This window comes from Panthera tigris, chromosome D1, assembly GCF_018350195.1.
Source record: "Panthera tigris isolate Pti1 chromosome D1, P.tigris_Pti1_mat1.1, whole genome shotgun sequence".
NCBI lineage: Eukaryota > Metazoa > Chordata > Mammalia > Carnivora > Felidae > Panthera > Panthera tigris.
Window position 1 is genome coordinate 83,916,388 of NC_056669.1, and position 68,074 is coordinate 83,984,461.

Sequence of the window (68,074 nt, forward strand, 5' to 3'; positions counted from 1 at the left end):
CGGAGATGTGTTAAGAAGTTGCTGTGGCCAAGATCAAAGAGGTTTTCGCCTGCTTTCTCCTCGAGGATTTTGATGGCTTCCTGTCTTACATTTAGGTCTTTGATCCATTTTGAATTTATTTTTGTGTATGGTGTAAGAAAGTGGTCCAGGTGCATTCTTCTGCATGTTGCTGTCCAGTTTTCCCAGCACCACCTTTTCCCAGCACCTACTGAAGAGACTGTCTTTATTCCGTTGGATATTCTTTCCTGCTTTGTCAAAGATTAGTTGGCCATATGTTTGTGGGTCCATTCCTGGGTTCTCTATTCTGTTCCATTGATCTGAGTGTCTGTTCTTGTGCCAATACTATACTGTATTGATAATTACAGCTTTGTAATACATCTTGAAGTCCAGAAATCTGATGCCTCCTGCTTTGGTTTTCTTTTTCAAGATTGCTTTGGCTATTCGGGGTCTTTTCTGGTTCCATACAAATTTTAGGATTATTTGTTCTAGCTCTGTGAAGAATGCTGGTGTTATTTTGATAGGGATTGTGTTGAATATGTAGATTTCTTTGGGTAGTATCAACATTTTAACAATATTTGTTCTTCCTATCCAAGAGCAAGGAATCTTTTTCCATTTTTTTGTGTCTTCTTCAATTTATTTCATAAGCTTTCTATAGTTTTCAGTGTATAGATTTTTCACCTCCTTGGTTAGATTTATTCCTAGGTATTGTATGGTTTTTGGTGCAATGAGCATCTTTTTAGTTGTCTGTTGGCCATCTGTATGTCTTCTTTGGAAAAGTGTCTATTCATGTCTTCTACCCATTTCTTCACTGGATTATTTGTTTTTTTAGGTGTTCAGTTTGGTAAGTTCTTTATAGATTCTGGATACTAACCCTTTATCCAGTATGAAATTTGCAAATATCTTTGAGGACTTTGAAATTAAGAAACAAACTTCTCAAATGCAATGAAATGTTTGTGAATAGCTAACTCAATAATGGAGTCAACATTTAATTATTTATTAATTTGGATTTTCTTTCTTTTTTAATTTTGGATTTTTTATTAATTTGAATTTATAAATTTAGATTTTTCAGTTTTATTTTCCCATTTTTGAATTTGGTAGACACAAGAATAGTATTCACCAATATCTGGCTCTCCTCTCTTCTGGATAAATAGAAAGCTATATTTCTTCCCTACAGTTGAGCAAAACCACGTAATTAGTCCTGCCCAATGGAAGGTGAGTGACGAGGCAGAGAAAAGCCTGTGCTGAGCTCTTCAGGCGCTCTCTTATTCTACCTTGATAATCATGAAGGCTGTGTTTTCTACATAATGCAATTTAAGAGATGGTGGAAGTTCTATCAGCCTTAGTTCTTCAGGGACTTTGGGAAGCCCAGAATGCCCTTTTTCTCTCTCTCTTGTTTTTAATGTTTATTTATTTGAGACAGAGCGAAAGACCTCGAGCAGGGGAGGGGCAGAGAGAAAGGGAGAGAAAGAAAGAATCCCAAAGGCTCTGCACTGCCAGCACCGAGCCTAATACAGGGCTCAAACTCACAAATCTATGAGATCATGACCTGAGCTGAAATCAAGAATCAGATGCTTACCTGACTGAGTCACCCAGGTGCCCCCAAAATGCCCTTTCTCTTGTCATTAACATGTAACTAACATGTAACATAAACTAGAAATAAGGTCCTCTGCATTAATACACTAAGACCTGGGAAATAATTGTTAACGCAGTGCAATCTAACCAATGCTGACTAGTACAAAGCCCCATTTTGTTTTTTGCAGGTCTTTTACATTTTCAGAGGCCCAGCTTTCAGGCTCTAGACATTATGCCATCACCACCTAGTAAAGGAAACAATCCTAAGTCTAGTAAAGGAAATAGATCAAATGAGAAGTTAAAACTGAATAAATGCAATTCATTCAACAAAGAGTTATTGAGCTCATACTATATGGAAAGAAGATCAGGTCAACCTCCCCTAAATTTCCTAGGTAGCATGAGAGTATAGTGAATACTGGGGCCGATTCATAGTCTACAATTCAGACTTGGAGAAAGAAGAATGGATGCTCTATAGACAAACAGTGTCTGCTACAGGTCCAAAGCTATAATGGCTTCTTTTACCAATGGCCCCAAATAAAAAAAGGATAAGACATTTCTGATTCTAAGGAAATGATTATTTCTCTAGGAAGATGAACTAAGACACTGCACTATGTTGTTTTAGTCTGCAGGCTATTAACAGAGGCTAAAGAGGATGGTCTCCTATAAGGAAAATGGCCATTCCATTAAAGAGATGAAAGCACGTTCTCTTCAAGTGGGGTTTGAGAGAGAAAGAACCTGGCTACCTAAGAGATGACACTAACCAGGAAAAAGAAAAAGAAAGAAAGAAAGAAAGAAAGAAAGAAAGAAAGAAAGAAAGAAAGAAAGAAAGAAAGAAAAAGAAAGAAAGAAAAAAGAAAGAAAGAAAGAAAACAAGAGAAAAGTTCTTAAGGCTTCTGGCCTAGGAAGTACTCCAATCTCTTTTTTGGCTTGCTAGTGATTCTACAGTTAAAACATCACCTTGCATAATGCTCCCTAGGAAGCCAAAGCCATGCAAAGAAAGCTAGCCTACAAAACTGGGAGACAAAAAGCAGAATTTGTGAGGCAGAGAACTAGAGAGAAGAGAATAGAACTAAACAGAGAAAAAAATGCCAGAAATCTGCATTAGGATCTCAAGTCTTGACTGATTCTAAGATGCCATACAGCTGGTCAAAGAGCAACTACAATGAAAAGAGGAAGTATCAGGTTGCTATAAACTGACTTGTCTACTGGTAACACCGAGTTATGACCAAACACAGTAGAAACTTCATGAACACCTGAGACATTCGATAGAGACACCAGAAAGGCCACACCTTAGTCTATTTTTCTTAGGTTCCCTAAAGAGCCTTCCAACTTTATTATAGCAGGACATGTCTTACTTTTTCCTCCCAGAGAAATAGGCAACTTTCTTCAGCATCAAAATTGTTTCATCTACCCTTAGATAACATGAATAAATTATCTGAATGGCAACAAATTCCAAAACCAACAGAGAAAGGAAAAGAAATCTTAAATAGACTGATATCAATTAACAAAATTTCAATTGTAATTAGAAGCCTTCCTAGACAGAAAATGGAAGTCCATTTCTGCTTCACTCAGATGGAGAATTCCATTAAACATTTAAAAAAGATGCAACACCAATCTTACAAACTCTCCTAGAAAATAGGAAAAGACAGAACACTTCCCAAGTCATCTCATGAGACCAATACAACCTAAAACCAAAACCTGCCAAAGACATTACAAGAGAAGAAAAGTACAGGATAATAACCCTCAAAAATATAGATGCAAAAGTCGTTAACAAAATATTAACAAATTGAATACCTCAACATAGGAAAAGTTAAGTTACCGATAAAGTTTACCCCAGGAATGGAAAGTTGGTTTAACATTTTTAAATCAATCAATATAATTCACCATATTAACATAATTAGAATATTCATATGATCATCTCAATAAATGCATATAATAATTAAATGAACTCAATAATTAGATGAACTGAATAAAAATTAATATCCATTCATAATAAAAACTCCCAGAAGACTAGAAATAGAAAGAAACCCATCCTGATAAAGCATATTTACTCCCCCGCCAAAAAAAAGCCCTACTGCTACATAATTCTTAATAGAGAATAAATAAACATGATGCCACTAAAATCAGGAAAAAATGAGGTCAACATTGTAACAACAAATATTCTAGCCAGGACAATTAATCAAGAAAACAATTGCAATGAAAGAAATACATAGTTTTTAGTCACAGATGACAATATTATGTAAAGAGAAAATTGCACACTTTTACTTCTTCATTCCCCTAGTGGTGACCACTTCGGTTGCCTCTGAATGACAACAGTGATAAATTTCCTTACATGCACATGTAGAAAAATTTCCGTGTGATATAGGGGCGCCTAGGTGGCTCAGTTGGCTAAGGCTCCAACTCTTGGTTTCAGCTCAAGTCATGATCTCCCAGTTTGTGAGATTGTGCCTCCTGTTGCTTTCTGTGCTGACAGCGTGGATCCTGCTTGGTATTCTCCCTCTCCCTCACTCTCTCTCTGCCCCTCCCCCCTCCCTCTCTCACAATAAATAAACATTAAAAAAAAGAAAAAAGAAAAAGAAAAACTTCTGTGTGACACATACCCAGAAATGGGATTGCTGATTCTTCTTAGGGTACAACCACACTATTAATTTAATTTCCAGAAATACTAAACCAGTGCCCATTCCAACCAGCAGTGAATCATGTATTTTGAACTTAAACTTATTTAAAATGTATTCTGCCATTTAAAGTGGCAGAATAATCTATTGAAATAATTTTGTTTTGTTGCTGGCTACTCTACAGCTACACTCATTAGGAAGAAAGGAAGGATGTCATCTCCACATCCAGTCAGGGGGTCAGGCCTTGATTTCTCAGGACTGGGCCAGATCTAAAGAAGAATAAACAATCACATTGTGTGTCAGAGCTCTAACGAGGAGTTACCATACAGGAATCCACTACCAAGAAGATAGCCCCTAAAAAGGGCTTTATGCTACAAAGGTCTGGGTCCATTCAGAGAATGAAAGAAGCTTTGGAAAGTAGAACAGAATAGAGGTTTTATGGAGTGTTATCTGGCAGGCTGATAGTTGTTGATTCTCTAGGATTGCAAATTTGCCATGGATGGGCATTAGGACTTATCTGCCTAAAATGCCTGTACAGTAAAAGAACAATAGAAGGCTCTGATTAGGTAAGAATTGTTACACTCCTGGGAGTCTAAGTGAGAGTCTCTCTGGTTAAACTTGGTGCCGTGGAAAAGAAGCACCCACTGGAGCATTAACCTTCAGTAGAATGTTATGCTGGCCTTTAAGGACCTTGTGAGTCCCCAGAGTTCTTGCAAAAGTCAAGCAAGGGAAAGAAATCTGTGAAATAAAATGCCTGATAATGAGCTTTCAAGCAATCTTCACAGATGGAACCAGAGTTAGCCTCATTTTGAACCCCATCTCCCAAAAAAGTAAGTCCACCAAGGCATAGTCTAAGAATCATTTTTCTTATCCCTGTACCTCCTTTCCCTTATTTATCTCTTAGATTTCTCCCATCCAAGTACTAACCAGGCCCGACCCTGCTTAGCTTCCGAGATCAGACGAGATCGGGCACGTTCAGGGTGGTATGGCCATAGACTTATCTCTTAGATTTCTACAACTTTAAATGCCATCTATATGCTGATGACTTCTATTTCTATATCCAATTAGGAAATGCACACACTTACACTGAACATATTCCCTATAACCATATCCCCTACTTTTTCTTCTTTGAACTTCCCATTGTTTGTTTGTTCTAACATGTTTGCTCTCTATCTTCTCAACTAGGTTGTATGCTAAGCAAGGCAGGAACCACATATTTTTTATTTACCAAATACATACCATTTTGTCTCTAGTCCCTCATACAGAGTACATGATTAATAAACACAATAAATGGATGTGTTGTTTCCCTAGAGTTATACAGCAATCCATCTTTGTTACATTTAAAAAAAAGAACACTCCTTAAAATCTTCTCCCATTTGTCATACCACATGTACTTTCTTTAATAATTCTGGAGCATAGGGGCCTCTGTGAACTTTACCCCATCACTTTCCACTCTCATCCCTCATGCACAGAGGAGGACTCCCTCCCATAAAAATGAACATTAATGCTCTATGACTAACTTATTATTCAAAAAAAATTTTTGTTTGCTTTATAGGTGGTCCATTTAAGGAAATAAAAGTTCACCACTGATATTCAAATATGGAGTCTGAAATAGGTTTCCTGGGGAAGCAAAATACACCAGAGCCCAGCAGATAATAAAGGAGAAGGGAGAGAACAGACATAATAAAAGGACAGAGGTCAAGACACTGAAAAAGAAGATATTTCTTCGTGCTTATCTGACGATTATTCTGTTTAGACTGAAAGGTAACCCAATGGCAACAGGAAAGAAATGTTTTACATCATTCTCTGAACTATGAATATGTTTGCAATAACCATTTGTAAGATTAGATTCCTTTTTGTAATATCTAGACTCATCCATTTCCAATACAGAGTTACAGTCTAAAAGAAGCCCTCTGGTTCTCAATGAATTAGAATCATTCCTCAACTATCACATTGCTAATATCTGAGTTAGGAACCATAGACCATAAATTAATTTCCCATCATTCTATTTCAGAGTAGAATAAAACATCACAAAGAATAGGATTAATAAGAGTACTGTAGAAGGAGGCTAGGGAATAAGACAAGTGATGAGTAGTTTGGAATCTGCACTTCAGCAAGGATCTGGGGAGAAGAGTTTTCAGGTTCTGTTTTTCAGGGTCATGGAACTTTTCTCCAAGCCAGCAAGTAAAACAAAAGTTAATCCCCAGCATCCTCTACTTGGCTCTCCATGGTACTCCCAGTTTAAAATAGCTACAATAGATAATAAATGCCATGGCATTGCTAATTTATTTAGATAAAAAGAGTCCTCATCCGTGACTTTCCCATCTATGTCCAGCCAACTAAACTTTGCCTGAAGCAGAGAACATGCTGGTGGTTACTAAACTATTACTAATCTTTGTAGGTTTAGCTCATTAAAAATGATTTTGGAGCCTCTCAGTACAATAAGTATGACCTGTTGTCACTAATTCTATTTTTATTTCTTTGGGATATCACCTAGAAAGGCTGAATTAAATAATAGCAAGTGACTGTAGCAAAGTGTGAGGAAATGTGAAGAACAGAGTCTTCCTAGGTTTTTGCTACATTCTCAAGAATAGGTGGGAAATGACACTGGGGACTTTAAAGTCAGACCTGGATTTGCCAAGGGGAAGTTATTTAACCATTCTAAGCCCTGGTTCTCATATCAGTAAAGGTATAACAATAATATATATGTTGCAGAATTGTTGTTAATAATTAGAAGAAACAGGGGCGCCTGGGTGGCTCAGTTGGTTAAGCATCTGAATTAAGCTCAGGTCATGATCTCACCATTCATGATTTCAAGCCCCACATCAGACCCTATGCTGTCAGCACAGAGCCCATTTCTGACCCTGTCTGCCTCTCTTTCTGCCCCTCCCCTCTCGCACACTCTATCTCTCAAAACTAAATAAACATTAAAAAAATAAGTAGAAGAAACATGTATCTAACACACAAGGCATTTGATAGGGGGTTGATAAATGGCACTTGTTATAGCTCTCAGAAGCTTGCCAAAAAAACTAAATCCTCATTAAATCATATGAGTTTTTCCAATACATCCCCAAATTTTCATTAGCAGCTTACAGATACAAGCACAGTAGCAGTCATTTTGATACCATAGAAAGAGACATAACTATATGGAAAAATTGTAATAATAAAGTAACTCTCCTGTCAATATCAGTAAAGCTTATACCAGAATCAGTCATGACTGCAAGCAAAGTGAGAGGGATTCTATTTCCAGCTATAGTAGCGCAGCTTGTAGCAAAGCAATGTATTCCCACATCAAGAAAAACTAAGAAAAAATAAATCTCTGTTTGAAAGCACTGAGGACTGCTGAGGCAACCAGGAGTTAAAAGGCCAAGATCCTAAAGGAAGGTGAAGCAGAGAGAGATTAATGGGTAAGTTTCTCTTGGGGAATTTCCTAATTCTTAGTGCTGGATGCAAGGCTAAGAATATGGTCAGGGAGCGGTTGCTAAGAGGCAGAGTAGCTGAAGAAATTTTTGGTAGTGTCACAGGACAGAAAAGACAAAAAAATAGGGCCAGAGTCACCGACATAGCAAAAATAGGGGGAAGCACACAGCAAGCATGACCCACAGTCAATTTTTTAAAGATAAACACAGCAAAAGGTCTAGAACCTAAGTAGAATGCCACTTAAAGTATGGTATTTTCAATAGTCTGACAGTGCCATGGAGACAAAAGACCACATGACTCAGCAAAAAGAAGGAGTCCTATTGAACACCCCAACCTCTCAGTTAAAATCCTTCGAGGGCTATATCCCCAAGAGGGGTAACAAGCCAAGTGTATATTAGTCTTAATAAAAATTGCAATATAGACGATTTATAGCAACTCAGTTGTTGATCAAATTAAGATGACCTGACCCCCACCCTAGCTTCCTAACAGACAAGAGAGTGAAACCTTTCTAAGAGAAGATAAAAGCATCCGGAACCTCTGCAATTTTTCATATACAATGGAAACCATTTAATGGAAGATGATAAGACATACCAAGAAATAAACAGAAAACCCAGATGATATAAACAGACCTTTGGATCATCTAGATCAGTGCTATCCAACACAGCTTTCTGCAATGATGGACACATTAACTACTGGGTGCCTTACCTGAAGAACTGAAATTTTAAAATTTTATTTTCCCTATTTATATTCATATTCATTCTTTTTTTTTAAAGAGAGAGAGTGTGAGCAGGGGGGAGAGGGGCAGAGGGAGTGAAAGAGAGAATCACAAGCAGGCTCCATGCTCAGCATGGAGCCAAATATGGGGCTTGATCCCATGACCCTGGGATCACGTCCTGAGCTGAAAACAAGAGTCAGATGCTCAACCAACTGAGCCACCCAGGCTCCCCTACATTCCCATTCAAATTTAAACAGATATATGTATCTAATGATTACTCTATTGGACAGCACAACTTTAACCACTAATATAATCAATAATTCTAATGTTGATAAAGAGAAAGGATAATAAAAATATTTGATTAATCCAACAAAGGAGGAAAAAAATCAACATAGAACAAATGAGACAGAGAGTATAGCAGTCAGCATATACTCAAATATATCAATAACTATTACAAAAAGTATCTGCACATTAATAGAAAAATAAAGACTGTCACACAGAAAAAAAGATTACTATATGCTTTTACAACCATCACATTCAATTACGGGAAGTTCTTTAAATGCCACCTCTCTCCACTCCTTCTTTTCCTCTAGAACTCTCATTTTGTTAAACATATGCTCACCCCATCAGTTTATCCTCTATGTCTTAATCCTCTATCCTCTGTGTCTTTTCCCTAGTTTTCATTTTATTTATCTTTGCTGCATTTTGGTTTTCTCAACTCTTTCTTCCAGGTCAGTAATTCTCATTTTTACTATGACCTATCGTTTAACCCTTCCATAAAATTCTTAATTTAAATGATTTCATGTCTAAGAGTTCTTTTCAATTATTTTTCAGATTCACACATTCTCATATTACAATATCCTATTCTTTCCTTTTTATTTTTACTCCTCTTTTTGTCAACTTAATAGTGTTAAGCATAGTTACTGTACAGGATCTTTCAGATTTTTGTATTTTTTCTCAAGTTCTTAAAGATCTAATCTTCTTCACCATGTCTAAGTATTCCCACATGTGAATTATTTTCTTCTATGATTTATAAGTTTTAGTCACTAACTCTTCTTGAGAGTCTCTTATTGCCCTGGACTGTTGGAAGTATTGCTACAGAGAGCTTTACTGCTGCTGGACATCCTAGGGTTTAGTGGTGTGAAAGATGAGTGTTCACATTAAAATCCTAGGAAGAATGTCAAATGAGACTTCACATCTGTATATGGAAAAATCTTGGAGCTTTGATTTATCAGGGGAACTTTTGTTAGTTTTTAGTTTTAGTGTTTAGTTGTTCTAATTCCCTTTTCACTGAGAAAGAGTGGTCTAAGGTCCTTTCATGAAGGGACCTCAGTTCTAACTTTCTGCCTCAGATAAGCCAAAGCTTTGTTTTCTGTCCCCAGGAAATCTTTGATACTATAGCCTTTAGCTCCTGGGTGTTATATTCAGTCAACAGCCTCCCTCCCCTAAGACACCATAGCATCATTTGGTTAGTTTATTGCTCTAGCTTAAAGCTTTCCTTTTCTTGAACCCAGTGACATCAGATTACAAAAAGTTTGGTTTTGGGGGGTTTTTTTAATCCACAATTTCTTCTTGGTTAATGGAAATAAGTAACTCTGCTTTGACTCAGCCCAGAACTACCTGCATGATTTCTACACTATGCTTTCTCCTCTCTCTGCTTCTACTCCTAAATTTGTTCAGGTTAGCTTGTTCCTGTGTCCCCTCAGATCTAGAAGCTTCATTAGCTTACACAAAATTTCTATTCATACCAATCATATCTACATTTTTATAAATTGCCTAAGGAAGAAAGAGAACCTCATTATAGTATGCACTCCTATCTAGTTTTTTGTTTTTGGTTTTGTTTGTTTTGGTTCCCAGTAATTCTTTCCTAGTGTATAGAAATGTATAGAAATTAATTTTCTATATTGACCCTTTGAGCCTTTTTTGTTCAACTTACTAATTCTTGTAGTGATTTTACAGTATCTATAGGATTTTCTACATAGACAAACATGTGGCCTGAAAATAAAGTTTAACTTCTTCCTTTCCAATCTGTATGTCTTTTTATTTTTTTCCATTATTGCAGTGGTTACAACCTCCACTACAGTGATGAATAGAAAAGGTAAGTATTCTGCCACCAAAGTAGCTTATCAGCTTGACTCATGCCTTCTTATGCCTTCTAGATTTTCAAAGAAGTCAAGCATTAGTTCACTATTTACTCTGTTAAGCTCTCTAAATAATCTTTTGAGAGCACACTCACCCACATAGGTTTCCAGTGCAGAGCAAAGAATCACCTACCTCTCCACCTTGTACATATAAGGGAGCAGAGAAGCAGCTTTCTCCAAAAAAATTCCTTCACTAATTCTCACAAGTTTATTTTGATCCTCTTATATCTGTAAGTGAGGGTTTCTTCTTTTCTTATTAATAGCCATGAAACTAATTTTTGGTTTTTCTTTTGAGAATCTGAATATGGTTATCAGATAGCTATATCTGATAGCTATATCTAATAGCTATATCTTTACACTTTAATCCAAACTTGTGAAGTAATATCCTTTAAAGTGTTGTTACATCAGCATTCTTCATTCTTTTGTACAACTGTCCCTGAACTGCAATTGACCCAGTAAAATTTAAACTGGATCAATGTGATGGTCTGTCTTCATTCCTTAGTCAACTAGAAAGTTGAACACTGAGAAGAATACCTCAACACCATACTAATTGTTACCCTGATCAAATGTGATCTCTCACCTTGGCTGAACTCTCATTTAGAGTTTCAGTCCTTTACTCATTCTCAGTCACTCCACAATCCCATATCCAATAATGACTACTCTACACTTTCTTCTAAAGTTCCTACTCAAAGCTTCCTGTTAAATCAAGAGAATCAAGCTCATCAAGCATGATGTCTCTCAATATTCTGCTTCCATACACACATTCACATACATCTCTTACTTTCTTTTAAGCTCAGAATTTCAGTGTCCCAACTCCTGAAGGTGAACTCCTCAATCTGTAAGCTTCATCTTATTCCCTCCCTCCTTTGTGAGTTCTTTTCTCTAATATCCTCTCCTGGATACCTTCAATCTTTCCACTGTCTTCTTTCCCATAGCTGGTAAACATATTCAATTATCTTTCTCTTCCTAAAAATAAAAAAAATCTCTTTTCTGCCAGAATCTTCATCTAACTAATGTTGGACCTCTTTCTTCTCCTCACTGAAAACATCTGAAGGTATCATTTATTCTTCTTGGTTGTACTTTCCAATTCAATTGTACTTTCATTTTTCAACCACCTGCAGTCTGGCTTCTACCCAACCATTTTACTAATACTTTTTTCATTTAGATTAAAAAAAAAAACAGACAGTTTTCAGGATATATTTTAAGGAATTCTCTGCTGCAAATCACATTGTAGATCATTCCTTCCTTACTATTTCCTTCTTCTTAAATACCCTATTTCCTTTTTCTCCCATGGCACTGTACTCTCTACTTCTCCTATGTAATATTTCCCAAGGTGCTGGCACCCAGCCAGTACTCATCTCAAACAGCACACTTTCCTTATTAGACCTCAGTTACTACCTTTATTTAATTGAAACTTAATGACCCATGAATCCAATTATTCAACAATAGTTTTAAAACTCATATTAAGTTGCAGCCAGACATTGTCCTGTGGTCATCCCACAGGCCTCATTCTCTATATATCCCAAATCAAATTCATCATCTCCACTGGAAGAAGTACCCTGCTCTGTATTCTCTGCTTCAGTTGGAGGCACCATCATTCACCTATGATAGAAAGCTGGGAATCATTCTTGACTCCCCCCTCTCCTCCACCCTGCACATCCATGTACAGTATAACTTGGTGATTTAGAAACTAGCACCAAACAGGTCTCTGCACATAATGCCTTACCTATATTGCAAGTTTTTAGATGGCAATGTTATATGGTTCAATCTAGTCCTCAGTTTCTTTAAGCTTTTTTTCCCTCCATCTGTAAAATGGGGGAAGTATCATACATATTACACAGAATTGTTGTGAAGATTAAAGAAGGTAATGCATGCAAAACATTCATTCTGCTTAATATTTAAGTGCTCAATATATATAGTTTTATCAAACTCATCAAGCCCTATTTCCAAAATATATCATGAATTTATTCCCTCTATCTCATCACTATTTATTTACTCACTCATTTATTGATATAGCAAATTTTTATTGTATAACCATGTGTTCCAGGTACGAAGGCATGGGAATTACCTCATTTAACTACCTTGGAAATTCACGATGAACAAAGTAGACATGCCCCTGCTCTAGTGGCACTTTCAGAATGAAGGGAAAGATAGGCTGTTAGAAAGTAATCAAATGAAGTCATAAAAAGTCAAGACCCTAGGATTTGTTTTGGTTAGGGACAGAACACATTTTCCATATCCCATTCCCTTACCCCAGGGTCCTAAGTGATGGAACAACATATTAAAAACCCAGAGATGCAAGAAATGTTGAAGAAACTCCTGCCAGAGTAAGCCATCTAAACCACAAATCTATGTCAGTGTGCAAACTATTCTATGGCTCTTCATTGCCTTCAGAGTAAAGTTAAACTCCATAGAATGATAAATTTCTCACCTCATTTGTTAGCACTCTTTCTCTCTCTTATTTTATGTTTTAACAAAATTAAACTATTTCTATTTCTCCTACAGGCCATGCTTTTTAATGTTTCTAAGTCTTTGCTCCTGTAGTCCCCAAAATGCCCTTCACCCTCTCTCTCTGCCTCAGTAACTCTTTATACCAGCTGGGATTCTTGTGGCTGCAAAGGAAAGAAAGCCTACTCATACCAGTTTGAGAAAAAAAGAGACTTATAAGGATACTGGGCTGTCTCATGAAACCAAAGAACAGGGAAGTGGCTGCACATATATTATGGGCGACAAAAGAACCAGAGGCTTGAATGCTGGGAGGATGCATTCTCTACAGTTTGTGCTTCAATTTGTGTGTGTCAATGTAACTCAGGTTATTATTGCTGTTTTCTTCTGACAAAAGGCAGAAAACGAAGCAGTTAACAGTTCTCCAGTTTCACTGGGTCCCATACTGAAAAATCCTAGGAAGGAACACTGATTAACCCAGCATGTTTCTTTTTTCATATTATTTAAAAATGTTTATTTATTTGGGGGGGGTAGGGGTAGAGAGAGAGGGAGACAGAATCCCAAGAAGGCTCCATGCTGTCAACACACAGCCCCATGCTGGGCTTGAACTCACGAGCCGTGAGATCATGACCTGAGCCAAAACCAAGAGTCAGACACTTAACCAACTGAGCCACACCGGTGCCCTACCCAGCATATTTCAGATGTCCACTTGTGGATCAAAAATTTATAGCTTAGGAATGCAGTATAATAGTGTACTGAATGGCCACTCTCAACATAACCATGTGAATAGGGGAGGGAAGATTAAAGAATACATTGAATAGAATACATTCCTACTCCTTTATGACTTAGTTCTGATGGCCCTCCTCCAGAAATCACTCCAGATCCCCTTATTGGGTTGAATGCTTGTGTTCCATGCACTCTTACTGCCCCAACCCATATGCCTAATTTTCTAATACTGCCATTAGATTTTTCAGTGATCTGTTTCTGTGTCAATCTCTCATGAACTCTTTGAGGATAAGTGTGTATCACATTATACCCCAAACTCTGAAGATACAAAAACAAAGCAATAATGAATGTGTAAATACCAAAGATTTCTGGAAAAATGAGATGATTACTTCAACTGATATGTGGATTTTATTTCTAAAACTCTTTGTATCAAAAGTCATCATTTTAAACTTTCTCTGGATTCAGTATATATTCATCCTCTTATGTAGCAAAATCAAGTGACTAATGAGATAATTCCAAATCTTACTACATTGTTAGTTTCTCTTTGAAGTAGTTATTAAAAGATAATATATATATTTGATTACATATATTTAAAATCACTTAAGTTGCCCAATATTATGGGGAAAAGCATGTGAAAGCCACACAAATTCCTAATATGCTTAAAGACTTTCCAAACCCAGTTCATTTGACAGTCTATTGACCAATAAGTTAAGTAGAATTCCAATTCATTGGTAGAAGCATTCTCTATCCTGCCCCAAAAAAGCAGGAAAAGGTAATATTTTTCTCACCACTGTCAAGGAATAGATCAAATATGTGTAAAAAAAATTAATAAGAGGTAAAACAGTAAGGAGAAACTTGGTGAAAATTGGCAAAACAATGTTCTGCTCTCCCTCTGCTGGCTCCTAGGCAGTATTGCTGTACAAAGATCCACCCGAAGGCCTAAGGAGGGTTCTCTCATGCAGTCCCTGAAAATATTTAGAACTGTTCATATTGTTCACCTAAATAAGCCCTATGGCACACCAAAACATCCTCCATCAAAACCAACAGTACCTACTCCCGTCACTAATAATGATTAATATAGAAAAGCCAAAACATGTAGACTCTAATAACTTGGCTCCTAATTTTCCGAGAGAGTAATTCAAAGGAGAGTTATATGTAATATTATATTTTCTGGTTTTCTAAGAATATGATCCTTACTCATAGATTGTGTTGTAGGCCGGTAAAGTACGAAAAACAGTGAATTTTGAGTTAGATGATATGGGTATGAGTCTTTTTTCCCCCTATTACTTACTGGTTGTGTAACCTTTACTAATTGTCACTTATATATTGGTTGTATAATATTACTATTTCTGGAGCTGAGTTTTATCAATCTCTAAATGAAGAAGCTGTGCAACAGAATTGTTGGATCCTTTTCCAGTTGTAATATTTTATGATTCTAAGTGCTGTTGAATTACAAAATTTTAATGATTTATTTCTGCTTTTTCTTTATACCAGTTGGGTCATTTTCAGACATAAGCAAAATGGTCTAAACCAATTCTGTGATCATCAGCTTCCCTCCTTGATGTAGTGCCAAATACTGTGGACATGCAAACGAATCTTAATTGATACAATAATGATTATGATGGCAATGAAGAGCCCAGGGATTTTAATTTGAGCCAAATTCTCTACTGGTTATATGGCTAGTATTCTGAGTAGCAGCTGTGAACAGATCTGCATTTCCTTCCCCACGCCACCCCCACAACAGTCTGAAATCTTTGCTTCAAATGAGAAAAATCAGAAGACGCTAAAAATGCAACTTCAATCTGTCCTACTGGACAGTAATTAAATTCCCTATATCACATTTCTTTACATCAATCAGCTCTTAAATATTGTTGTAAGGAAGGAGGGTACAAATTGGTGAGAGGGAAGTCAAGAGATACAGGTTCAAATACTTCTCAGGTTAATATCCATCTTTTAAGATTAGAACATAGCATGCCATGAATGACAGAACATATGTGAGCTGATCATTCCAGTGTTTCCAGATACATTTGGAGGTTCATAAATAGTAACAAGAATAATTATAGCTACCAGTTATTGAGAACTTACTGTGTGCTAGGCACTTTCTATATATATATGAATGAGATATTACATATGTATGTGAAGGGTATTGTGATATTGTAATCCATAACAAGAAATTTATATTTGGTCTTGGTCTCCTTTCCTGGCAGGAATTTAAAACTCTTGTAATTTCCTAAGTGGTAAGTGTGATTAAAGTGTCTTTTGTGATTCATAACAAGCCCCTTATAAAACCACCATAGTTTATGTTTACAAAGGGACTACTGAAAAGCCACAAAGGTTGGGAAGGGGGGGGGTGGTTACTCTCCCTACCTCTGGGAGGGAAATGGAACTGGAGATTAAGTTTAATCATCACTGGCCAATGATTTAATCAATCATGCCTACTTAATGATGCCTCCATAAAAACCCGAAAGCATGAGGTTCAGAAAATCTCCCGGGCTGGTAAACACTTGTAAGGTTCCAGGAAAGTGGTGTGCCCCAGAGAGGGCATGGAAGTTCTCTGTGTCTCTTCCCACCTTTGTCCTATGCATCTCTTAGACTAGTGGTTCCTGTTACACCATTTTCTTTAAAAAAAAATTTTTTTTAATACTTATTTTTGAGAGAGAGAGAGAGAGAGACTGAGCATGAGCAGAGGAAGGGCAGAGGGACAGGGAGACACAGAATCTGAAGGAGGCTCCAGGCTCTAAACTGTCAGCACAGAGCCCAACACAGGGCTCAAACTCATGAACCGCTAGATCATGACCTTAGCCAAAGTTGGACACCTAACCAACTGAGCCCCCCAGGCACCCCTACACCATTTTCTAATAAGCTGATAAACTGATAATCTATTAAGTAAAATGTTTTCCTGAGTTGTGAGCTATTCTAGCAAACTAATTGACCTAAGAAGAGAATGATGGGAACCTCTGATTTATAGCCAGTGGGTTAGAAGCACAGCTAACAAGCTGGATTTATAATTAGCATCTGAAGTAGGCAAGGGGCAGTCTTTTAGGACTGAACCCTTAACCTGTGGGACCCCACACAATCTCCCAGCTGGTGTCACAGAATTTGTGTATCTGTTAGTACTGCTGCAGCATTAATTGTGTCTCCATTACCTAAAACTTAGTCACCAAAGAAATCACAGATTTTTTGTATCATATTAAAGTTGTTACAGATATCTCAAAATATCATTTATATTCATCACTACTTTGAAATTATGGTAGTTATTAGATTTGGTCCTAGACTATGCCATCTTTTGCATTTTTTTAAACATATCTGCAAATTTTTTTTATATTCCTCCCATCAAGAGGTGTAAGCCATGCTCCCACCTCTTGAATCTGGACCAAGTTCAATGACTTGCACATAACCAACAGAATGAGGTAGAAGTGACAATATGTGACCCCAGGGGATAAGTCATAAAAGGCAAAGCAATTTTCACCTTGCTTGCTGGAACACAAGCACCAGGAGCTCTGAACCACCGTGTAATAAATCCAGCCACCCTATGGCTACTATGCTGTGAAGAAAACCAAACCAGCCTAAGCAGAGACCACATGGAGAGACCTGAAAGAGAAAGTGAGCAAGCTGGCCAGGCTCCACCTGGTCTTATTTCAATTGGTAGAAACAACTGGTATTACAATTGGTGTTACAAGGTTTCTCTACTATGGTTGATGGAACACAAACTATTCCCAGCCCCGTGTAAACATCAGAAATTGTTGGGCCTGTGGCTTTTGGTGGTCCTTTCCCAAGTCTCATGAAGTTTCAGTCTTCCATTGTGCAGATCAATACTCAGCCAAAGAACAAGGGGAAATCACACCTGACCAGACAGACCTCCGAGACTCTCTCTCTGTGTCTCTTACTCTTCTATCTTCCCATTGGCTTCCTTCAATTTCCATCTCTGTCTCTTTCACTCATGAAACCACTGGTTTCTGTTTAGGTTCCTCCCTGCTCTATGTCCTGAACACTGCCTCCAGGCAGCAAGCTGGAGTCATTGTAGGACTTCCCTTATTTCTCTTCTCTCAGGGATCACAATTCTGTATTGCCTGTTGTCCAATGTCTGACAACAGTGACTTCTTCATATATTATGCCCGATTTTCTAATTGTTTTGCAGGGAGGACAATTCTGCAAATGCAGAAATTCAAATATAACTGTTAAAATTTACATAAAAAGCTGAATTATGCTGTCTGATCTTAAATTCATACTCAAAAGTACAAAGCCCCTCATACTATATTATTAATTGCAAAAATTTTTGAAAATGTTCTCAGTGGTAGCTGTTATCTCTAACTTTCCACTGTTTATCTAGGCATATTTTGGCTTCTTCACTGAAAGAGCTCTCATCACATGATCTATGACCATCCTTGTTACTATAGCTAAAGCTTATACTTTAGTTCTTTTCTTACTTGACCTTCTACAGCTGTGAGATACAATATGGTAGCCACTAGCTACATGTAGCTCCTGAGTACTGGAATTGTGGCTAGTTCAAATTAAAGGTGCTGGAGGTATAAAATGAATACCAGATTTCTAGGACTTTGCATGAAAAAAAAAGGATGCAACATGGCTCATTAATTTTATATTAATTACATGTTAAAATGTTTTAGATATAATGGATTAAGCAAAATATACTTCTAAAATTAATTTCACCTATTTCTTTTTACCTGTTCACTACTGCAACAAAAAAATTTATTATCTACATGACTTGCATTATACTTCTAATGGCCAGTACTGCTTTATAGCAACCTCTTGTACTAATAACACCCCTGCTTGCAATTCTCTCCTTCCATGGTTTTTGGGACTCTGCTCTTCCCTACTTTTCCTGAGACCAAAAACTATCATTCTCAAATTCTGGCATGCTGCAAGATCACCTAATTGCTTGCCAGAAATGCAGATTCTTAGAGTTTACCTGCAGACTCTAATTTAATCTGGTACAAACATTTCTTACTAAGATAAGAAAATTCTGGGGCACCCAGATGGCTCAGTTGGTTAAGTGTCTGACTTTGGCTCAGGTCATGATCTCATGAGTTTGAGCCCTGTATCAGGCTCCCTGCTGTCAGCACAGTACCCACTTCAGATCCTCTGTTCCCCTCGCTCTCTGCACCTCCCCACTCATTCATTTTCTCTCTCTCTCTCTCTCCCTCTCTCTCTGTCAAAAATAAACATTTAAAAAATTAGGAAATTCTTATCTACCAGCTCAAATTCTTCTCATCTCCTCTCCTTTTTCCACCTGCTTACTGTACATTTTGGGGATGTCTCAAACTTAACATATCCAATGTTTAATTCTTTATCTCCATTTTCCCTAACCTATTTTTCCCTTTGTCCTCCTCAGTTTGTCCTCCTTTGTCCTCCTCAGTAACCCAAGCTCAGTTACTCCTAGTTACCAAGTTACTCATTCTCTTTCTTCCTCACATCTATATATAATCAGTTATAAAATCCAACTAAATTGAATTGCTTAACCTCTATCCTCTCTATGCTTCCTTAAATCCCTTACTTGAGGGGGATCCCTTACTTCTCAGTCTTGGGACTACTGATATTTTAAGCCAGAGAGTTCTCTGTTGTGAACGACGCTTGGCTTGGGGCACCCAAGCGACAGTGGCCTTCATCTGAAGTTGAAGAGCTGCATCCAAAGTACTGAAGTATGAATCGATGTGACTGACGGAGACGGTGTCTGAGATTTGCTGCTAAGTGGAAAGAGTGCGGTGCGCCTGAGGACATTTTCCAAAGGCAGCCGCAGCCCCTGCTCTGCCTCCCGTTCTCGTGTGACCTTGATGCCCCTCCCACCTGGGCGGGGCCTGTAGCCTCTCCTTAAATCTCTGCCAGCTTGACATTTTCTTGTAACCAATAGAAGGTGTAGAAAAGTGGTTTGTGAGGCTGGGCCGGGAAAGGCGATGCCGTCCTGCCTTGCTCTCGGAACGCAGACCGTCTTCTGTATTGTAGGATGCACAGATTGTCTTGTGCATTGTAGGATGTTTAGAAGTTTCCCTGTCCTGGGGCACCCGGGTGTCTCAGTTGGTTAGGCTTCCAACTTCAGCTCAGGTCATGATCTCCTGGTGCATGAGTTTGAGCCCCGCATTGGGCTCTGTGCTGACAGCTCAAAGACTGGATCCTGCTTCGGATTCTGTGTCTCCCTCTCTCTGCCCCTCCCCTGCTTGTGCTCTCGCTTGCTCTAAGAATAAATATTTTTTAAAATTAAAAAAAAAAAAAAAAGAAGTTTCCCTGTCCTCACCCCAGTATTTATCAGTAGAAACCCCTAGTTTGAACAATGAAAAATGTGTCCAAATATTACCAAATGTATTTGGGGGCAGGGGGATCACCTCTAACTCCATAGAACCACTGCCTTGGTTGATTGAGGCCCTCATTATTGATCAGCTGCATTAGGGCAAGAGATTCCACCTGGCCCTCCTGCCCAGGCCTGTACCTCTTCCCTATTTTCCACTCTCCTTATAGTTTTACACTTTTCTTCAGTATAAAATGTAGTATCTTTAATATGTCATAAAAAGGGCACTATCTGTCCTCTACTTACCTCTCCAGCTTCTCACTCCAACTATACTGAATTCCTTGCAGTTTCCTTAAGGATGGAAGAAAGTCATAAGAAGTGTTAGTCACAAGAAGTGCTAAGTACACTAGTAGCTTATGAGACAAATGCAAACCTCCTAGGATGTTTTATATATAGAATATGAGTAACTATGTACTTTCTGAAACACAGGCAGAATTGTGTTAAATATACATAGTAAGTTAGTAAACTATAAGGCATGCCAAAGCTAAATAAAAAATATGATGGAAGAGGGTCATTTATAGTCAAACAGGGATGGAAAAACTAAGGTATGAATAACTCTGCCATCTCTGGGACGAAAGCTTCGTCAGCCCTAAATTAGCTACCCACAAGTGACACCTAGTATAGTCTCATATGTGCTCTATCCAAGAAACGCAAATAAAATCAGCGCCTGTTCATCAAGCTAATTAGTAGGCTCCGGCTGTGGCCAGGCCTGTTTCCTTATATCGATCCAACAGAGTAGATGTGTGTCATTGGCCCAAAGCACTTTCTGCCTGTAGGCCTTCTTGCTATAACCCCATCTCTAGTCCTCATAAGCATATCATCAGTGGAAAAGGCGGATGTGGCAGATAGAACATACGAACATCGCATAACTCATGATTCAGGTGATGTCGTCCTTCTACATGTTTACACCCCATCCTAAGTGTGTCAACTCCAACTCTTTCCCCTGCCTGGGTATTTAAGTTGATTTAATAAACCATGTTTTTCAAGTATCTTAATGTGGTCTGTGAGCCTTCTGTTTCATTACCATTAGGATGGCTTAATTAGTAGTGTACTTGGATGTCACGAGTGCATCAAGTTAGTTTTCTACACAACAGCTCAATTCAAGCATTAATCTCCCTACTGAATGCCCCTGCTTTCATGTATCTCATTATATCCTGTTCATATCCTTGTGTTTCTATCATGGTATTTATCACACCACACTGTGATTAACTGTTTACTCCTCTGTCACTAGGCTGTGAGTTCTTTCAAAGTAGAGATAAATTTTATTCTTTTTGTCTCATTATTCCTTAGCAAAGCACCAAACACAAAGTAACAAAAGAACTATCCAATGCGACCTCTTGCAGACACAGCTGAGGGGATTATCTCTTGCTTTTTGCCTTTCTCCCATTCCCTAGTTCTAAGATTGACCCAGCCTGGTTGCAGAGCAGGGAAAAAAAAAAAAAAAAAGTGGTAGGAAGGGCCATAGGCTCACTGCAGAAAACAATTTACAGTAGGTGTGTTTTGTATCACAAACAAGCTGGGGCCTTGGTGGACCTTATCTTTTTTCCCCGGTCTCACATTTTTCACTTGGGTGGTCAAAAAAACAATAGTTTGGGTGCTTTCCTCCCTCCTATCCCCACCTGAAAAAGGTTGAAGGCTGAGTCTTCAGTCTAAGGGATCACAATCTCTCAAAGATTCTAGATGAATAATACCCACTCCAAAAACTGAGCGCCTAAACTGTGGCAGACAATAGGGATACAAGAAATAAACTGTTTTCTTCCCTCAGAAAATTTACAAGCATCTTCCTGGAGCCTACATTTTACTCCAAGTAATAAACATAGCTATTTCTATTGTTTGTAATTTAAAAAGATGCATTTTGCAATATATTTCGTTTTAACAAAAATCACACAAAACGTGAGACTATAAATAAAGGGTCTGTTCGTGACGTTCTTGTAACTCATTCACTTCTCCAGGGATTAGGAGGAATGGGGTGCAAAAATTTGGCCTCACGCACAGGCATAGGAATTTGCGAATACAATCCAAGTCAGTCCAAGTCAGCCGAACCTGTATCTCCCAAGAAATAGCCCCCAGGGAGCTCCCAATTCCCTAACCTCACAAAACAAACGCAAAACCGAGAGGACTTCTGAAGCAACCATTGCCTCACCTTGCATATTCCGCCAATTAACACCGCCCAGCCCATTCCGCGCAGGAGGCGGGCCAGGCTCGGATCCGCTCTAGGCTTCTATCGGGCGTCGCTTTATGGTAGCGCTGAGCCTCTCTAGCCCTTGCCAGCCGTCCTCTCAGTGGTAGGACGGGGAAGAGAGGAAGAGCTGGCCGCCAAGTCGGCTCTACGTGAAAGCGGGTGCAGCCCAACCTCGGCCGGGGAGAGCTCGAGCTAAGGTGGAAGGGGCCCGGGGGAGGCTCTGGGAAGGGCGGGAGTGAGGAGACGGGTCCTTGGGTGGGAGGGGGGCCCGGGCCGGTTCACGGAAGTCCCTAAGGAGAGGTGGGAGAGGAGGCCCCGACACATGAAAGGGATTTCAGCTTCCGGCTTGGGCCTCCTGCAGCCGGCTATGCTGCTGTGGCTCCGACTCCCCCAGTTCTTCTGCGGCCCCTTGTGTCAGGGCCCAGCATAGTTTCCGGCGCTTCTGTCTCCTCCGCGGGTTGTCGCCCCTTTTCGGGAGACCTGGAGCCCTCAAAGCTATGATTTAGGCTTATACTATGTACATGAGGGATATTATGGCCCTGAGTCTCGTCCACATCCTGTATCGCTGCCTGTTCGTTTTCATTTTTTAATGAGCATCCTCCCAGCCCTAGCTGATTGAGGCTGGAGGCCGATCAGTATTCATTTTTCCATCCCAGTAGCATGAACATAGGAAGTGTTCATTGGATGTATTTGGTAGCTTGACACATGATATGGCTGTCACCTAGGGGCGTTATGCATGTGACCATCATGCTGTTGGAGTGGGAATAATTGCAGCATCCTGGGGACCTAGTCACCCTGATTTGGAGAGATCCATCCTTCTTGATGTGACATGTGACAGTTTCTGAACATGGAACATGTATTCAAAAGACGTTAAGTGATTACTTAGTGCCAGTATTATGCTAAAGAAGCTACAACTGTAAACAGGAACTGGTTCATTCCTTGTCCTCACAGAGCTTAATATATTATTGAAAAACTAACAACATAAAAAAAAAAAAAAAAAAAAAAAAAAAAAAAACCTGTGATGAGTGCTATGAAAAGGGAAGTCCCTGATGTTCCTCTTTTGCCCTTGGGTGATGCAGAAAATAAAACCATAATGCTCCTGCCTTCCAACAGCTGAGAATAGAGAAAAAGTTTTCTTGCACCATGAGATTGCTCTGCAGACACAGAGGAAGAAGGACCTATAATAATAGTACTTGGGTAAGGCACACCAGATAGGTTTAGACACTGGTACTGCCCTGAAGGATAAGTTAGCATTGCCTGGCACAGAAAGGGCCATTGGCTTTCCAAGCAAGAGTCATAAAGTGTAAAAGAACTTTGCAGGCAGTGTCGTTTGGCCTGGAGTATGTGGCATTTGAACAAGTAATGCCATGCTAGAGAGTCCAGACTCTTATCTTCTAGGAAGAGATGAAAGTATTTTCAACAGAATGATTCAGAGTTCAGTTTCACAATCACCTACTCAACAACTGGAGTGTTAAGTATTTTTTGACAATTTGGGCCACATCCAGAATCAGGTAGAACCAAGAGCTTTATTTACTCTTCTTGGTCTAGAAGCAGTCTCTCCATTGCTGAAATCCCACTTCAGTTTTCTTTGGCCTTTAAGGGCTAGAAGACTAGAGACAAATTGCGAATGGGGTTTAGAAGCCTGAAGGTTTGCTAAATTGTTCCAAAAATGATCTGAAACTATACTAGACAAAGCAATAAGAAAATCTGAGGGGAATATGTTAGATAAACCTAGAATAAATCATTAGGACCTAATTAAGAGAGATTCTTCATATAAAAGTAAAATTAATTTTTGTGGGGTTTTTTTGGTTTTATTCATTCAGCAAGAACTTGAATGTTATAACAGGCTCTGTGCTAGGCTTGGTAACTGGAGCTCTAAGCCTCAGTTTCTTCACCTGTAAATGGGGATGATAGTATTTATCTCACTGTTGTAAAGATTAACAAGATGATGTTTGTGCTTGGTGCTATACCTCACACTTAGTAACTACAGGCACCAAATATTTTAAGTGATACTTTGACTATATTTTGGTTTTAACTTCTCTTTATCTTTTTTTTTTATTGGGGCTGAGTCTTAAGACTCAGGAAAGCTTGCTGGAGTCATTTCCTTGTATGAGCTCACTCAGCTGTGTTTAACCTGCCTATTGTAGAGTTTTGTAATGGATAGCAAGTGATAATGCTTAAAAGCTTATTCCATAGAATCTAAATATATATATATATGTATAAATTTTAAATAAATCTTTTTTAAAAATCAACTCATAGATAAACAGAATAGATTGGTGGTTGCCAGAGGTAGGGGGTCAGCAAAATGGGAGAAGGGGGTCAAAAGGTACAAACTTCCAGGTATAAAATAAATAAATAAGTAATGGGGATGTGATGTACGGCATGGTGACTATAGTTAACAACACTGTATTGCATATTGGAAAGTTGCTTAGGAAGTAAATCTTAAAAGTTCTTACAAGAAAAAAAGTGTAACTGTGTGGTGATAGATGTTAACTAGACTTACTGTGGTGATCTTTCACAATATGTGCAAAATATCAGATCTTTACCTTGTACACCTGAAACCAATAATGTTATGTAAATTATACCTCAATTTAAGAAAAAAAAACTTGTTTCTTGAGCTTGCAGTGTTCAAATCATATGATAATACAAGGAGAAAATAATTTTGTTTACTACCTAAGGTAGTAGAAGGGGTCTAATCTGTTCTACACTTATTTCATTGTTTCTTGACTCTTCTAGTATTGCTGTAAGAATATTAAATGTTAATTTTAGAATCACAAAACATACTATATTTAGGCACTCAATAAGTGTTGGCAACCCTAAAGCAACAGAAAGTCCAAAATGCAAAAAGTTTTTGGGGATTTTTCAAATAAAAAAAAATCCAGAGTTAGTAAGGAGAGACTTTATTTGAAAGGTATGACAATAGGGGAAAAGGAACTATTGCAGTAGAGAGAATTCTTCGACCAAAAGATCTACCAGCATCTCCAGGGAGGAGTAAACTGATGCTACAACAGATCTCATTGATCCAAAGTTCAGGGACCTGGGGGAAGAAGAGAAACTTAAAATATGACTAACAAACATTTTTGTTCTGAATGGTCAGTTTTAACATGCAGTTAAGATTCACAAATTTGTAAATGAGGCAAAGATTGGGAGTTTGGACGACCTTTGTCCTAGTCTCAGGTAGACAAGAGGGTATCCTCAGAGTCTTATAGAAGCCATAAAGAGAGTAGTGGGAGGATTTCCTTAACCATGACTCTTGAAGAACCAGAAACACAGGCCTCAGGTAAAATTCAACTTCTCAAAAGGCTATTTGAAATGGAAAATGAGTGTACAAATAAAATTCATCCAAACCTCTCTACAGGAAGGCCTTAGGAGACCCATTGATCCTTCAGGAATTAACTGTTAGTATTTGTAAATCCTACATCACAAAGTACATTTTAAAAGTATTTGAAGACCTGTATCTCATTTGTATCAGAGTGAAATCTTACCAAAAGGTAGGGGGAAAGAACTGAATTAATCAGGCCTAAATGAACACATTTAAGGTTTTTTGTTTGTTTTTGGTTTTCCTCTTATCCGATTAAAAACAGGACTTTATGGGGCACCTAGGTGGCTCAGTCAGTTAAGCATCGGACTCTTGATTTCGGCTCAGGTCATGATCTCACCGTTCATGGGTTTGAGCCCCGCACTGGGCTCTGCACTAATGGTGAGGAGCCTACTTGGAATTCTGTCTCTCCCTCTCTCTTCCCCTCCCCCAGTTGTGTTCTCTCTCTCCCTCTCCCTCTCTCTCTCTCTCTCTCTCTCTCTCTCTCTCTCTCACACTCAAAATAAAGTTTAAAAAAATTAAAGTGAAAAATAAAAGCAAGACTTTTTTTTTTCCTTTCAAGAGGCATAGTAGATTTACTGTTTAAAATGATTGACTGGAGGTAATTAATCTCTCACTACGTTTAAAAGAATTTTCCACCAAAAAAGGGGGTGGAAGTAAAATCATGACTGTTACACAGATATAAAATTATAAACACATGATTTTTGTTTACCTTGTTAATGAGGGAACTATGTTGTAACCAATTCAAATGACAAAAGAACAGACATATTTATTCATCGGGACTATTGAAATGAGCAAATGGAGGCAAACGGTCTTCCACAGTGGGCCAAGCAGTCCATTGAGCCACCATTAGACAGAATTTACAAGACTATAGACAAGAATTGGATTTGCATTGCTATCCATTATCTACAGTTGTCAGTTGAAAAATAGCTGAAAGGCAGTGGAAGACACAGAATGTGAAAACCCTGATCTCTGTGCTTTCAATAATGCACATATTTCTCATATATATATATTGGTTTTATCAAATTTATGACTCCACTCCCCTCATAGTCTTCCCTAAATGTTAGACTTCCTGAAAGATAAGTTCATGTTTGGGTGTGTATCTTCCTTTTTTTTTTTTTAATATGCTTTATAAATATGGAAGATGCTTGGTTAATATTCTCTTAATTGAATTACCTGAAGCAGTGGATCTGGATCTCAAAGTAGTATGCTTACATGTCACCTGGGGGTCTTTTGTTGTTTTGTTTGTTTGTTTGTTTTAGTATAGATTCTGATTCAGTAGGTCTAGGGTCCTTACTGAGATTCCTCTTTTCTAATACGTTCCCAGCTGATGCCAGTACGGTTCGTAGACAGTAAATAGTAGTGCATTCCTGACTATGTTAATTAAGGAAGGTGTTCGATTAATCGTTACTGGAGAACATTACATCATGCTGTAGGTAAAGGGAGCAACATGGAGCTACTGGACTGTCACTGGAAGAAAAGAATAAATATGATTTGTGGGCCACATTGCCAGAACATAGACCAAAACAAGCAAAAGAAACAGTTGCTGGGAAATAGATGCAAAGAGCTGTACAGCAGAACTTTAGCTTAGGGAGGAAAGACAGAAATAAAGACATCAGATACTACAACAGGGGAGGAGCAGCTAGAGGCTGTAATTTTTAGAAGACAGGCAATAACCACTTAAGGTCACGGCCGAAATTCTGTGCTCCTTGAGTTAGCCTGACTTTTCTTTAGCAATACATGAAAAAACTGCCTAATTGTAGATCAGGAAGGTAACTTATGTAAGACTTCAAGCAGTAAAACTTTACTGACACAGGTGTATACACTTTTACCTTGACAGTTTTAATTTTTTTTTTAATGTTTATTTTTTTGAGAGAGAGAGAGACAGCATGAGCAGGGGAGGGGCAGAGAGAGAGGGAGACACAGAATCCAAAGCAGCCTCCAGACTCTGAGCTGTCAGCACAGAGCCCAACGTGGGGCTCAAACTCATGAACCATGAGATCATGACCTGAGCCAAAGTTGGACACCTAACCAACTGAGTCACCCAGGTGCCCCTACCATGACAGTTTTAAATGAGTGTACAGTTGTGCCATTGAGTTTTAATCAGTGTGTAAAATTTATTTTTTTACCGTGACTTGCAGTTTATCTTCTATCTGATAGGACGTTTTAATTTTAAACTGAGCATGTCCTATAATTTGTTCATGGGAAGTTCAGCTTTCTTTTAGCAACAAGTGAGAAGTGGTGCATAATGTGAAGCTGGTACCAAAGAAACATTTCTACTTTCAGGAATATACAAAAAATGAGGTTGCCAAATTTAACAAATAAAAATACAGCATGCCCAGTTAAATTTGAATTTCAGACAAACAACAAATTACTTTTTAGCAATATTTGGGATATACTTAAAATATATGTACATTATCTAGAATTCATGTTTAATTGGCCAGTCTAATAGTAAATCTACCCTAACAGTGACACCAGAGGGATAGCTGCTTAGAAAATGGTATTGCACAGCAGTGTAATTCCTGCAAGTGTTCTTCCAAAAATTATAGTACTCAAAAGTGTGCCAAAAGCTCAAAATAGTTGGAAGCACCTGTTTACCAGTAGAGGATGTTTTCAAGGACTGAGAGGGTCATGGCTACATTGAATTAAAAACACATTTAAGTCTATGCTTTCCAACTAAGAGTTCAGGTTCATAGTAGTTTAAGATTAATAAAAGAATTTATGGTATTGTGGAATTACCAAGCAAATACTTAGAAAAAGGTGGGGCTGCCTGGGTCACTCGGTGGGTTAAGCATCCTACTTTGTTTGGCTCAGGTCATGGTCTCATGGTTGGTGAGTTTGAGCCCCATGTCAGGCTCTGCGCTGGCAGCATGGAGCCTGCTTCAGATTTATTTCCTCCCTCCCTCCCTCCCTCCCTCCCTCTCTCTCCCTCTCCCTCTCCCTCTCCCTCTCCATCTCTCTCTCTCTCTCTCTCTCTCTCTCTCTCTCTCTCTCTCCTCCTGCCCTGCTTGTGCATGCCCTCTCTCTCTCTCAAAATGAATAATAAACATTAAAAAGTGGTTTAATATGAGTTAATCATATTTCCAAGTTTCCGAGAGAGATCATTTAGAAATAAGTACGCTGGCACAACTGGCAGTCTTGCTAATAAACTCTAGTGAACCATGTCGTAATTTAGACAAGATAAAAGGAAAGTAAAGGAACAGATGCCCCAGTAGCCAAGGAAAAGAATTCCCTAGTGGGTAAAAATGTATTACTTCTGTAGACAGAATTTCCAAAATGAATTTTCTAAGTCACAGGATGCTTTTCCTGTTAAATACGGTTAGGGTGATGCAAGTGTTTGAATGCTAAGAAATAATTTTATGTTTGAAAAATCACAGATTAGTGGCTACAGATTGGGTATAGTACCTACAAATATAAAGAATCGAGCATTAATAAAACATTAAACAATAGCAGTTTCCATAATGTACGGGTCAAGTTTTTTTCTTTGTGTTGACTGTTAAGAAAGTTCAGAGCCAGATTTGTGTCCCATATCTCTTAAAGTACAGTACAGCATAGTTTGTAGTTTTATAATCATATCTCTGGCTTCCTCTTTTCCACTCCTTAATTTATTTTAATCCACATTTCTGTTAAAAGAAATCTGCTTGTATAATACAAGCCATTTTGTCTGATATAATAGGTACCATTACTTGGAAGTTAAATTTTAAAAGTTGGTTAAAATAGAATAAAAAATATATAAACATGCTCCACCTTAACTAGCTTTTAAAAACATCATAAATTAAAATGTTCAGTGACATTTTGAACTTTAAATTGTATTCTATTTTTTAACTTTTTAAATTTAGTATTTTAACTGAAAACAGATGCATGGTCACCATTTTTTGTTAACATGAGACCAGAGTCATCTGTGCATATGGTGTTTTCTTTGCATATGGTTTCTTTGTATATGGTTTTTCTCTACAGAAAACATGGCAAAGTAAGCTTTCTAACGATTTTTTTTTTTTGAGCAAAATTTATAAAAGCACTGGCAAAACTGCAGGATCCTAGATTTTTCAGCACTCTGCCACCATCCAGATTTCAGTGATTCACATATATATTTTTTAATGTTTTTACTTTTTTTAATATTATTTATTTTTGAGAGAGAAAAAGAGTGCACAAGCTGGAGAGGGGCAGAGAGAGAGAGAGAGGGAGAGAGAGGATCCGAAGCAGTCTCCACCGTCAGCACAGACCCCAGTGCAGGACTCCAACTCACCAACTTTGAGATCATGACCCAGGCTGAAGTCAGATGCCCCATTGACTAAGCCACCCAGGCACCCCTCACATATATTTTTCCTAGTGACTTGTATTTGTTGAATTTTTTCTTAAGAATTCAACTAAGGTTTTGTATTTGCTTTGAAAAATATTTATGAAATTTTCAAATAGTACAGAAAATGAAGCATGTGTGTACATGCCACCAAGTTTTATATTCCATAAATATCTTTAAAAAGGTTCCTTCCTCCTTAGAAGTATGTATACCACAAATTTGTATTTCTCTTTTTTTTTTTTTTTTTTCATTCTTTATACTTAGAGAAAGCCCGCACATTTGGACGTGTGCCCAGGGGAAGGGCAGAGAGAGAGGAGGAGGGAGAATCCCAAGCAGGCTCTGCCCTATCAGCACAGAGCCCAATGTGGGGCTCCATCTCATGAACTTTGGATCAAGACCTTAGCTGAAATCAAGAGTCGCAGGTTGTTTAACCCACTGAGCCACCTAAGTGCCCCAAATTTGGCATTTCTTAATCTGATACATATATTTTATCATGATTCATATTTTTATTCATAAACCATGTACACTCTTGTGTGTGTTTAAAATTTTAAATAAATGGTATGTGTCCTTTTACAACTTTTTCACCTAAGATTGTCCTTGAGATTTATCTATGTTGATTCATAGAATTCCTGTAGGTTAGTCATCTTACCTGACCTGTAGGAGTCCCTGTTGAGTAACTCACGGTGTCTCATTCTTAAAATTAGGTTCTTTCCAACTTTTTACTCTCAAAGACAATAAATGCTCAAAGTCCTTGTATATGTAATGTACAAAGTCCTTGTGCTCATGTGGGACATAGATTTTTCTGGCATTGACATCTAGAGCTGAAAGTGCAAGGTCCTGGGATGTGGACTTCTTTAATTTTGCCAGAAATTGCCAAAAATGCTCTAAAGCCATTGCAATTTACATTTCTACCAGTGTATAAGGAGCATGTAAGAGTTGGCCACAATTTAACCAGCACCAGGTTATCAGATTTTAAAATTTTGCCATGCAAATGTTTGAGAAATGGTATTTAATTTGCTTCTTTTTTTTTTTTTTTTTTTTTTGACAGCAGTGAAGGGTGTACATCTTTGCATGCATTTCTTGGCTATTTTGTTCTCTTCCTCTGTGAATTGCCTATCTGTATTTTTTTAGTTTTCTAATGGGTTCCTTGTCATTTTCTAATTGATTTATAGAAGTCAGGATATGTTGTTGTTTTTTGTATATTTGGGATAATAATCCTAACCTTGAAAGCATACCTTTCAAGTGTGGCTGTTTTTCCTCCTTTAGAGTTATAAGGAAATGTTTAATTTTGATGTATAATCAGATATATCCATCTTTTCCTTTGGTATGTGCTTTCTTGTTTGAGAAATTCTTCTCCCAATGTCACAAAGTCTTCTATGCTTGCTTGCTTTAAATGTTTACTTATTTATTTTTGAGAGAGACAGGGAACATGAGGGGGGGAGGGGAGGGGAAAGACAGAGGGAGAGGGAGAGTCCCAAGATTGTGAAAGCATTACCTGAGCCAAAACCAAGAGCTGGACACTTAACCCACTGAGCCATCCGGGCACCCTGTCTATGTTTTCTTTTAAACATTTGTATAGTTTTTCTTTTCTTGTTTGATTATTTAACCCATCAGGAATTGATTTTTGATTGTGAGAAAGAGATCTTAGTCTATTTCCATGTGGTTATCTGGTTATCCCTAATCTTTTAATATTTTCCCCATTAAGGTGTAATACCCTATAACACTGATTATATAAAATCATGTGTCATATGTCACACCAAATCCTTATCTTTTCATGGATCTATTTGTCTATACTATACTGCTACCACAGATTTAATTATAATAGCTTTATAGCAAATAAATATGTTACTTTCTTTTCCTTCAAGACTATCTTGACTGTCTTGGATTTTTACTCTTCCAAATAAACCAAATGCTAAATTCCAAGGTGGAATGAGTGGAATACCTACTGGGATTTTTATTGGAATAGTATTGAATTTATAGATAAATTCCTGGAGAATTTATATACTTTGGTCAGAGTTCCCATGATTAATTTCTACATTCATTTAGGATAACTTTTTTGTCTGTTTCATAATTTTCTCCATAAAAGTCCTGCATATCTGATGTTTATTGTAGGCTTTTGGTAAATGCCATTCTATTCCTCACTTATGAAGAGTTTCTTTCTTTTAAATAGGTGTTAATTTCAGCAAATGCTTTTTCAGTTTCCCAGATAAAAAGTTTGCAGCACAAATCTGACTCTTCATTTTTTTCTCTAGGGCAATCAGCACATGACCTACTTGAGAGAGATCTGTAGACAAAATCTAACAAGGGAAATTTGCTAGAATCAAGAGTGATGGATCCATGTTCAGTTGGAGTCCAACTCCGTACCACGAATGAGTGCCATAAAACCTACTATACTCGTCACACGGGTTTCAAGACTTTGCAAGAACTGTCATCAAATGATATGCTTTTACTTCAACTTAGAACTGGAATGACACTTTCTGGGAACAATACCATTTGCTTCCATCATGCGAAAATTTACATTGACAGATTTGAGGATTTGCAGAAGTCATGTTGTGACCCATTTAACATACACAAAAAACTAGCCAAAAAAAATTTGCATGTAATTGACTTAGATGATGCCACTTTTCTGAGTGCAAAATTTGGAAGACAGCTTGTACCTGGGTGGAAGCTTTGTCCAAAATGTACACAGATAATCAATGGAAGCGTGGATGTTGATTCTGAAGATCGGCAGAGAAGAAAACCTGATTCAGATGTATGTATGGCAGCCATTTTTGTCTCCTGTGTTACTTCTACAATGTGGGGTTTTGTTGAACTATAAAGAAATCATTTATATTATTATGATACTAATTGTAAATTAAAGTTGGGGAGGTGAAAGTAAATGATTTTCTAAATATTCCCATGTACCTAGACTGGATGATAAACCGGGCTTGAGAAAGAAATAACATACTATGCCCAAGACTCAAGCTGTAACTCATAGGGCTAAGATGTCAGGAGTGGCTTTTAGAACATTCTGGTAAAGCCAGGATCTAGTTATTATCTTAGCTTCTTTTCTAATACCAAAGTAACTCAATGGGACATGCCAGCCAGTGAGGATCTGTATAGCACAATGAATTCCCCTTGAAAATTACTGCTTTAAAACGAACACCAGAAAAATCACTTCCAATAATTGTTTCTTCAACCTTTCTTTCTTCTTTGGTGTTAATACTATTCTTTGGATATCTTTTGCTTTTAGCTCTGAATTCTTACTTGATATGATCAAGCTAATTTTAGTGCTCCCTATGGTCAAAAAGCATACATTTTTACATTGTAAATACTAAATATTTATAACTCTCCCTTATTCACATACCTACATTCAGATTATTTAACTACATCAGAAAAAAAAACCCCGAGATTTCATAAAGCTATCTTTGGGTGTAGAACAAAGATAAGTATATCAAAGGAGCACTTCTCAAAATTTCTATTTATAACCAATTTATAATTCTTGCTGCTGGGATGTTTTTCTCAATTTCCCCCTTTTCATTATATTAATAAACCAAATTAAAAGATAATTAAAATTTTAAATTATATGTAGTACTTCCCTTTTGTTCTCCCCTCAAAGGCATATCTCCAGGACCCAGTGTTACCTTGCAGTTCATACTAGGTACTTGCACCTGTCACTATAGATGTCTTCTCCATTCCATTTATTTGTTGCTCTGTGTAATATATCACATAAACTGCTTTTTCCCCAGATAACAAACTTAAATCCTTAACCATGAAAATTTTGTTTTACCAATGCTTTTTAAAAAGATGATAATACTGTTTCAGGACTTGAAACCATTATTATCTCTCTGCTTTTAACTATGTATACAATAATAGAATCTTTTCTTAAGGACTCAAGATCATATTAGGAGCCTCAGTTTTTGTTTTTCTTTTTTGTTACGTTTTTAAAGTAATCTCTACACCCAGTGTGGGCTTGAACCCACAACCCGAAATCAATAGTTGCTCGCTCCACCAACCAAGCCAGCCAGGTGCCCAGGAAACTCAATTTTATCCCATTGGGTCGTACAGCAGGGGGTTTTTTTGCCTTTTCTCCCATATTGACAGAAGCCATAGCAGTTTTCAGCAGGCCTATCACCCCTTCTAATAGGCCAGAGACTAAAATTAGGTAATGGAAATATTACAAATAAGTTAACCAAAGTTAAACTTTGAATATTGTCTAAGGCTGTGTAAATTTCATTGCACTTGGGTTCTAAAACCTTTTTCTTCTTTTTTTGTGAATTCCAGACTGTCCTTCAGGTTAAGGAATAATCAGGATTAACATTAAGTTAAATATTAATGTATTCATGGTCTGTTGTCAAGATTTGAGTTGATAATTTGTTTACCTTTATTCAGGGAAGAACTGCTAAAGCTTTGAGGTCATTGCAATTTGCAAACCCAGGAAAACAAACTGAATTTGCTCCAGAAACTGGTAAAAGAGAAAAAAGAAGGCTCACAAAAAATGCAACCGCTGGTTCTGACAGGTAGGCTGTGTGTTCCCTGAAGACCTTTGTTAGCTTGCTACGGCTCTCTGTTATTGTTTCACATCTTTCTCTGGAGTTTTTAATTTTTTGGGTAGATATTTTAAACTGGATAATCTGCAATTAGTAGGAATCTCCAAGGGCTGCATATAAAATGAAGGCGTCCCTTTCAGCTCTAAAAATTTATTTCTAAGGAAGTGTCAATGAAGTGAACAGGTTAACATTTTTGGCATGAGAACTAAAATTCAAACATATTTAAAACAGTTTTTTGAAAAGTATTGGTATTATGTAATTGGTATATCACCCTTCTATGGGTGGCAGCTAAAAAGTAAATCTTATGAAAATTCAAGGTTGCTTTTTATTTTTTACATGTCTAAAATAGAAACAGTTATGGTATAGTCAACAGAACGAATGACAAAAGTAAATTGTTTAGAATATGACTTTTTAAACTGAACATTTCTAACACAGGTTGACAAAGAAATGTTAGTGTAATCATTCAGAATTATTTTCTACATATGCCATTTATTCCATCTGTTAAGATTTTCCAATGAGTCATTTAAGTGTTTTTAGGCCAGATTTGCTCGAGTCCGTTAAAGAACAAGAAACAGATTAATTGCAGTATAAAAACCAATAGGGTAATAGAGATTGGTAACCAACAAAATGTACCATTATTAAGCAGCCATTCTTTGTTGTTGTTGTTGTTGTTGTTGTTGTTGTTGTTAAGGGAAGGGGAAAATATTTTTCACAGAAATATATTTTTTTGGAAATAGTTCTGGTCCATTCCTTTACTGAGTTGACTTTTAAATGGACTTCTAGAGGCATTTTCAGGCTCTTTGGATTTGTCTCAACGCTTTAGAACGAGGTCTCTTCTCACACACAGTTCATTACTAGTAATTATAGAGTAGGCTTGAGTCTGGTAAGTTATGTACCAGTTTTGCAGGACCTCATCCCTAATTCAAAATATTTTACTTGCTTCCATTTTTTTTTTTTTTTTTACCTTTTTTTCATTTATTCAAAAATAATGTCTTTGTGAAGTGTCATTCATCTTGTGTTTTCTTTTACAGACAAGTGATACCAGCAAAGAGTAAGGTCTATGATAGCCAGGGCCTGCTGATTTTCAGTGGAATGGACCTCTGTGACTGCCTCGATGAAGACTGTTTAGGTTGTTTCTATGCTTGTCCTGCCTGTGGTTCCACCAAATGCGGAGCTGAATGCCGCTGTGACCGCAAGTGGCTATATGAGCAAATCGAAATCGAAGGAGGGGAAATCATTCATAACAAACATGCTGGATAATTTGTGGTATCAAATTATGGGAAAAGATCCCATCTCTATTTCTAAAACTCTGTCACTCTCAGATGCATTCTAAAGTTGACTGCCAAATGATGACAATTTGAAAACCACCTCAGCATGCACTCATTATGCATTAGTTTTGCAGTTAGGGTGCTTTAAGATTTATTATTTGATGTCAGTTTATATGGGCTTTTACTCAGCAGTCAGCTTTAAGCCTGCCCAGGCCAATGTCAACAAGTAGGTAAAGGCAGTCCTCCATTAGCACAGTTCACATTTCAGTTCCATGGTATATACCATGGGTAGTCACGTGAAGTACAAACTTCCCTGCTGGCTCTTTGTCCCTAAGTCATTATGTAACAGATGTGCCTCCTCATCAGTGACCAGTCCATCCGTGACCTTTACTCAGACCCCTCTAGTGGCTGGTTACCGCATATCTGTCATTCAGTCCACTCCTAGACAGCAAAGCATGTGGTTGTGCTGTCTCCTTGTCACCCATGTGACATTTTCCAAAAGTGGATCATCAAAATAACTGGCCACCAAAGATAAAAGAGCAGTGAAGAAATGAAAAATGATCATGCTAGATGTGAGATATGCACTGAACGTAGATGGAGTTGTAGAAGAAATCACTTATGGGAAGGTTGATGCTGCTGTTTCTTTAGAGCCTCAGTATGCAGCTAGAGGAAGCTCGCGGGGGGTTGCTGGGGGGAGCAATGTAAATAGGGAAATAGGCTGTGATGAAAAGCTTGAATATATCCCAGAGGAAGTGATAGTAAAAAACTTCACATTAAAGGAAATTACAGTGATTTTACAACATTGAAAGCACAAATGAGAAAATGGTAGAAGCAGATCCAAACTTAAGTATCTGCAATGGTATAGCCTACTTTGTATCTTAAGTTAGCAAAAAAGCAGGCACTGTTCAAACCGCTCTTGATTAGTTTTTTGCAACGGAATAATGCTTTAATTCTCAGTGTTTCCAATGTTTTTCAATAACAGTGTACTAAAATACCTTTTTTTTTACAGTGTTTTCATTTTCCTTTACATTTCTAACAAGAGTTTTTAATATTTTGATGGGTTTTTGGAGGTAGGTTGCTACGAATGGTCATTTTTATGGTCCAGCACTACTGTGCAAGCCAAGGACTGTAGCTGAGAACAGTGCCTACTTCAGGAAAAATTAATTTCAATAAAACTAGGTGGTTGAGTGTTAAAACTATTTTGGAAATAATCTACATATCTAAGTGCTAAAATTCTTCTCACTACTTACCCTTAAAAAAAAGTTTTAGCATTGTAAACCTTTCATTGTTTAGCCATACATTCTTGGTGAAAATTTGTTCCTGGTGGCAAAGATCTTATTATGTATAAAGCATGGATATTCATACAATACAGAAACAGGGATACATGGTGTCTATGTTATTAAAGTTTTATAAGGTGGTGATTAGGATCAAAAGGGCTAAAAAAAAGGCTTTAAGGCAGTAGTAATGAAAAGGAAAAAAAGTGGACAAACAGTGGTAGAGACAATATAAATTAAATTGGAAATTGCTTGAATCTTGATGTACTGGTTCTGTATGGAATTCGTATGGGTGCTCTTTGGAGAATGAGAGTGGGTGATAACTTCTCTGCTCCTTTTTCAAGCAGCTCCCTGTCTGTCTAAAATATTTTATCAGCTAGGGCATTGCCACTAAACTAGGTTTTTGCTTTGTTTTCCCTAAGTTGTAGTACTTTAGTTTAACCAGATAAGCTTTTAGTAGTTTCAGATACATTTTAAGTCATTTAAGTGAAATTTATGCAGCCAATTTGATTGGATTGACCAGTGGAGGTTTATTTTTATTTCTGTATACTTTGGTATCTGTTTAACAGGTTTTACTTTGATGGAATGCCATTTTGAACCATGGTATTGTCATTAAGTTATAATTGTCCACTGACCTAGTTATCAGAAGTATAATCGGTATCAAGTCTTTAATTCAGATTTCAACAGAGCACTGGCAAAAAGAATATTTTGGCTTTATATACTTAAATTAGATGCTAGTTTTTTGGGTGTTTTTCTGAATTAAGGAAATATTTTGTTATAGAGGATACAGAGACTTCTAATTTTATCTGAACTTCTGGGTTCATTAGACCTTAGTTGCATTGCTACCAATGTTTTGGTTTTTTGTTTGTTGGTTTTTTTTGTTGTGTTTTGGTTTGGGTTTTTTTTGGTTCTAAGTAAGTATGATTTACTATATTGCTTAAGCTTTTCAGGGGCGCCTGGGTGGCTCAGTCGGTTAAGCATCAGACTTCAGCTCAGGTCATTTGTGGGTTCCAGCCCCACCTGGAGCCTGCTTCAGATTCTGTCTCCTTTTCCCTCTGCTCCTCCCCTACTTGTGCTCTGTCTGTCTCTCAAAAAATAAACAAACATTAATAAATAAATAAATCTTAGATTTTTTTTTTTGTTTAAAACAGGAATATATTTTCAACAGAATAAATGACTTTAAAATTCAAACTGTTTATATTTCAACAGTCCTTAGACTATTTCTGTGTTATTTTTCAAAGATGGTAATATTTAACTTGTTTCAGGGATAAGTTTCTATAATAATTTTGCTTATATTTGTTCATTATGCCTATGTAGAAGACCAGACTTTTAGTGAGCATGCAAAATGTTTACAGAGAGAGGTATATCTAATTTAGTCTACTACAATAAAAGCTGTGTTTTGGGAAAATTACGTCATGAGTTCACTTACTGTTTTTTACTGTAGAATTACAAAAATACAGAATACAATGAAATAATCTGAATTCTTTTTATATTTTCCATAAGTATGGTTCACGGTGGCTAAAATTATTTTAGAATACTATTAGTCTAAAAGGCAGAAATAAAAGTGATAAGAACACTTCTGCTGTATATGGGTCCTGCTTAAGAAGTTGATGTAAGGCCATAAACATTGGTCTTACACAGTGTTGGTCACAAATGTTAAAAAGTGCATTTATATATTTGAAATAAATGGCATCCCATGTAATCTTTTTTCTATTTATTTTATAAGCATAAGAAAATAGTTACCTTTGAAATATTATTCATGAGATTCTTCTATTTTTTTAATATTATAGCTATGTCTGTATAACAAGCTGTTCTACCATCTGACAGAATTCTCCAGAGAAATGCATTTGTGTCCTCTCAAGTACTCCCACGTTCAGAACCCCTGAATCTGTATCAGAGAACCTAGGTAATATGAGTGTTCAGTAAACCAAAACATGTTTTCTTTTTTTTTTTTTTTTTTAAATGGGGATGGCTGTCTGAAGCATGGTTTAGTTTGCCGTACAGTGTTATAGGTGGGTTTTGTTGGACAAAATCTGAGCAGTCAGTTCTTTGAAAGAGCTGTTGCTGCCCTGAAAAGGCAGATTCCGCTGCGGCCTCTCAGCCCCACCCCTCCTGGGTCACGTAACACTGTATGAAACCAAGGGGTCTTAAATGGACTGCACTTTGGTAATTAGAGATTTTCTGTCGACATTAGGAATACCCTTGTACAAAGTCATATGGCACTGCCTTAGTTTTTGCTGACATCTGCTGGTATCTTGATGTAAATAAACTCTGCTGCTACTAAATGCTTAATCTCTTCACTTTTAAATTAAACTGTGAACACTGGTAGTTACACTAAAGTGGAATATTTTAAAGAACCCTGGGAGTAGAATGGTTTCTCTTTGTAGCATTCTTAGGTCTCACCCAATAATAGTCAACCAGATTTCTTTTTTCAGGAATATGAGTCAGGATATGAAAATATGCATAGGCACTTCTGGGTTTCATTTATTTATCTATTTAAGGTTTATTTAAGTAATCTCTACACCCAGTATGGGGCTCAAACTCACTACCCTGAGATCAAGAGTTACAATGCTCTTCCGACTGAGCCAGCCAGGCACCCCTCACTTATTTTTATAAAGTGGAGAGATTTGGGAAAATAATGGTTTTTATTTACTGAAAACCATCAAATGCTTCACTGAACACTTAGTTTGAAAAGCATGATAAACTCCTGTAGAATATATACCCCAATTTATAGATTATTTGCAATGGCACAGTAGTGAGGATTGACTAATTTTACCAAGATAATCTAGCTTCTAGGAGATAAAGGAGATTTACCTGGTAAAACATTATTAACTGAGTTGGATTAGTAATACTGCATCTTTAAGTGCAATTTAAAAGTAATTAATTACAGTCCTATCAGTGGCACAACTAGCCATATTAAATTTTTCCCCTTGAAACCATGAGGGATAAATGTCTTTGTGAAACACTTAATGATTTAAAAACTTCAATTTTCTCATTTCGTATTAATCTACAAGCAAACAAATGTTTTATTAAGGAGTTGCCATAATCTTCATCTGTGTTTTGTTTTGTTTTGTTTTAATGTTTATTTTTGAGAGAGAGAGATGGAGATAGAGCGTGAACAGCAGAGGGGCAGAGAGAGAGGGAGACCCAGAATCCAAAGCAGGCTCCAGGCTCTGAGCTGTCAGCACAGAGCCAGATGCAGGGCTCGAACTCACAAACCATGAGATCATGACCTGAGCTGAAGTCGGTCACTTAACCGACTGAGCCACCCCGGCTCCCCCATCTGTGATTTTGAAATAAATGGACATACTAAAAGTATAATGCTTACAAACATTGCTAGGATGTCCAAAACCTTCCAATAGTCCCAACTTCAACAGATAATGCATGAAAACACAAAAGTTTGGCTCATGATTTTCATTGTAAACTTGGATGATACTTTTCAAAGACACATTTTAAGGTGAGGGCACATTTTTCTTAAATAGTGTAAAAACTAGACACAGGTCAAATTGCAGGATCTTTGTCCTTTTGAGAGAACTTCATGAAGAGTATGGCCTGTAAAAGGAGACCTGAAACAATCAAAACAGAAATACTATCTGTTAAGTATCCCTTTGTTACCAATAATCAGTTACCAATCAGTTTGATCAACCTAAATTAAACTTTAGTTTTAATTATATTCTGGTAGCCCAAGTTTATGATCTGGACTTCAAAGTAGTATTTACTTCCAGTTACTTTTAAAATTGAATTTGTGGGGCACCTGGTGGCTCAGTCGGTTAAGCATCGGACTTTGGCTCAGGTCATGATCTCATGGTTCATTGAGTTTCATCCCTGCGTCGGGCTCTGTGCTAACAGCTCAGAGCCTGGAGCCTGCTTCAGATTCTGTGTCTCCCTCCCTCTCTGCTCCTCCCCTGCTCGTGTTCTGTCGTGCTCTCTTAAAAAATAAACATTACAATTTTTTAATTCAATTTGTTATTTGGTGGCATAAGCTAAAGTAATAGTGGCAATCCTGGTACCATGTAAATGGGTTCTACAAAGATCTGGGTGAAGTACAAATTTAATTTTGGCATTAAGAGGTAAAATGATTCAGAGACGTTCAGTGAACTGTGGCATCATTAAGGTTTGTAAATAACAAACTCATTGTCTACCCCAAAGGGGAAGCCTTCCATTTTGGATTGGACTTTCCTGTATTTCAGTTCAGCTTAGTATAGTGAAATCAGATCAGTTATTAGAAGAGAACCTGGAGGGCCAATCTGATGATCTAGAGAAAACTATCACTTGAGCGTTTTGTTTTTTTTTTTTCCTTTTTGGTAAATAAGGTTTTAGAAAATACCAATAAACTTTAGTCATTTATGCCTTAGTGAAGGAGACTGCAAAGAGCATTTCTGCATAAAATATAGGCCCTACAAACTGGTGCGTGCAAATAAGATTATTTTCCAAAATACTATGGCTCATGGCATTTCTAAATTTGGTCACAAAAAGACTTCCCTATAGCAAATATTGAAAGGAAAACATTCCCAAAGTTTGTCAGTAAAAGTTTCCAACTCATCTCCAAAAAGTTACAGTTGAATGCTTAATTTGTCCTTGATACCTTTTTTTTTCAAAGAACTACACATAGATTTAAGAGAGAACAGCTAAACATCCCTGACAGACCAAGCTTTCCACTGTGTGACATAACCCACAAACTCATGTTAGGAGGATCCTCAGACCTTTTAAGGGAAATGGCCCTAGGAGATTCTTACTCTGCATTTTGCTTTCCCCTGTTCCCAACTGGTTGGGCTTCGTAAGAGACCTGACCCAAGGAAAGCCAGTTAGGCTAGCAAAGCTTACGCGTTGGGCAAATATTAAAGGAAACATCACCAAGTGATGAAAGAGATTAACTGAGCCTATCAGATTATTTCAGAAATAAAATTTGTTTTAATGTTTATTTACTTTTGAGAGAAAGAGTGTGAGCAGGGGAGGAGCAAAGGGAGAGGGAGAAACAATCTGAAATAGGCTCCAGGCTCTAAACTGTCAGCACAGATCCTGACGCGGGGCTCAAACCCACAAACCACAAGATCACGACCTGAGCCAAAACGGACGCTTAACTGACTGAGCCACCCCAGCGCTCCTATTTCAGAAATTTAGACAAGATACAGGAGAAAGAATTCAGAGGTTTGTAGAAAGAGAGATGAAATGGCAGAATAGCTAAGGCACGTTAGGGTTCTAGACCTACACACTTGGGAGGCAAGAGCTCTTGAAGCTGTCATTGAGTCTCCAGAGCTGCTGTCAGATTAGTACATCTGTTGTATCTTGAAATTACCCACTATCAGTGAAACCTGGCCACACAGTTGATTCCTTTATATTCATACAGATCCTTGCAACAAATACTCTATTACTTAAGCAAACCTTAATGAGCCTTAATGAGTTCTTTCACCCAAAGAGGCTTACTAACAGACCTGCCCTGCTAACTAAGAAAAAAGAGAGTGAAGGTATAGTGTTAGTGTCCTGTGCTTGTTAGCATTGTGTTGTGGAACTCTAGACCAGTGCAAATTTGAGCATGCATCAGGATCACCTGGAGGGCTTGTTAAACCACAGTCTGCAGGCGCAGGGTGGAACCAACAGTTTATGATTTAGTAGGTCTGGAGTAGGGACAACAAATTCGCATTTTTATCAAATTTGCAGATGAGGTTGAAATGGCTAGTCTGGAAGCCATGCTTGGAGAATCACTGCTCTACAGGGCATGGTCCTGAACCTTGGTTGCACATGGAAACAACCTGTGGAACATCAGAAAAAAATACCTTACCTGGCCTCAGCCCCAAATATTTGATTTAATTGGTCTGGGGTTTGGCCTGAGTCATTGGGAGGCCAACTGCCTTCTGGCTCAATATGGAGATCATTCAGAATTCAAGTGGGTGACTGGGATGTTTGATTTTCTGTGTCAACTTGGTCAGGCAAGGGTATCCAGTTTTTGGTGAAACATTACTCTAGATACTGAGAAGGTGTTTTTTAGATGTGATTAACATATACATCAGTAGACTTTTAATTAAGCAGATGACCTTCCATAATGTGAGTGGGCATCATCCAATCAATTGAAGGCCTTAAAAAGATTGATGAACCCCAAAGAAGAACAAATTCTGCCTCTGGACTGCCTTCAGACTTGAGCTGCATCATCATGTCTTCTCTAGGTGCCCAGATCACCTATAGATTTTGGGTTTACCAGCCCAGCAATCATGTGAGCCAATTCCTTAAAAAATCTGTGTGTGTGTGTGTGTGTGTGTGTGTGTGTGTGTGTGTGTGTCTGTCTGTCTGTCTCTATACACACACCCTCTTTTATTTCTCTGGAGAACCCTGGCTAATACAATAACCTAGTAAGTCTCTATTCCAAATTGTTTCCCAGAAAGGCCCTGACTCTAAATCAGAATATAATCCCTTCATTATATTTTTTTCTTTTCCTGTATCCTACCTTAGGTAAGTCCATGAATATATGGCACATTTTTTACCCCTTTCTTCTGTTCCTATTGTCAAAACCATTTGGTTCCTCCTTGGAACATTCTTGAATCTGCTTTGATTTTTTTTTTTTTTTTCCTGTTCATTTTTATTTTGTCTTCACCACCCTGGTTAAAGCTCAATAGTGTTTTGCATGCTTAGTATCAATTCCCCCTTTTGGTGTTAGTACTGAAATTTGTCTTTGAATAACCGCCTTTATACTCTCCGCCCATGTTGTTTAGGTGGCATTGACCTCACTTGGTGGTTCCAGGGGTGGGCACATCACCAAGTCCTGGCCTTTGAGAGTGCAGCATCTCCCCAAATTTAGTGACTGTTTCAGTTAGTGACTAACTGAGCCAATCAAAGCCAATAAACATCAGCTTTGCTGGGACTAGAGAACAAGAGATACTCATTTTTCAATGACAGTTTCTAATCTTACAGATTTAGGACTGGACCTATTGGTGGTTAATCTGGACACCACTCAAGAAGAATCTGACTTAGAATGAAAGCAGCATAGGTAAAAGCAGAAGCCACAGACCAAGACAGACAGGATTTGGGTACCTGGATCCAGTTACATCTGAAGTCAATCCTGTACTTTTCAGTTAACATGAGCCCGTCATTTGCACTTTTTCCACACGACTGGCTATTAAGTGAATACAAGGAATTGACCAGATGAAGAATTAACTCTATTCATCCGAGGGTAAAAACCACCAGAGTTCAAAGGTAAAATGGCCTGTTTAAAAATCATGCCCTTGAAACATAGATATATTTTTTAACATTTTTTTTTTTTAATGTTTATTTTAGAGAGACAGAGCATGAGCAGGGGAGGGGCAGAAAGAGAGGGAGACACAGAATACAAACGAGGCTCCAGGCTCTGACCTGTCAGCACAGAGCCCAATATGCGGGGCTTGAACCCAATGAACCATGAGATTATGACCTCAGCCAAAGTGGGACACTTCACCAACAGCCACCCGGGCGCCCCTGAACACATACATTTTAAAGAAGGAGCACAAGCAGCTGTGACCTATAGTCACATATTTCTTCCTCCTCCAAATTCTTGCAGAAGCTTCTCTATAGTTGTCATAGACCTTAACTCAACCTACTTTAAAGGATGAATGTAGCACAGACTGTGGTACTTTGCCACCAGGGTTTGAAATTCTATAATACAGAGAATAGACTTACAATTAAAATATCAGTGTTTGGTGTTTTGGTTGGTATTACTTGCTTTTAAAGCCCTTAGAATGTTTTAAAATTTTTTGTTTGAATACCTAATGCATTTTCTCTGTAACCCTATATCTAATAGTTAGAACTCATTCCTAGGTTAAATGATCTGAAATTTTTAATAGCTGAATCTGAATTAATTAACTTGTCAGGCAATTAAAGGTATATCATTGCCTTAAATTAGTGATTTATAATACATTGCTAGCAAAGTGAATTTTAAGCATTAACAGCTCTGGTTCTTCCTCCCTTCTGCCCTTAACAGGACATTTAATTCTGTATGGTTGAAGTAGAAAATGTGAGACGAGGTTCCTACCAGAAAAGGAGAACCAGGCACACACAGTTCAACATTTTCTGTATGTCACTTCCGATGCCAATAGTGCCAAAAAACTAGAAGTACAGTGACTCTGATACTTGATGGTACTTTAGAAAGCTGGATATTATTTTTTTTATTTTTTTTTAACATGTATTCATTTTTCAGAGACAGAGACAGGGTGTGAGTGGGGGAGGGGCAGATAGAGAGCAAAACACAGAATCTGAAGCAGGCTCCAGGCTCTGAGCTGTCAGCACAGCCCGACGCGAGGATCAAACCCATGAACTCCAAGATCATGACCTGAGCTGATGCTGGACTCTGAATCAACTGGACCACCCAGGTGCCCTGAAAGCTGGATATTCTAAATCACTTATGATCGGGATATTTAGATACATTCATCTTTTTTGATATTCCACTATATTGATGCATTTCAAACCTTTGTTTCAGTTTTGAAATTAGATGAAACAAAGTATAGATTATCTTTGCCGTGAATTTCACAGATTGTCAGATTTCTGAGGTTCTTGTTCCAAACCATCTTTGTAGAGATATCATTGATTTCCTTGGAAAAGTACGTAGCTCTAAAACTTGTATAATTTAGAGAAATATTTGGTTTGTTCAACCTTTGATATTAGCCAACACATTGATAAAAATAAACACACTTCAGGGATGACTGTGGCTCAATCAGTAAAGCGTCTAACTCTTGATTTCAGCTCGGGTCATGATCTTGCACGTGGGTCTTAGCCCCCAATCAGGCTGTGTGCTGACCGCATGGAGCCTGCGTGGGATTCTCTCACCTTCTCTCTCTCTTCCCCTCCCCTACTCTGAAAATAAATAAACATTAAAAAAAAATAAACACACTTCAGGAAAAAAAAAAACATGCTGTTTTTATAATTCTACATTGTTGGCTTTTGTGGTTCAAAATTTAATATAACCAGGGCACCTGGGTGGCTCAGTCGATTAAGCGTCCAACTCTTGGTTTTGGCTCAGGTCATGATCTCACAATTCGTGAGTTCAAGCCCCACATCGGGCTCCATGCTGACTGTGGGGCCTGTTTGGGATTCTCTCTCCCTCTTTCTCTGGCCCTCCCCTGCTTGTACTCTCTCTCTCTCTCTCTCAAAATAAATAAATAAACTTTAAAAAATTTTATAAAAGCAATACCTGATTCTATATAGTTAATAATTGGGACAGACCTAATAATAAAGTACCATTTCACACATATTGAGTCTAACTCTTAACAATGTTACTGCCTCTGTTAGGTTTTATCCCATTTCCTCTTCCCACCTGTCTTACTTTTCCTTTTTCAATGACACACTACAATATTAGCAATTACTGTCACCATGTTTTACATTAGATTCTCAGACCTTATTCATCTTCTAGCTGAAAGTTTCTACCCTCTTACCAACTTCTCCATATTTCCCCTGTACACTGCTCCCCCACTTCCAGGCTCTAGAAACCACTTTTCCACACTCTGTTCCTAAGAGTTTGACTTCTTGTTTGTTTGTTTGTTTGTTTGATTCTACCTGTGAGTGTTACATGCAATATTTGTCTTTGTCTGGCTTATATCACTTAAGAAGCTACTTTTATAATTCCGTTTTAACAAATGAAGAAACTGAGGCTCAAATAATTTAATAACTTGCATAAGGTCACAGCTTATAAATGAAAGAGAGAGGGATCAAGTGAGGTAATTTGACTCTAAAGTGCAAAGGCTGACCTATATTCACTATATGTATCCTTTCTCCATCCAGGTTATGAGTGTGAACTTCTTCCTATTCAGGATTCATTGGAGCTATTTGATTCTGATGTTCCTGGTAGTATTATGGCTTGTTATTATAGTTATTAATATAGTTAGGTAATATTACAGGTTTCTTAAGGTGTGTCCTATAGTTGAAGATTTTACCTACTTCTATCCCCAGGAGACACCTCCATAAAAATAGATGGAAAATTATTGCTTGGCTGGTTCCAAAATGTCTTTCTGCTTCCATTCCATTTCTTACTTTTAAGAGTAAGATATACACCTGATAAATGATAACAACAGCTTTCCATTGTATCATTGGGCACATAATTGTACTTTTGTTCTGCCGTTTAAATCCTTTGTATTCATCTCCATTGTACGATGCCCATATGTCCAGAAGAGGGCGATGTTTTACTATAAACTTCCAGTGAAGTTTTCTCCAACCTGCTTTGGACAAAGTATATACATTTAGAAACAAAATTTCTTAAGGTTAAGTGGGAGTGCCATTTGCTTGAGTACCATTTGCTTAAAGGCTTTGGTGGGGGAATGTTTCTAATAAACATGGGCTTTAGAAAACCCTGAATATTTGAATATTTGAATATTGTTGCTATTCATTCCTGGCTTTATGACTTCACACAAGTTACTTGGTGTCTAGAGGCCTGGGATTTCCTTACATGTAAAATGTGAACAGTGGGACCTACAGGATAGCAATATTATGAGGATTAAATGGGCCAACTTAAGAACCTAATACAGATGCTCAGTAAATGGCAATGTTCTACATTTCCGGAAAAGCAGCTAATCAGAGCAAACTTATGTGAAATTTTCTTTTGAGATGAGCCTTGGTCATTTCTATCCTCTGTTGCTTTAAACACAATTCTTGGCATATATTACATGTTCAACAAATTTTGTTGACTAAATATTTTAAAATATAAAAACATTACACCTTAGGGAAAGCAGGAAGCCAGAGATAAACTGGTAATGTAGTCTACTAGGTGTATTTCTACCTCCTTCCCTTTCCGTTCTTCTCCCTGCCCCGGGTAAAAGAAGTTAGTCCCCTCCTTTCTTTGAGTCAGGAATGGGAGTTTGACCAAGTAAGAATAAGGTTTTGGAAATAAAGGGGAAAATAAACAAAAGGAAGTGTTTTGCTTGCTGTCCTCTGTTTTATCTTTGGTAGGTAAGAATCTGATGCAGAGAAGGCAAAGGCTTGGGGGCTGCAGGAAGTGCAGTGTCTTGAGTCTGGGCCCCAGGAGGAAATAGCTGTAGGTACCAAAGGTGGGCGTCAAGGTAAGCGGGCTCTGCGGCAGGCAGTGGTGAGCTCTGAGAGGTATATGCAGGTCCACAGTCACATACGGGCTCTCATTGGTTGCTCTCTCCACTCTGCTCATCCCTCCTTCTGGGAGATCCTCACCCAGCTGAGCCCAGAACAGCAAGCGGTGAGTAGCTGCAGGTGCTGTCACTTTGCCTGTTGTTGGCCTTTGGTCTGGGTACTCACAGCCCAGGCCCAGCTGTGTCTGTTCCCAGCAGGTGCAATGTATCAGCTCCATCCAGGCACGAAGGTCATCATGACTAAACAACCAGAGGGTGTAAATGATGAGACTTCTTGTAGGGGGGAAATTGCCTCTAAATGACAAACATTGTTGCCACTGGGGCTTAAAAATAGAGATTTTGTACAATGATGCTCATCACCCTTATAATAGCAAAATTTGCAAACTAATTTTCCAACAAGAGGAAAACTGTTGAATAACTAATGGTATATAATATTTATGTATCAACATAATGCAAACAAATAAGTTTTTTGGAAAAATTTCAATGACATGAGGCAATACTCATGATGTTAATTATTTTTTTTATGACAGAGTACAAAACGAGGGAAGCAGGACAACTCCAAATTTGTTTAAAAACAAAGTAAAGCAGAAAAACAGAAAGAGACCCCAAAATGTTAAGGGAATTTATCTTTGGTCTGATGTCCTTTTATATTTTTTCTATCATATATTGTACAATTTTCAAATTTCCTATACTGAACACTATTACTGTAATAATCACAAAAATACAGCATTACCAAAAGGTGATGAAAGTTGTTGATGCTAATGGTTTGTATCCCCTCCTTCTCATATAGCAGATGAGGCATGGCTCTTGTGGTCAAATATTTAAGAACGTTGGGCAAGTCTCTTGACAATTCTGCCCCTCAGTTTTTGCATCCTTAAAATGGTAATAACTTAATGGGGTGGGGTAGTGGGGAGGGAATCCTTTCAGTTGTGATCATTAAGTGAGATGATATATGTAAAACTTTGCTCAGCTCATTGCTTGGTACAGAGGAAGCATTCAGTCAACTGTAATAATTATTATTAAAGAGCAGAACAGAGGAGTCATTACAAAATTCAACCCTGGTTTCTTCAAGTTTGCCTGCCTTCCTTCTTTCCTTCCTCTCAGTTAAAAATAGTTTATATTGGCAATTTCGTAAGATATTTACTTTGCCTCTTGTTTCAGCCCATCTCAAAAACTGGGGGACAAGGAGATGGATGCTAAGCCTTTCTGGGAAATGGATTCCTAGTGATAAAAAGATGAAAGAAGAAAAGTGTGGTTCTCTGGGAACGGGAGGGAAGAGCAGGTGCTGGGCCATCAGAGATGGAGTGGTCCTGGGCTTGTGTCTGTGTACCAGGGAGAGATGGGTTGGCTCACAGGCTTAGGGTCCTGGTGCATCACAGGCCCAAGGGAGAGCACAGGTATCCAAACCCCGGCAGAAGTGAGCATCTCTTGGCTGGGCCATCCAACTCAACCCCCAACCACTGAGACCTGGAGGGCAAGAGGAAACGAAATGAATGTGAGCCACAACATCAGGTATTTAGGTTAAACACTTCATTTGAAACCTTTTAATAGTGTTCTGGGCAGACAGAAACTCCAGAGGTTAAAAAGTATCTGCAGAATCCCTTCTGTCGGGAGTATCTATGCCAAGGCCGCCTTGCAAATTCTGACCTTGGCTGGATTTGCTGAATGTACCTCACCCTCCTGCTGTCCCACCTCCTACCATGGTTCCCACCCATGTGGCCTGAAGCACCAGAAACTTAATATCAGGCCCCATCAAGGGAAAGCCCTGAAAAATTTTCTGAAAAACGGGGCTTGGAGAGACTCAAAATATAAACAAATGAACAATCCTGAGATGTTTTTAAAATCTGAAATCCAAGTAAAAGATTATTTTGTTATTTTGTGTACTGATAAGTATGAGCTAGCTCCCTGCCATGTTGTAATCCTCACACAGCCGTATAAGATAGGTGCTTCAATTATTTCCATTTTGCAAATGAAAACTTGATGATGTGGTTTCTGTTTTGTTCTCTTCTTTGTCTCAGTACCTACCACGCTGGCTGCCCTCTAATAAGTCCTCAGTAAATATTTGTCGAATCAATTAATGGTATTTAGCAATATGCGTAAGCCATACTGCTGCTATGGGGTGAAGCCGGAGTCATACCCGGGCTGGCCTAACTCCATAGACAGAGGTCTTAACTACTGCCTCTGTTTACCTTTTTCCCACTGACCCCTTAAGTCTGAGAAAGAAGACAAGGGCCTGTTGGTGGAGGCACTTCCCTGCATGATACTTAGAGTTGTTGTGTCCTTGGATATAACTGGATGTTGTGATTTCTCCAGGGTCATTGTTTAGACATTATTCACAGGATCCAGGGTTCCTCTGCTTTGGGAATATATTTACATATCAGCTGTAAAAGCTGAACCCTTCTATATAATATAATTCTCCAGGCTTTCTGTAATGCAGAATGATAAATTGTAGGCTACTTACCAAAAAATGTCTACATATGGGCAAACATATTTTTATTATCATTTAGCAACTGTGTGAGGTGTTTGAAAAGTCTCTGGAATACAGGCAGATGAAGAAGTCCCCCCGTAGAAATGATCAAGATTAGGGCTTGGAAGTTAAATGCACTTCCCATACCTTTTAGGCTCTGTCTCCTTCGAAGGTGAATAGATTGAGTTTGCATTTCTCTGTGTGATTAACATCAAGCACCCTGTGTTGGTTGAAAAGGTTCATTATCTGGAGAAGAACTTAAAAGGCAGGATGGACAACTTCAATTTAGATAATTGTTGGCTGTGATGGAGTGCTCTTCAAATGGGTCTCTACAGGGCGGGGGCGAGGAGTGCCATCCACTAAGCGCTGGAAAGGTTCTCAGAACCCACAGGCAGCAAATACCTACGTAGAGGAAGCATGATGTATGGGATCAGAAACCCTGAATTTCAGCTCCAGCTCCATCACTTACTAGCTTGGCGGCCTTAGGCAAACTCAATCAGTGTCTTTGAGGTCAGTCTTGCCATCTGTAAATGTGGCAATGACCAGGCCTAACTTCCAGGTTGTTTTAAGGATCCAGTGAGATGCTGGCTGAGAATGCCTTGTAAATGCTCTATGTAAAGCTTGGAATCATCATCATCACCCTTCTGATGATCATTGTCACTAATCAAGGTTTAGGAGGATTCAAAGATGGGCAAGACGGTTTTATACAACCTGAAGTTAACACAATCTTGAGGGCCTCTCTAAGGAAAGAATACAAAATTACAGGTAAAAATTAAGTACACTGTCTTAGAAAGAACTTTGTGGGCTTCACTGTAAACACACCTCTGCCTGCATGAGAAGTGGTATAATGGTCAGAAGCACAGGTGCAGGGAGGAGCACTACCTGAGTTCAAATCCCGACTTAGCTATGTGACCCTGGGCAAGTTACTAAACTTCGTGCCTCAGTTTTTCCTCTGTAAAATTTTTTCATCTGTATTGAAGATTAAATAACTTAAAATGGGTAGTGGTGTCAGCACATAGTAGGAAATGTACCTATTTGCCACCACCATTTTTTTTTTTAACTTTCTTTCCAGGATCTTTTCACTGAAAGGATGAAATATAACAAGTACAAATATTACCTGAGACAGAGTGTGGTGAGTGCCATAAGGAAGTACAAACCATCAGTTCCGGGAGTCAGAGAAGACATGTCTACTTGGGGGAGTCAGGAAAGGCTTCATAAAGGACAAACAGGGAAGATGTCAAAAGGCAGCACATTCCAGGCAGAGGAAGAGCTCACTTGAAGAATTGGAGGTGAGCCCCAGTTGGACATATTGGAGAATAAGGTCTATATGTATGGACTAGAGAGAAAGTGAGAAATGGACCTGGAAAGGTAGATTTTAGCCATAGTGCGGGGGGCTTTGGGTGCCCGGATGAGGGAATGCAGGCAGTGGGGAGAGGATTAGAGCCTGTGGGCTTGAGGAAGATTAACCTGGTCGCACTCAGTAGGAGAGATGGAGTGGGTTCAGTGCCACTTGATAATCCTGGCAGAGGGTAACGAAGGTGACTGGAGTCCTCCCACCTTAACAGCTCAATTTGGAATATGCCTCCAGCAACATTGGGAAGAGCAATCATTTCTTTAATGTGTGAAAAGAGAGAACTCCTACTTTGTAGTTTTCCCATTCATATTAGAGGCTGAGTGGAGTTTCTCCTTCCATTCCATCAGTATGAAAGGTGTAGGGGTTCTCCCTACAACAGAAGGGAATTATCGCCTATCTCCATCCAGGGCCTTGCACTGGTGGGCTCTGACAGAGGATTGAGAAGGCTTCTCTGGCATGGGCACATCCTTCCTCCCAGGGGAAACTTTTCCCATCCCCTCTCATTAAGATAAACATTTTACATGGTTTCTTTTGCTATCACCTTTTGGGGTACATTCCCTTGAGAAATGAAGTGCTTTCATGCAGCTGCCTGGCATTTAGTTTTCTCCCGGGGCAGATGGGGCTGTTGTGTACAGGGCACTGTGCAGCCTAGATGACTGTATGTAGCAGCCCAGCCACGTGGTGAGGGCCTTATTGAGGAGGACATTTGGAGGGTCATTCCCAGGCATTTTCGCCCCTCTGGGAAAGGCAGTTGCTAGGTGTTCCCCTGGGGATTCTGCCTTCCTGGCCACAGTTGGTTCACTGGTGGGCACCTCTACCAAGCCAACCCAAATCCTTCCCTAGAAAACTCAGAGCTTCAACTAAGGAGAGGATTCACCTCCTCTGGGTGGTGGGAGCAACAGAATTTGAATGGTGGGAGCACCCATCAGCCAGGTTCCCAATACGTGGAAGAAGACAGTCTACGTACTAGAGAAGGGGCCTCTCCCAGGTTGAATTTGACTCCTTTTGCAGTTTTCCATGAGGAACAATTCCACCCTTGTTCTTCTCTAGGTTAAGTGTAATGCTCTTTTAGAAAGTTTCTTCTTTTTCCCAAACTATTTTGAGTTGGACTTCTTTCACTTTTAAAGTTTATTTTGAGATGGAGGCACCTGAGTGTCCGACTTTGGCTCAGGTCATGATCTCGTGGTTCATGGGTTCGAGCCCTGCGTCAGGCTCTGTGCTGACAGCTCAGAGCCTGGAGCCCACTTTGGATTCTGTGTCTCCCTTTATCTCTGTCCCTCCCCCACTCTTGCTCTGTCTCTCTCTCTCTCTCAAAAATAAATAAACATTAAAAAAAAAACTTAAGTTTATTTTGAGAGAAAGAGAGAGAGTGTGGGAGGGCAGAGAGAGAGGGAGAGGGAGAGAGAGAGAATCCCAAGCAGCAAGGATCCTGATGCACGTCTCCAGCTCATGAGCCATGAAATCATGACCTGAGCAGAAGTCCGACACTTAAGCAACTGAGCCATCCAGGTGCCCTGGATTTCTTTCACTTTGATCTAAGGGTCCTGATTCATGCACCCATGCCCTCACCCTGTGCTCATCAATTAAAACTTACTCAGCCTTGTCACCTTCTTTTCAGTGTCTTAAGGATTGCACAGACGACCTCATCACTGCTAACATAAAGAACAATGTGTTAGCCCTTAAGGATCACAGCACTCACACAGGACTTTTTAAATTCCAAAATAATTCTTCAATCATTATTTCACCTAATCCATAAAACATGCAGAAAGACAGGGCAGATATTCTCTTCCTCATTTTGTAGAGGAGAAAAGTCAGGCCCAGATTAATTAACTTCTGACTCACAATTTTTGCCTACATTTCCCCAGTTATATTCTGCCAGAACCTGAATTTCAACCCATATCTTTTGCTTGCAAATTTAGTATACTTTCCCAAATACCTTCTAACTTGAGGAAGTGACCTAAAGCTTAGACTTAAGGATATTGATGAAAGCCATTGAGAAAGATGGTGTGGTCAAGGGGAACTTCATAGGATCTTCAGAACTCTCTGGTTAAGCAACTTTCTACTCTGCTTATAAGAAAAAGGGTAGTGCTATTGCTTGTGTTTGGGGGGACCAAAGGAAATAATACTTGGGTCAAGACTAGGATGTAGCAAGTGAGCAGGTGAGGCAGTAGGAGACACCTATATTCATGGTTATGCAAGGGCTTGTCCTGGCCCTGTGATATCATGAAGGTCATAGCTGCAAAATTCAGACTTCAGGGGTATGTGAATAAGAACACCACTTCCACACCTAAGGAAGTGTTTGGAGGTATGTTGAGTGGAAGAATCAGAAGATCAGAAACAGTCACCGGTAGTCAACTCTGTCATACCTGGCATTTCGACATCATTGCTCTAATACCTTTGCTCAGGATTTATAATTGATTCACTTAGCTAGCCATGCTCTCAAGAAATGTATTTTTTTCACTCGTTCTGACACACATATATCCTAGGTGCAGGAAAATTACAATCACATTCCTTTGGGAACCTAGTAAACCCAAACAAATACTAAAAATCAATATTTTAAAATCTAGAGTAGATCCTAGAGATAATCTATTTCAGGTTGGATTTCTGTGACTTTTGACCAGAGTGACCAATTACTTTTTACCAATTACTATACCCATGCTGTTAGGCTGCTGTTATTGATCAAAACTTACTTGTCCTATTTCCCTTTTTCTCAGTGTCAGGAAATTGAAAGTGATAGAGCCTAAGTCCTTTTTTAAGGTCATGCAGCCATGCAGTGGAAAAGCCTAGATTCGAATCCAGGTCTCCTGAGACATGGTGCTCATTCTACCATACCGTGGTCCTACATTGGAGGGATATTGTCCAAAGTACAAGAAATTTGTGTGTGTGTGTGTGTGTGTGTGTGTGTGTGTGTGTGTATTTATTTTTGAGAGAAAGAGCAAGAGTTGGGAGCAGAGAGAAAGAGAGAATCCCAAACAGGCTTTGTGCTGCCAGGGCAGAGCCTGACGCAAGGCTTGAACTCACAAACCATGAGATCGTGACCTGAGCCAAATCCAAGAGTCGGACACTTAACTGACTGAGCCACCCAAGTGCCGAAAAAGTACTAGAAATTTTTAATACCAATCATTTCATGTATGTACGGTACTTAGAAATTTTCTAAGTGCTTTTGCATTTGGTATTTCATTTTCAACTCAAAAATTTTGTGAGTAAATTATTCCTATGATAAAGATAAGAAAATTGAGGCACAGTAAGTTTATGTGACTTATTTGAGGAAACCTACTGAAGTAGTAGCATAGCTGTTGTTTTCCTCCACCACCATTCATTTTTTTCCCTATCAAATCCCATGGCAAACCAAACATCTACAATTACTTGTTTAGTAACCATTTTCTCCTGCCCTATATATTAGTTATCTATTGCCATATAACAAATTACCTTGAAACTTAGCAGCTTAAAATAATGAACACATACTACCTCACAGTTCCTATCAGTCAAGAATCCAGGTGCCACTCAACTGGGTTCCTGTGACTTAACAGTCTCTCCGGAGGTTGCAGTCAGGTGTCGGCCGGGGCTGCAGGCTCATCTGAAAGTTCAACTGAGCAATGATTCACTTCCATCCCGTTGGCAGGACTGGGTTCCTCATGAGCTCTTGGATGAGGGCCTCCATTCCCTTCTGGCTGTCAGCCAGAGACCTCTCTCAGTTACTACATGGCCTCTCCATAGGGCAGGTCACAACATGGCAGTTGGCTTCCCTCAGAGTGAGCACATGGGAGGGCAAAACAGAGAAGCCCAAGGCAGAAGCCACAGCACTTTGTGTAACCTAATCTTGGAAGTGACATCCCATTACTTTTGCCATGTTCTATTCATTAGAAGCAAGTCAAAAGGTCCAGCTCACTCTCAAAGGGAAGAGATTACAAAAGGGTGTGACTCAGGAGGCTGAAATCACTGGAGCCTATCACATATCACATGCTCCAAATTAAAATTACACCCTCAAGAAGCTTAAGGTGAAATAACTCTAGAGTTAAGTGTATTATCCTTCGGTTTTTTTAAGCAAAAACATTTTTTTTTTATAGTAAAGCAGAAAGGCTTATTCATCCAAAAATTATAGCTGGCAGCTTGTCTGATATTTTGGAGCCATTGTGCAAAGTGGACACGTATGGATGGATCTGTGATTCCGCCATCCATCTCTCCCTCTCCTCAGAGCATGCTAATTTCATAGCTTGATTTTTTTTTTCCATCTGAACCGAAAGTCTTGCCTTCCAGACAGCACGAGTGAATGACACTGCCTGCACGTCAGAAATTGCAACTGACATTTCAATTTTGCTTAATTTTTTTTTCTTTCTTTGATAGTATTATGGAGAGAATTTACATTTGAATAAAAAGCAAATAGTGCATGTCAGAGTAAGCATCAGGGAATGTCAAATTGTTTTTTTCCAATTACAACTCTATTTCAAATAGGGTAATGCAATTAAAGGATAATTACCAGAAGCACAAAGCCAAGGTTACGATCAGAAATGGTTACCCTTGCACTTGAAGTCCTGTCTTGCTAAATAAAATATTCCTGAGGGGCAAGTTACTGTTTGAAAATAGAATACACTCATCCAGGAACAACCAAACACTTGGCAGTGTTGACCAAAACATGTATTTGTGCATAAATACCAGTGTTTAAGACAGATGAAAAGACAGTAAAGGTGAGCCGCATTTTCCCTGGTTTTATCACTCTGATTAATAATGTGATAAATTAGCTTTAGGATGCAATATTAATTAACAGTATATTAGTTGCATTTTATTGCCAATAACATAACAAGCTCTGAAATAGTAGTCAGAATAAACTGCTGACGTGGGCTTTTCTGCAAACTGAGCTGTAGTTTGATTTCTCATTTGTCCAAGTGAAGCATCAGCAACTGAGTAAAACCAATTACCTCAAAACCCACCAAGCCCTCGGCAGCAACTTAGTGCATCTGAGCTTTGCCCAAATGTTATTACTTTCAAATTAGAGCCTGGTCTGAGATGGGGCACCGAAGAATTTCTACTGCTGAAAATAATTCAATATGGCAGTCTAGTTTTGTTATACTTTGCAGAGCCAGATAGAAAGCAAAGACTCCTTCCAGGCCCAAGACATCTTGAATCCATAGCTGTCCCCTTCCAGAGGCAAGCTGGAGGTACTGAAGTCAGATGTAAAAGGAGAGGCATTTTCCTGACTCCCTCGAGCAAATTATATTGTTGAAAAATTCCCAGATTGTAGTGTTCGTTTTTGAGGTGAAATCCTGGGTTTGGGTGGGGGACACTTTAGGAAAAAGGATGCAAGGCATACGGAGGTTTGGATAATGGGAGTTACGTCACCTCACTACATAGTGACAAACTCTGTAGCACGAAAATCCTTAGGTAAAAAGAGAAGTTATTGAGTTAGCACATGGTCAGGGGAATTGAAACAAGCTGGGGGAGGTGCATGATGGGTACTTGAAGAATTTCTGTACAGTTATTTATTCACTTGTCTCCCCGACAGCCCCTTGCTCTCTGCCTCCCCCACCCTGCTCTTCTCTCACAGACACAGTTACTTCCTATTCCTTTATCTTGTTTAATTTCTTTCACAGCACTTATCACTATCCTAAATCACATTTCACATAGTTTAGTCATTCATTCCTCATTTACTTATTGCCTATGTCCTCACCAAACTGTAAACTCCATGAGGTCAGGGGATGTGTCTGCCTGTACCCTGCAGAACCGTGGCTGGCACATAGCAGGCATAAAAATAGCTGAAGCAAAGAATGAACCCATTCACTGAACTCCATTTACCAAATGCCCAATGTCTAAGCTCAAAAGATTCCAAGATGATGAACTCCTAACTGTCCTTCTCTGGAGTTTACTATGTGCCCTCAATGAGCTAAAAAGCTTTGAGTGTAATGAGTAAAAGCTTTACAGTATCTTAACTTAATCCCCAAACAACTCTGCAAAGCCTATGTTTCTTGTACCCTTTTTATTTTCTTTTAGGTAAAGACATAGCAGCCCAAAGCGCCTGGCTCACTCAATGCCCCACAGCTAGAAAGAGGTTAAAGTCATGAATTAAATGCAGTTTGCCACTCTGACTCTGGGCATTGTATTCAAAGATGAATAAGACACAAACATCCTTTTTTGAAAACCTCACAGTCTCATGGTTTGGATTTGAAACATTATGTCTGAGAAGGTCATCTTTGCCCTGCTGGGCCAGGGAAAGAATCTAGAGAACAGGAGATGGAACATTTGCCATCCTGGGAATTTCAGGAATGTCCTCCTTCCTGGCAGGATCTGGTATTCCATGGTGTTTTGCCTTTGGGTGAGATCAGATTCTATTAGGGGTTCGTGAGAGCAATATATATTCTCACATCGCTGGTTCCAGGTCTGTGTGTGAGCTCAGCGTCTGTCAGGGATCCTATTTACTTTTAATAAATCCAACAATGAGTGATGAATGAGTGATGAGTCTTCCACCTCAGAGAATCCAGCACGGGTAGGACCCAGCCAGGTGCATGGGGAGCCAAACTCTTTTCCAGCATTCATTACTGAATTCTAAACAGCCGACACCAAACTCCACAGTCAGTTCAGACCACAGACTTTCTGTACAAACTATCCCTCTCTCTGGTCCTGTGGAATAAAAGAAAGTTCCTCAGACTATTCATTCCATGAATTAAAAGAAAGAAAGAAAGATTAAAAAAGGTCTCCCTCAGTTACAATGCTATTCATGTCCTTTGACCAGAAAGAGTTAGAGAAAAACTTCAGGATTGATCTGAGGGATGCAGAGCCCAGGTTCCATTAAAGTGTATTAATGCCAAGGTCTGTGCAATTAGTGAAAAGTCAATCCCCATTACTAGTTAACACTATTGAATATCTGCTTTCTTTAATAAAAAGCCATGTCCAGTACAAAGAGAATAAATCAATAGGTTCGCTGCATTTAGATCCATTTTGCTTTCTTCTAAAATGCACAGAGAAACTCCCTGTCAGAGCTCCACTGTCTGTCTGCCAAGCTCAGTCTGTGAGCTGGCAGCTGGCCCTGACGTTTTTGCCTGGAATCTTTCATTAGCACTCTCTTGCCTCAGCTCTCATTTCTCTAATCAAAAAATTCGAGTTTACCCCGTGCCTAAAAATCCTCTATTTGAGCTTGGTCTTGATCTGTCTCTGATTTGGACGTGTTTAGAAAACAAGCCATGAAGCAGCTATGGACCTACTTCTAAGCCCCAGGTTGGCTAGCTTTAGCCCTCCCTCAGGCGAGGACAGACTGAGGTGGACAGAATCTCTTACAAGAGGCCAAAGCATCCCTAGGGCATGAAAGAGTTTGCCCCTTTAGATATACCTTTTCCATTCTTTTACAGCTGGTTAACCTTTTTTTGCTGCCAATTTTGGAGGCAGCCTGGAATGTTCCAGATCCTCAACTGTGAAGAGCAAAAAAAAGGATACACCTGTCCCTTGATGTTTACAAGCCCTCTTGGTTCCCAGCATTTTCCCAGAGGAAGGACACATTCACCCCCCTGCTTAGGAGGCTGCTTCTCTGTAGCTAAGCCAGGCTAATCATCTTCTTTGGTGTAGACCACAAGAAGGGGAAAGCCGTTTAGATACTACTCTCATTACAATGCTTGGCTTATTACAGATTAAAAGGACATTTTGAACCCCACTGTCTCTCATGTACTTGATTATATGTAAGTTACTCTTAAATTGGAATATTGTATTTCTACTAAAGTAAATTACATTTCCCCAAATCATTTCATTTTATTTACCAGAATGCTTAGTCTTTGATTGAAAAAGGAGGATTGATATCATTTTGCTTCAGTTGGGTTTACTGCACAGAATGATTTGATATTCCTTTTATATCCTTTGGTCCTTATTTTTACTAGCAGGTCCTCATTCATTCACTGATTCAACCCTCCTGCCCCCTCTCTCCCTTCCCAGAGTGTGTGTTCGCCAGTGTGGGTAGGTTTAGTGATGATAATGATTTGGGTCATTATTAGTAGGAAATATTGGGTCATTATTAGTAGAAAATAGTAGAAAACAGTAGAAAATATTTCAATTCCATTTTTCCCCAGGATTCAGCAAATAAGAATAGATTATTTTTTAGCTCTATACTAATAGCAGAGATTGTCTAATTGCATAATATTATACAGATAGTATAGGTAGTTTTTAGTTGGTTCAAGTCTCTCTGCAACCAAGAAGGTGGCTCTATCTAATGAAGCGAGAGCTAGCTAAACCCATGTCTGCATATTCCTGTCACAGAGATCCTTTTACACCACTTGCCACAGCGCTCTCCCTGGTCCTGAGGTCTGCGTCTGCCATTGCAGATGATCACAAACTAGACCCTACCCTATGAAACCAAAGAATGATCCACTACTGTTGTGGATGCTTCCTGAAGCCACTGACATCACCTGTTTTCCTGTCCCACTTCACAGAACAGCACTGAAACAAAGAGTACCAGTTTATACCTTCCTAACACAAGGGTGGGAAATGTTCTGTTGTGAGGAGGCATTTATGGCCACACAAACAGCCAGGTTTTCTTCACATTCAAGGTTAAAGAGTTTGATAAGGCAGGTTGATTAGTGACAAGAAAAGACTTAAAAGTCATCAGACAGGCTGGTAGCACCCAATAGCTCAGGTGCCTCAGCTAAAGGGACGCTGACTAAGGAACAGATGACTGGATCAAGGGACCGTAGATCTTTGTCATCCCAAGTAGATGAAGGCTGCCCTCTGGGCCGGAGGAAGTGATTCAATTCCCATTTTGGGATGGTGCTCACAAAGTGATCAGTCAGCATTGTCAAGAAATTAATCTAAGATGAAGTATGGTAATGAATGTTGGGAAATGAATAAATGCAGTCCCAAGCAATCTGCCTATGTAACATTTATAGAGGAAAACTGCCTTTTAAGGGGTTCACAGTTGTCTTTGGTCCTTTAGCAAACCCTGCTGTGACAATCTTGAAATGAATAGCAAAAGGGAGAATTGAACTAAACTATTTCACTTTTCAAAATATAAAGAGATGTTTTAAAAGTTCAAAATTCACAGAATTGCCTCCAATGCTGCAAACCTTAGGCAACACCAAGGAATCAATCCCTCTTGCCTTCAAAGTGGTGGGGGGTGGTCAGAGATGTTCCCTACTCTGTAGGCACTCCTGAGAACTGTCTTTTGCAAGAGAGTCAAGGTGCCAACCTGGAGCTGGCAAGAAAGTTACTCCATAAAATGAGAATGGAATGGAATGCACTCTCACCTTTGAATTCAAGTGCTTGTTAAGATTTTTATCTGAAATGAATTCTGATTAATATCAACTTGGACTATGGAAAAAAAGACATTCAAACATGTGTTTATACTTGTCGACACGGGTAAAGGATACACCTTAAATCTGAGTCATAGTAGAGAAAAGCATATCACTGATACAGTTACCAAGAAAGTTGACATTCCAAATCTGCCAAGAGACGGAAATTTGTTTCAATGATTGCCCCCTCTACAGCCATAAGAACAAGCTACAATGGAGTGCCCTCAACCCTCCCCACACGACTTTGTTCTTTTTAGTTATTGTCTCAGTTTCTCACTCCAATACTTTATTTTCTAATCATTTCAAGAAGAAAGAGAAATAAACATACCCTCCATGGATGCTTTAGAAGACTTGTTGCTGGTACAGAGAGAAGAGAGAGGGTTGAGTTTCATATTCTTAGGAGAGAATTGTGTCCATGGCAATGGAAGTCACACACACAAACACACACACACACACACACACACACACACACACACACACACACACACGAGAATAAAACAAGCTCATCTCCTTGGATGATGATGATGCCAGATGCCTGCAATCAGCTATCTTCATTAAACTTGAACTGTTACCTTCAGTCAAATTAGGTCTTTCAGTGGAGATAAGATGGAATTTCCAAACTGGGAAGATCTGGAGGGTGGCTGGATAAGCCCTGTCAACAAGCAGCAGCAGATTTTTCCACTTTTCCACTGTTAGCATATGGTCTACATCCCTTGGACACTCTTCCATTGCCTATTTCTTCTTCCATGATTTTGTATCAGAAATTATTTTAAAGGATATGAAACAATTGTATCTAATGGCTTCCCATCTCACTCAAAGTCCCTCATCGACAAGCCACCAACCAAACACTCATGCACCATCTTCATTCCTTCTACAGCCTCCTCCAGGACACTAACCTGTGTGCTAGTCCTTACACACTCAGCATGTTCCTGATTCAGGGCCTTTGCGCTTGCTGCTCCCTCTGACTGGGTTGCTGTTACTACAGTGCATGCATGGTGAAATTGGGTCTTAACTCGAATGTTGCTTTCTCGAGAGTGCTTTCCTGAGGTATCGCACCTAAAGCTTTAACCTCCTCCATCTCCCAAACATACTATACAATTCACTTTTTCTATCTTATTTAGTCTGTCTCCTGACTTGCATGTGGAAAGGACAGTTTTTTTATTCACTGTGGTGTCCTTAGTGCCTAGAACAATACCTGGTATGTAGTAAGGGCTCAATAAATACTTTGAGTGAATAAATGAGCATCAATGATTTACCAAGGGAGATACTTAACATCTCTCCTTTATTGACATAAAAAGGCCAGATCTTTTTATGGGATACTAGAAGCATTAACATGGTGATCTTCATTATAAATGGCTATGAGCTCTTACCATGTGCCAAGCATTATGTGAAATGCCTTACATGTGTTGTCAACCCTTGGGCTGAGTGTGATCGTTTCTAGTTTACAATGAATAAATGAGGAGCCAAGGAGATCAAGTAACCTGCTCACATTGGCATATTAGTATGAGGTTGAGCTCAAATAGAAGTTGAAGTTTGTCTAACACATAGGTTTCAATCAAGGGTGATTTTTGCACACCGCCTCCCCAGGACATTTAGCAATGTCTGGAGATCTTTGTCATTGTCACAACTGGAGGCTGTTATTGGCATCTAGTGGGTGGATATGAGAGATGCTGCTAAACACCCCACACCACACGAACCAGCCCTCTACAGTAAAGAATTATCCAGCCCAAAAGGTCAATTGTGCTGAGGTTGAGAAACCCTGGTCTAACCCCATAGACTGTTTTTAGTCACTTTGCAGTTTTGCTCGATTAGTTGCTAGTGGCAGTGAAAACAGCATCAACTCTTTCATAAAGCAATATGATGATAGTGTTTCTCAAGAGTGTCACATGTTTCCATACCTTTTGACCCTGAAATCATACTTCTGTAAATCTGGCCCCAGGAAGTAATCTGAAATGTAGCAAATGTCCCCAAATATTTATCATGACATTATTTGTAATAGCAAAAAATTGAAACATCACCTAATGTCTTGTAAAGGAATCATTAAGTAAACTCTGGAATATCCACTTGTGGGAACATTAAGCAGCCATTAAAATATTTATTAGCAGTTTATAAGGAAATAGGAAAATGCTTACACAGAAATGGTAAATTTTAAAAATTAGTTTCAAAATTATGTATTCAGTAGGACTATTTGAAATCTGAAAAATATTATATAAAATTATATAAAAGAGGTGAAGCAGAAATACACTAAAATATTAATTGTGTGGTAGGACAATGGCTGGTTAATTTACTTCTTTTCTCTTTCAGTACTTCCAAAATGTTCTATAATAATAACATATTCATTTTATAATATGGAAAAATATTTTTTAAAAAGTAAGCCTTTTTTTCTTTTGTAAGAAGAAACAGTGGTAAATAGAACAACTGTCCCTTATGTGAACTTCAGACCTGTTGTGGTGGATTTGTCTTGTATGTGGATTTATTGTGTTTATTAGCTTTTATTATGATTTTTTCTAGGTAGCTGTCTTTGTTCTAGGAAGAAAGGCATGGTTAGTTATTTCATGGTAGCTGGAATTAGGTCCACCTTTGCCAATTGATAGCTCCCCAAAACACGTTACTTCCTCGTCTTAAATTGTTTAATGTTTTAAAAACAGTTGAGCCCGTTAGATCAAAGAATTCCCACCCTTAGAATCAGGGCCGCTGTCAAGACAGTTGCTGTTCAGGACCCTGAGGGATGCGAGAAGGAGGGCATGTGCATGGTTAACCTCCTTTGTATGGACATCCAAAACTAGGTGCCGTCTGCTGACTAAGAGTGGACTCTGCACTCCAACAGGCCTTGCTTCAAATTCAGGTTCACACTCACCAATGTGTCTTTGAATCAGCTCTTAACCCCTCTGTGCCCTCTCTGGATTCCAAACCTATGTTTAAATCCTCCACTAAATGCTGTTAATGTCTGATACACTCCATGCTCCTTGGATACTGTGACTTGGGACCATCCGCTGAAGAAAACCTGTCCCACAACAAGCCTCGTCCTTTTCCTACACCCCACTTTACAGATGTCTTTAATTGGAAGGAAACTTTAGGCTTATCCCACAAAAGTCATGACACCACCTATGAAAGCCTAATTAAAGAGGCACTACCTTCGTACTTTGCTTTAATTCAAACCTACCTTCACCCCATGGATGGCCAAGGGTAAGGCTTGGCTTTCTGGTCCACCCGAGGTGGCAGCCTAGGATGAATAAGGAATACAGACAAAGCAGCTGCAGAGGTAGAAAGAACAGACAACTCAGTTATTTAATTAACCTACAGAGTCTCTGGAAGGTAAAACATTTTCTTTGTAAAGCCCTGAGACCTCCTCTTGTTTCCAACCAGTAGGTCTTTATTTCCACCTCTCCTGTTCTTTCCGCTCTTGACCCTTCTGCAATGCATTGTTAGATGACTTGTTTGCACAGGATTTTTTTCCCCCAAATTCTTGAGGCATTAGAAATTTTCTCCCTTATCAATTTTCCATGGACTTGCCCTCTGTTCCCTAATGGCACTGGATTGGTACACACCACAGACATGGCCTCAGAAACAAAAGGAAAAGCAAGAAGATAGAGATACACACAGCCAGCCTCCCTGGCTATTCCCAGTGTGTCCCATTGACAATGCTGTGCGGAAGGGAAATTGTTCTATCAGCGACTGTGTTAGATTCATGACCCCACCACAACCTTGAATTGGCCTTTAGTTGTCGCTGATGGGAACTGAAGAACAGAGCCTGTCGACATGATTGCTACTCTCCAATGAATCAGAACATACAGGGCGAGGAGCAGCACATTAAACCAGCAACAGAAATATATCACTGTACTTTTATATAGATGTATTGCTTTTGCCCAGGCATATAAATGATTGGGCCAGGCACTTATTTTTTTTTTCAAGGACTATAAATTAAAAATAAGCTAAGGGTTTTTAAATTATGTTCTTTTAAAAAAAATCAGGATAGCTATTTTAAGGCAACAGTCAAATATTTAAAGATCATTTTATATGGATATTTCAACCACTGTCATTTGGGAGGAAAATCAGCCCTCGCCACCTGCACTCAGGTTACTTAATACATGAGCACTGATTTCTCATGTGCTGTCATTTGCTAATTGATCTTTGTAAAAAGTAAATGTTTCCCATATTTACTTCTTGGCTTGCTTATTGATAAAAGTATAGTTCACAAATTTAAGTTGTGATTTTTTTTTTTAAATAGACAGCAAGCATACTCAACCAGCCTAGAACAAGGTGCTCTAAGAGTCAAGGTGTTCAGAGAAAGCTAAGAGAGGGGATCAATAATTCTTAAATTTAGAGGTTTAGAGAGCCCCAGTGAGAATATGCTGAGGCCACTGGACACTCTCCCCAGAAACACACAGGCATGCTTGCACTTATAAGCAAAACTCTTCATTTCACCTCTAGGACGCACAAACTCCCTAGAGCCAGGGCTGAAAGATCCCTTGCCTTTGAGCTCATCATGTAAAGCTATAAGGTCATGACCCCAGGATGATGATGATCAGCTCTGAAGCATGTCTCAAGTAGTTGGTCACTAACAATAGGTAAAGTGTGGATATTTGCAAATGATTTATTTTTTGGAAGTATGTATGGTTGAGGAGCTTCAAAGGCTCTCCTGTGACAGGATCATTCTCACCTCTCACTATGCCAATAAGACCTATGTGGTCTAAGCCCTGCCTACCTCTCTGAATCACCTCTTACAGCTTTTCTCCTCACCCTAAAAGCTCCAGCTACACAGCCTCCTTTCTAATTTTCAGCCCACTAAGTTCTTTCCTGCCTTGAGGCATTTTTGATGCTGGGTGATGTTCTAGGCACAGTTTGAACAAGGACTCAATAACTCTTTTTTGTGGATCTTACAGTCTGTGGAGGGAAACAGACGATGGGTATCTGAATAAATCTACAAGTCTGATCATTTCAAATGTTATGAAGCAATTGAAATAGAATGATAATGGAATACAGAGTAATTGATAAGTGGCCAGATAATGCCTCTTTGGGGAGATGTTATCTGAGATTATATCTGAGATGAGAGAAATGTGAACTAGCTGTGGGTCAAAGGAAACATTTTACAGTAGCAAGTGCAAATGCCCTGAGGCTGTAAAGAATTTGGTGGTTTGGAAAGTCAGAAACAAAGCTATGTGGCATCTGATATGTTCTCTCCTGGAAAAGCTTAAATGATCTCTACTGCTGCCCGACTCATGGATATTCCATAAAGCATTTGTGGTAATTTCAAATTAAGTTCTATATTTCCCTGCAATAATTTTGAGTTTTGGTCAAAATCTGGATATGCCAATTGAAGTAATCCAAGACCTGGTTTGAGATGGAATAATATGAGGCCCAGAGAGGTTAAGGAATTTGTCTGAGATCACACAGCCAATTAACAAGTCAACTTAGTGAAAGAGACCAAAGAAAACCCTGGCTTCTGCATTTGCAGGGTGGTTATTCTTGCATCATAGCACTGCCTCATTGACTGGGGGGGAGAAAGCAGGTTATGTAACAATGAACATTTGATTAGTCTAATTTTGGAAAAAAAATGAATATATGTACAATTATACCAAAATAATAACATATTTGATCTCCTGGTGATGGAATTACTGATGGTTTTAGTTTTTTCTTTGTGCTTTTCTAAATTTTTCTGATTGTCTATAATCAATAGGCATATATTTTAAACTTTTATTTTGAAATAATTTTAGAGTTACTGCTATAGGCTGAATGTATCCTCCTCAAATTTATATGTTGAAACCTACTCCCCACTATGATGATATTTGAAAGGTGATTGGGTCATGAGAATAGAGCCCTTATAAATGAAATTAGTGCCCTTATAGAAGAGACCCCTAAGAAAATCATTAGCCTTTCTTCCATGTGAGAACATAGCAAAAAGATAGCTGTCTATGAATCAAGGAAGTGGGCTCTCACCAGCTACCAAATCTACTAATCGTCCTTGGCTTTCTCAGCCTCCAGAACCTATGAGAAATAAGGCTGAAATCAGATCAGCACTGATGGAATACTCATTTGAACTCACCAGTGTCCCCACTAATATCTTCTTGCAGGTTCAAAATCCAATCCAGGTTCCCACACTGTATTTATATGTCATGTCTCCTTAGTCTCCTACATTCTGTGACAGTTTCTCAGTTTTTTTTCTTATCTTTAATGACCTCAATACTTTTAAAGAGTCCTAACTAGTTATTTGTAGAATATTCTTCAACTTGAATTTGTCTGAGGTGTTCTCAGGCTAGTTTCATGCATTTTTGACATTTTTGCAAAAAGGTCACAGAATTTGTGATGTACCCTTCTCAGTGCATCATATGAGGAATTACATGATGTCAGTATATTTTATTACTGGTTTTGTTAATTTTGATCACTTAATAAGTATCTTTTGGAAGGCTATGTTGTACTATGCAAATCATCATACTTTCACCTACTAATTTTAGTATCATAATGATTCTTATCTATAAAAGTTATTACTGCTGGGGTGCCTAGGTGGGTCAGTCGGCTAAGCATCCAACTCTTGATTTTGGCTCAGGTCATGATCTCACAGTCATGAGATTGAGCCCCGCGACAGAGCTCAATCCACACTCAGAGTGGAGCCGGCTTGGGATTCTCTCTCTCTGCCCCTCCCGCCTTCATACTTGCTCTCCTTCAAAATACATAAAAACAAAATTATTACTGTTTTGTTTCCTAATATTATTCCACATTTATTTATTAGAAATCCACTGTAAGAAAGACTTGTCCCTTTGCTTCCATTTATTTATTTATTCAACTATTTTTATGTATGTGTGAACTAAGAGTTATTTATTTATTCGTGAGTTATCATTAATGATTTTGGTTTCTTAAACTGCCCCAGATTTGGCCAATCAGAGCCCCTTTAATTTCATTCCTGTGTGCTTTTAACATGTCCCCGTCCTTTTTTTCAGCACTCCTTTACTTTCTGGCATACAAGATATTCTAGAATCACCTTGTGCTTTCCTCTCTTCACCTCTGGCACCAAACATTTCTCAAAGAGAAACCAAGATATGGGCACAAGGTATTCCCATTGGCACCAGGGAATCATTGTTTCTAAGCCCTCCCAAGTGGATAGAGCTTGGAAATAAACAAAGTGTACTCACACATGCATGCAAAA

At 38.7% G+C, this 68,074-nt stretch overlaps 2 protein-coding genes across 3 annotated transcripts; one reads left to right on the forward strand and one right to left on the reverse strand.

Annotated features, from left to right (window-relative positions):
- The first annotated feature begins 22,229 nt into the window (after positions 1–22,229).
- On the forward strand, positions 22,230–37,814 carry LOC102971204 (ADP ribosylation factor like GTPase 14 effector protein). Its single transcript, XM_007082011.3, has 4 exons — positions 22,230–22,311; positions 31,983–32,482; positions 34,102–34,229; positions 35,291–37,814. The coding sequence occupies exons 2-4, from the start codon at positions 32,060–32,062 to the stop codon at positions 35,517–35,519; spliced, it is 780 nt and encodes a 259-aa protein (XP_007082073.1). The 5' UTR covers positions 22,230–22,311; positions 31,983–32,059; the 3' UTR covers positions 35,520–37,814.
- Positions 37,815–45,927: 8,113 nt separating this feature from the next.
- On the reverse strand, positions 45,928–51,521 carry LOC102971496. 2 transcript variants are annotated; one of them, XR_006208270.1, is made up of 4 exons: positions 51,437–51,521; positions 50,467–50,721; positions 49,206–49,319; positions 45,936–48,092 (listed from the first exon to the last, which is right to left on the reverse strand). XR_006208270.1 is itself a non-coding variant. In XM_007082012.3 (2 exons), exons 1-2 carry the CDS (start codon positions 49,275–49,277, stop codon positions 47,471–47,473), a joined length of 717 nt encoding a protein of 238 aa, XP_007082074.3. In that variant the 5' UTR covers positions 49,278–49,603; the 3' UTR covers positions 45,928–47,470. The 2 variants fall into 2 exon arrangements, 1 of the variants encoding a protein (XP_007082074.3); XM_007082012.3 differs by lacking the exons at positions 50,467–50,721; positions 51,437–51,521 and having other exon boundaries at positions 45,928–48,092; positions 49,183–49,603.
- Between the last annotated feature and the right edge of the window lie 16,553 nt (positions 51,522–68,074).

What these genes read in the sequence shown, in the direction of transcription:
- LOC102971204 (XM_007082011.3), top strand. Translation starts at nt 32,060, where the DNA reads ATGGATCCATGTTCAGTTGGAGTCCAACTCCGTACCACGAATGAGTGC. An exon ending in GAAGAAAACCTGATTCAGAT is followed by an intron (nt 32,483 to 34,101) that starts GTATGTATGGCA and finishes ACCTTTATTCAG; the next exon opens with GGAAGAACTGCTAAAGCTTT. An exon ending in GCAACCGCTGGTTCTGACAG is followed by an intron (nt 34,230 to 35,290) that starts GTAGGCTGTGTG and finishes TTTCTTTTACAG; the next exon opens with ACAAGTGATACCAGCAAAGA.
- LOC102971496 (XM_007082012.3), bottom strand. Translation starts at nt 49,277, where the DNA reads ATGCTCACTTCTGCCGGGGTTTGGATACCTGTGCTCTCCCTTGGGCCT. An exon ending in AGCCAACCCATCTCTCCCTG is followed by an intron (nt 48,093 to 49,182) that starts GTACACAGACAC and finishes CTGGTTGTTTAG; the next exon opens with TCATGATGACCTTCGTGCCT.